The sequence below is a fragment of the Thermobia domestica genome, chromosome 13, assembly GCF_964235325.1.
Source record: "Thermobia domestica chromosome 13, izTheDome1.hap1.1, whole genome shotgun sequence".
Classification (NCBI taxonomy): Eukaryota; Metazoa; Arthropoda; class Insecta; order Zygentoma; family Lepismatidae; genus Thermobia; species Thermobia domestica.
Window position 1 is genome coordinate 133992889 of NC_137466.1, and position 72089 is coordinate 134064977.

The 72089-nt window shown below is 34.9% G+C and overlaps 1 protein-coding gene across 2 annotated transcripts; it reads left to right on the plus strand.

Moving 5' to 3' along the window:
• Nucleotides 1-1029: 1029 nt before the first annotated feature.
• On the plus strand, nt 1030-47291 carry LOC145668529 (uncharacterized). Of its 2 annotated transcripts, none has more exons than XM_081736508.1 (5): nt 1030-1530; nt 32325-32564; nt 32962-33204; nt 39329-39455; nt 47001-47291. In XM_081736508.1, the coding sequence occupies exons 1-5, from the start codon at nt 1364-1366 to the stop codon at nt 47052-47054; spliced, it is 831 nt and encodes a 276-aa protein (XP_081592634.1). In that variant the 5' UTR covers nt 1030-1363; the 3' UTR covers nt 47055-47291. The 2 variants fall into 2 exon arrangements, with proteins under 2 accessions (XP_081592634.1, XP_081592635.1); XM_081736509.1 differs by lacking the exon at nt 1030-1530 and adding an exon at nt 2908-3024.
• Nucleotides 47292-72089: the final 24798 nt, after the last annotated feature.

A 72089-nucleotide genomic window follows, 5' to 3' on the forward strand; every position in this document is an offset into this window, starting at 1 on the left:
TTTGCTTTCCTTGCGGCTCTAAAGTCTTCGAACTTTTTCGCTTTCGGGGTGGGGAAACCTAGGTTCGATTCCTGATCAGGACACACACTCTTAAGATATCAGATAAATTGTAAATCGAAGTCTCATTAGCGTAGCTGTTGAGTATCGTGATTGGAGATATTGCAAATAGTTCTCTATAAAATGAAAAACATGAAATCATTCAGCTTTAGGCTGCGTCCCACGTTATGCTCTCTAGTCTAAAGGATACATGTGATTAATTAAAGCAGAAGTATCTACAAGCGAAAATGAAATTAAATCTTTAAGTTTTACGTCCCACGATTATGCTAAAGGAGACGGTGATGATGAGGAATGAAGAAAGTGAGAGGAAACGGGAGAACCCCGAAAAAACCCATGCACACGGTGTTTGTCCACCAGAAAGTTCACTTGGCGTGAGCTGGGATCAAACCAAGGACCCCATGCACCAGATGTGAACAACGCTCTACCACTGAGCCACCGCGGCCGTATATTTACAGGCGAGTTTAGGTGCTGGTTGGGTCAATGATATTTTATAGGCGGACTAATTTTCATTAAAAATAGCACTATTGAACTTTAATTGTGTTATAATGATGCTCTTAAGAACGGAAAAGTTCCGAAATTGAATAAAATGTAGTTTACAAAGCAAATTATATTGTTTCGTCTCAATCACCTTCTGTCTCCTCTCTTACGTGGGGGAGGGGGCGTAGAATGGTAAATTTGCGTTGCGAGGAATTTCGTCCAAACAGTTGAGGGCCATAGTCATCTCTGAATAAGAGTGATTTGTTTTTAAGTAATTGGTGGAATATTAATATGAAAGGAAAAGGGAGAACCCCGAGAAAACTCACGGACACGATGTTGTCCACCACAAACTAATATGGCTGAAATGGCTCGGAAGCCGGACCTCTCGCACCAGAAGTGAACGAGCGCTTTATCACTGAGTCATCGTGCCCTCAACCGTTCTCTACATTTTGCTTCCGGTATGTCTATTAGCACAGTCACACTGACAATAATTCTGTATACGAATGCTTGTAAAGCATCACAGATAACGTAGAATACAGTAACAGTAGATATTATTGTTTTTACATATTGTTTTCTCTTTTGTTCCATTCTGAACACTTTGTGCAAACGAGACCTCAATATTGTCTATCAGCAAATAAAATGTGTGTGAGAGTATAACACGTGATTTTTACGAATACACAGACTATCAAGGCAAAAGGCTATCTATGTATCCAAGGAATGTGACGCAATGTATCGTTGTTCAGTTGTTTCGTGGAGTAGTAAAACAGAGCAAGTAACGCTTGTTTATGATTGTGCTTAACGTTAGAAGCAGCGGCATGGACAGGACGTCATGTGTTATTTTATTTGGTGTTTTGTGACAGCAATTATATTGTGTAGCACTCCATTATCCACGTACAGCGATAATATAACGTGTAAACCATCTGACTGTGGATGTGTTTTCCAGAATGGCAGCAGCATTAACTTGCACTCGATTAGCAATAAAACAGTTCCACCACGGTATGTATTATTACAATATAAAAACAAATTGCATTATATTGATGCATTTTGCGTTTGTATATTTACTTTAGCCAAAGTATCAGAATATTAAGATTTGATTTCAGATCAGCATTCAGGGGGCTAAGTGGAAGAGCGTACACCTCCGGTGCTTGGGGTCCATGGTTCGACCCCAGCTCGCGCCGTGTGGGCTTTGTGGCGCCCAAACACCGTGCTCGTGAGTTTTCTCGGAGTTCTCCCGTTTCCTTCCACTTTCTTCATTCCACCATTTCACTCATCTCTCATCATCACCGTCTCCTTTAGCCTAACCGGCATAACCGTGGGACGTGAAACTCAAAAGATTTCATTTCATTTCTTTTCAGATCAGCATTCCTTTCTGCCGCGAGGCTAGGCCAGGAAATGAACCCGGGTCTCCGAGCCAAAGACGTTCAATCTGAATATTTGTTTGAGGCATTGTTTATATTTTAGCAGTCAAAAATCATTAATAATATTAAAATTATTGAATAATGATTTAAGACTACCGTGTGCATGCAGTTTTAAGAAAAATGAACTTTTGTAAAGACAGCTAAGAGGCTCACGCGAAATTTACATTTATGAACAGAGGCGAATCTAGCCGAAGGGCGGGGGCGGGAGATTTTTGAGTGACGAAAATAATTTAAGCTATTATTTATATATTTTTGAAAGTTTATAGTAAACTCATGATATCATAGTCTGGGTTCTGACTGGTCCCCCCAGTTGTTACCTTCGAGGTCCGCCACTGTTTATGAATTAATCTATACTGGAAGTTTAAGCGGTTTCAAAAGTACTAACGGTTTAATTTATTTCGGGGAGTCCAAATTCTTATGAGGATAAATTATATTAAAATTTGTAAAATCACCCTTAAAATTAGGTTAAATTTACAGAGAAATCGGGGGCCACACGGTGGCTTAGTGGTAGAACGCTTATCTCTGGTGTGTGGGGTCCCTGGTTTGATCACCAACCAAATAAGTTTGTGGCGGACAATATCGTGTCCGTGAGTTTTGTCGAGGTACTCTGTTTCCTCCCACATTCTCATTCTACCAATTCTTCCATTATTATTCACTTTCCTTAATCATTGTCTTCTTTAGCCTAAAGGGCATCATCGTGGGACGTTAACCGAAATAGGCCTATTTAAGGTTATAGTTAAGGAGCCGTACTTCCCATTTAGGGAAGGACGAGAAACGCCATACTTTCAGGAATTATTCATTGAATATCTACCTACTTAAAAAGTTGGTAATATACCCAATTTTAATTAGTTAATGAGTGATTTGAAATTAAAGAAGACGTGTGTGTATTCCGCTCTCGTTGTGTTGTCAACGTTCTGTGTTTACATAGGCGTTTTGCGCTTTTCAAATGTTGTATGTGACGTCATTGAATCATGGAAGTGCGTCTGCGCAGTTTGATATAGGCGGCAGCTGAGTGGAGGAGGAGGCAGAGTAATATGGCGAAGACGTGCACGTGGAATGTGTTGCGAACACGGTAAGAAAAAAATGTCGGGGGGAGTGATTAGCAGTGATTATAGTTATGTGAGTGTGTGACTCATGGAATATTATTGAGTAGATGTTGTTGAAATAAGAATTACCTCGAAGGGAAAGAAGATAGTTTGAACTCGCTCGGTTGTATCCTTGAACCATACGAGGTATATGAAAATGAATGCTTCGTGGCCCTTTTTCTCTTTTTCGTTGTAATTCTTAATTTGGCCCTTGTACTTATATGTGTATCCCTGTAGTGCCCTTATAATCCTTTAAGCATTTGAGGTATGTGAAAATGAATTCTTCTTTGCACTTTTTCTCTTTTTCGTTGCATTTCTTAATTTGGCCCTTGTACTTAAATGTTTATCCCTGTAGTGCCCTTGTAATCCTTTTACCATTTGAGGTGTGTGAAAATGAATGCTTCCTGGTCGTTATTCTCCTTTTCGTTGCATTTTTAAATGTTGCCCTTGTACTTAATATATATGTTTGTGTAGTGCCCTTGTACTTAATATATATATGTGTAGTGCCCTTGTACTTAATGTATGAGTATGTGTGGGGGCAATTGAACGCATATCGCATATTTCGTGCACGTGGATACTTCTTAGTGTTGCACTAGTTATAAAATTGATTTTATTTGATGTACAAGTGGTAATATAACACATAAGAAACCCAGATCACGTTGCATTCTCACTTCATATTGGAGTGTGAATACAACATGATTTGGGTTTCTTATGTGTTGCATTACCACTTGTACATCAAATAGAATCAATTTTGTAGCTAGTGCAATAGTAAGAAGTATCCTCGTGCATGGGAGATAAGAAGTAGCTGTTCTTAACAATTACCCTATTTAATTTTATTTTTACAGAGAAGTCGGGATTTCGAGGAGGGGGTCCGGACCCCCATAAAACACCCCTTGCATACGTCCCTGCCCTCTTATATCCCAAGTGGCCTCTTCCGCTGATGGCGGCTCCGGATGCTACCCACGTAAACTTGTTTCCAACATAGTACTGGGTGTCCCAGAATTCTATCCTTGATTACAAACATTCATAAGGCATAAAATATGACACATACACAAATACTTCTTATCTTAAATTGCATGTCACATATTCAACTCTTTATGTATGCTCATGTCCAAAATTATTGTCGCATGTCTATAAATATGTTGTTGTAGGAATATAATTTGATAACGAATTCGCTCCGTATTTCTTATAATGTTAGTATGTGTATAATCGGCAAAGACATGTATGTGGCAAATTTCATGTCAAGAGAGCAGTAAATAAGAACAATAAAACGAAAATAAAACTTTCTTTCTTGTACATTTAGCAACATTTTGTTTTACTCATTCTAATTTTCGTATTTGTAATTCTTTACCTATGAAATTTACCACAAATGTACATTTCCCGATTATACACATAGTATCAGTATTAAAAGTACCCTGCAAAATCATTATCAAATTATATTGTTACAAGAAGAAAATTATAGATATGCGACAATTATTTTGGACATGAGTGTACATAGTTACTCTTATTTCGTTTGTTATAGGACACAGTGACGCAACAACAACAGAATCGGACACCATCAGTCGTTCTTTCAGGAAAGGTGTTCCGGGGGGCTCTTCTGGTACTATTTTATTTATTATTATATTATAAACATTATTTTGGTCTCGTCAGGGGGGGCACTCTCAGAGCTCGGGGGCAGTGCCCCCCCAAAAAAACATGTATGGAAGAAACATTGGACACCATTTTGCTGAAACATGTACTCAAATCAGGAGAAAGCCCAATGTATCCTCTGGTAGTACCAGATACAGTCACTAAAAGCAGTCCAGAGACAATTCCAGACGACATACCATAGACAGCCACCAGATGTTAAAAGCATCAAGATGTGGTATCCTAAGATTAAGGAAACAGGCAGCGTCAGTAATCTCCCTAGAACAGGCAGGCCTGTACCTAGTGCGCAGATAATTCAGACAGTGAGAGACGCTTTCGTGGGAAATCCCAAGAAGTCAGCCCGCAGAGATTTACGTAAGTTGCAAATTCCTAAGACATCAGTTCACCGCATTCTTCATAAACATAATCTTTTCCGTGTGTACAAAGTCCGAATCGTGCAGTCCTTACAACCAACGGATTACAGTGCTCGTTATGACTTTACTGTTGCCATGCTATCTGAGTGAGGAAAGTGTTGACTATTTACTGTTGCCATGCTATCTGAGTGAGGAAAGTGTTGACTATCTGAAACTTGTCATTTTCTCAGATGAGGCCACATTTCATTTGAGCGATGTTGTCAACCGACACTATACTAGTATGTGGGAGTCCGAGAATCCCCACGCTGTGTTTGAGAGCGTCAGAGACAACCCTAAGCTGAACGTATGGTACGGTCTTACGCACAATAAAATCATAGAAAGTTTTTTTTCTTTAGTGAAAAGACGATCACAGCCAATACCTAGTTTGATATGTTACAATTATTTGTTATGCGACAGATTCAGGACCTTCCGAACTTAATTTTCCAACAAAATGGTGCGCCACCTCATTGGGAATTAGATGTCCGTGTGTATTTGGGGACATTTCCGGGAAGATGGATTGGGCATGAGGGTCCCATAAACTGGCCTCTGCGATCACCGGACATAATACCACTGGATTTCTTCCTTTGGGGTATGTCAAAGACTAAGTTTACCAAACACCAGTGAACGACATGACATCATTACGCGTAAAATTACTGAAGTCATAACATTAATCCCTCATGTAATGTTGGTCACGTAAGGACGCTGGTCAACACATGGGTGGAAATGGAATATCGCTTGGATATCCTTCGGGCCACGAAAGGATCACACGTAAAAATTTAATAGTTGTGTACATAGAAACTTAAATATGTTACATGCAATTTACGATAAAAAGTATTTGTCCATGTGTCACATTTTATGCCTTATGAAAGATTGTATTCAGGGAAAGAGTTGTGGGACATCCTGTATTACTAATTAATTGTTATTCTAATATACCGCACCCACAATTACTTCTCTCTTACTTTCCTCACCGTGTGTGTGGGTTTCCTCGGGGTTCTCCCGTTTCCTCCCACTTTCTTCATTCCACCATTTCATTCATTACTCATCACCGCCGTCTCCTTTAGCCTAACCGGCATAACCGTGGGACGTAAAACTCAAAGATTTCATTTCATTTTCCTTTACTTCCCCCCTTCACTTCTGTTAATCACAAATAATTCGTAGACCTTATTTACATGCTTTCTTTGCTCATCAGAGTCATCACTAAATATGTATATATCTACATTATATTACTCCGCAAAAGTAGTACCTCAAAAAAAAAAATGTTAAGTATTGCAAACTACCCACTTTTCAGAAATAACTAAAACTGAATCCTTATTTTCTCCTGTAATGGAGGATATAACTTCGAAACTGTCACAAAAAATTTGTGAACTATGTTTTTTTTTTTTTTTTTTTTTTTTTGCGTGTTTGAATAAATATTCTGCCAAATATCAATCGAAGAGAGGAATTGGGACAGAGTTCCCTATAAAACCTCGCTACGTTGATAAATCCAGCTATAACGAAAACATATCATGTTCCTGGGACATCAAAAATTACAAAACTCCTATGAAATTTTGTACTACTAGAATTTCTACCTGTACTAGGTTGCCTTACAAGAGGATACGTATATCGACCCCACTTTTGACTCAAAGCTACATTCTTGGAGAGTATTTCTCGGTTCTTCCGGAAATAATCAAAGGATGGCTTTTCGACATCAAAAATATTGTCCCCTTTCAAACACATCACACTGTTTTCATAAATTAAATATTAATTATATTTGGTTAAGATGCAATTTCGACTTCATTTGCTTCCACTCTACATCTAGGCTATCCATCCATTATTGTAGCATACATGTCCTAGTTTAGTTAAAAAGATAGTGAGTTTGAAACTCTGATGCATGCCAGTTTACCTAGTATTACATCAATATGGGAATTAATTATATTCACACTTTAACTTCGATTCTCTCCCTAATTATTCATCCTACAGTGATGTACATTACCGTTTTTGTTAGTATTATGCTGGCATTTCGTCTGATTTTGTCATGTTTGCGTAAACTTTTGTATTTTGGGGCCGCTATCTGCGGCAGTTAACCCTGCCTATGTGCCTGTGTTACCAATTGTAGGGACATGTCCCCAAACGTAGGAAGAATTAGATACTTTTGTTGGGCGTTGGGAACGTATTCATAAATTGATAGTGAACTAAGAGATTAAAATAAATAATAATTTGTTAATGAAAATGGAGAACAAATAACCGTCATACTAGTTATATTTAGTTGGTAAACGTCCTTGCTTCACTTTATCCTGACAAATTGTAATTTTATTCTACCTGAGATACCAACTCTGCTTTTGATCGATTCAGATTCTTACTTCGAAAATGAAAGAAGAGAACTACCGTAGAATTTGAGTATATTGTAACGAACTTCCTCTATGTTGAGTATTATTAATTTGTTTATTTATTTAGCCTTATTTTATATAGCGAAGTTTAACCATGCCTTGTGTCCCACTTAACTATGCAATGCTCAAAAATTTCAATTACAAGTATTAAAAAGTAATCGAAATGACATTGATCTAGTACGGTGGTTCTCAACCGATGTGTTGCGACACACTGGTGTGTCACGCAGTTCCTTAAGGTGTGTCGGGAAATTTTAGAATTTAAAAATGATTAAGAATTTAATAACAATTAGTTAAAATCGAGACAGACTGTACCAGTCAACACCTCCACCGATAACACTAGTGCTCAATGCTACATAGAGTCATAATAACTAATTGGTTTCGCTATTATAATATTTATTATTAATAATAATAATAATAATAATAATAATAATAATAATAATAACAATATCAAACATGTGTGTCGCAATGTCCTGGATTTACAGTAAAGTGTGTCGTCAGTCAAAAAAGGTTGAGAACCACTGACCTAGTCTATAGCTTCAGATACTAAAGCAAACAAGAGAAACAAAACAGAATCAGAGCTTTTTAGCTTCACTTTTAGTTATAAATTTTTGCCTGAAGACACAAGAAAGAGACTGGAACTTTTGACCTAAGAGATAAAAACATATCTTACGACAACCAAAATATTATAAAGGTTTGGTTGTTCTTCAAATCTTGTGGTACTTAAAAAAAAAAAAAAAAAAAAAAAAAGTGTGTGAAACAAGCGTGCCTTTCAGTGGTCTCAGAAAAAAATACCATAATGGACAGGAAATTTTATCATGCATAAAGGATTTCCGGTCAGCAAAAGTCCTATATATTACATAATTTTATGTAGCTAGATTACGTAATATAATGACATTTCTAATGCATGATCATATATTCATTGTGAAGTTAAAATTTCCCGTAGGGACTTTTCGGAAAAAAATAGGGACATTTTAACTTAGTTGTAGAAGCTTAGCCAAAATATTATTGGCAACATTGCTTTATACCGCAAAGTAGATCCAGTATGTTAAACCTTAGGTTAGGATAGGAGTTGCGTTTCGGTTAGGTTTGATATTCCTGGATCTACACTGCGGCGCTTAACACACACTCATGCCAAACAACAATGTTCTAGTTTTTACCAGTTTATATTCTCATATTCCCCAAGTAGTTACATGAGGTATATACCCTCTCATTCTCCAAGTATATGCTCTGTCATACCGCAAGTATTTGAGGTTTTAACCTCATCAATATACACATATCTATTTTCAAGTTTAACGAAACAATCTAATGTAAAAAAAAAATACCTTTTAACATAAAAAGTCTAACCTCAGCACATATTTCCATGTATTGCACATATGGACAGTGATGTAGCTATGTCGAAAGCGCCAATTTCTGGGGGGGAGGGGCGAGACGGATGAGCAGAGAAAAATTTGGGGCGGCAGTTATTTTTTTCTATACCGAAAGGATAGTTCTATATTACTTGACCTATATTGTAATACAACGTGTCGGGGGGAGGGGAAGACGTAGAATACCAGGGGACACCCGTCCCTTTGGCGCCGTCACTGGATATGGCTTGCTACCACTCGTCACCTGTGCATATATGTTTACGGATATTCAGTTAACAGAAGTAAAGGGTCCAGTTTAAAATTAATGTCAAATAAAAATAAAATTTATTGTATAAGAAATGCTCAGAAGTGTATTGTAGTCAATAGTTATGAGTTCCCAGAGTTGGGTTAACCATTAAGCAAAATAAGCACATACTTAGAATACCATAGGAAGGGAGAACTACAGTAATTTCCAAAGCTGAATTTACTATGGTTATTCCCTGCGGGAAGTGATCCCGGGTTCGATTCCCGGTGGGGACAATCGATCAAAAAAGTGTAAAATCTTTTCATTCCTGTTATCCTGAGTGAGGTTTTTCTTGGGGTTTCCCCATTCGTTCCAGGCAGATGCCGGGAAACCAGACCACTACTTTTTTTTTTGTCAATTGTTTTCTTTTTTCTCTTTCCTCGGGTAGGGTGATCTCCAAGGGACGTCAATCCCTCATACATAACGAGCTAACATGGCCATAGATGCTAAAAGCTCAGAAATCTAATTCCTAATCTCAGCGTCATTTCACACTTGACAGTTGAAGCTAATAGATGCGCAAAAATTGATTGATTGATATATGCAAAATTCTTACGATCAGACATAAGGTATTGCACCTTGAAGATGAGTAAACTTTTGCAAGTGGAGCTACATTTTACAATTTTATTTTGATAAATGCATAAATGTTGCGCAGGTCCGTAAAGAAATTTGTGTTGCTTATGGGCTAGACATGTTATCAAAGGCAACAGCCAAAACATGGTTCAATCGCTTTCGTTCTAAAAAATTACAATGTCCAAGATATTCCTCGCAGTGGGCGACCACTTACAGCAAAAGTGGATATTCTAGCAGACGTTGGGCAAGATCAGCGTATAAGCCGGCGTGACATCGCCAACGACCTAAACATCCATCATCAAACGGCGCCCATTTGGAGTAAGCTGTCTACAGAAAGAAGCTCGACGTATGATCTGATGGAAAAATATTTACCCGATTGAATTTCTATCTGCGAATACTGAAACGCAACGAACTCGAGCCATTTCTGAAGCGACTGATCGCGAGTGATGAAAATTGGATAGCCTACGACAACAATGTTCGAAAAAGATCCTGGTCGAAGTGAGGAGAAGCTCTACAGTCTGTGAAAAAGTCCAAACTGACGCCAGGTAGGTAAAGCCAGGTCGTCATTTTACCAGAATCTTGTAGATGTCATTAAAAAATCTTGCAACCCGATCTTTCTATTTACTGTTTACACATTACAACTTTCTGAAAGCAAGAAAGTTATCTCCACCGATGCAGCACTGCATTCTAGTGGACAAATAGTGAACCTCCTCATTAAAAATATTTATCTTGGCGCGCCTCCTCGCCCCTTCCAAAAGAATCTGTCGTTTCGGAAGCGGCAAAACTGTTCCTTTTTTCTTTGTCAGCGGAAGGTCGATAGCAGGCAGCAAGCAAGACGATTCAGAAGGTTGCACAAGATGAAAATAAAAAGTTATATGTCCCTTTCAAGACTGTGTACATGGAGAAATATAGTAGGGTTGCAAGATATTTTTTATGACAGCTCCAAGATTCTTGTAAAATGACAACCTGGCTTTATGCTATGCATTTGATGAGATTCCAAGGGCATCGTACATTACGAGCTGCTGCCGCAGGGCAAAACCATAGACACGGACCTGTAGCCTACTGTCGACAATTAGCAAAAGTGCACGTAGCAATTCCAAAGAAACGGCCGGAGCTGAACAACAGAAAGGGTATCGAATACCACGCTGATAAAGCGAGACCGTATATAACTTTAACGACCGGTCACAACTAAGAAAACTTTGCTAGGAGCTTTTTAATGCATCCATCGCATAGGTCGGATTGGGAAGACCATCATTTGTCTCGGCCTCTGCAGAACTCAGTGAATAAAGTTAAGTTAATTTCAAAAGAGTCCTGTGAAAACCTTGTCATTTCTTGACCAGAAACCACAGAATTTCTACTGCGATGGGATGATAGTGTTGTCGGAAAAATTGCAGATGGTCACCGAACAAAATGATTCATGTGTCATTTTATATTATTTTCAATTCATAGTAAATGTATTCTTAATTTTGACCTCCAAAGGCGCTCTCTCTCTCTCTCTCTCTCTCTCTCTCTATATATATATATATATATATATATAGATAGATAGATAGATAGATAGATAATGGTCGAAGTGAGACGGTATACGGTGGTATACCGTACCGCCTCTGGGTTTACAGTAATGAGGACATACCGTCTCTGGTTTTTCAGTGATCAAGACAGTATTTAAATAGCCGGCATGTTGAGTCAAAATCATAATAAAACATACCACCTCTGTTTTTTCCCTCATTTCCAGCACTGTATATATATAATTGAGCTGAGCGAAGCGAAGCTCTTATACTCGGGTTAGCCGTTTGGTTGTCCGCGAACTCCTAGACCGTTTGGCCGATCTCAACCAAACTTAGCACGCTGATAGAGTATGTCGTGCTGAGTGACAACATAGGTCGAAATCAAAAATCCGATGTACCATCGAGGAATAATCACCGAAAAACGCTTGCTCCTAGACCGTTTGGCCGATCTCAACCAAACTTAGCACGCTGATAGAGTATGTGTAGATGTTGAAAAAGTCAGAATAAACTGATTACGTAGTTTAAGCTCGCTCAGCTCATTTCATTGCAATCGGGTATATCCATTACATTCCTAGTACAAAATATGACCAAAAGACCCGTAAGGGTTATTTATGTACACAAACACAAATACAGTATTTATATACATTTATTATATGTAAATTAAACCGTTTTGGGCTCTGCAATTACTGGGGCATATTTTCGGAATATGGCTTATTGTTGGGGAACACGTAGGAAAACACAGTAATAGAGGAATATTTCTTAGACCCTATCTTAAAGTCCAAAGACTAGGGATGCGCACGAGACAAGATTTATGGCTGTCTCGTCTCGAAAATGTGCTGTAAAAGTGATGTCTCGACTCGAAAAATGTATATTTTTCTATTAGAAGAGCCGTGTCGCGACTCGAATTTTGTCAGGAAAATCCTGTCTCGACTCGTCTCGTGCGCATCCCTACCAAAGACAGTGCCATGTAGGAGTACTCCATTTTCGGAAATTTGGTATCCATAGTTTATACGATTTGTAAATCAGTTAAATACATCGAAATAATATAAAGTCTTTATATTATCTCAGTGGTTAAATGTAATCAATATTTATTTAAGGATGTACTGCTCAATAATCTAAAATAGGTCGTTCGTTATTTGGAATGTATGAAGTTATGAAATTTACAATACATATTAGAATATTATAACCTTACATGTTATCACACAGTATTTTTTTTAATTGATTGTATTAGAATGTTTGACAACTCGAAGAAAACGTATTGTAAAAAGTATTTTTTTTTTTCAATTCGTGGAGCATTACATAAGGTAACTACTTGAATGATTGTACTATTACCGAAGGTACGATGAATCATCGATGTTTTATGTGCAGGATACGAGATGGTACTGTATCAGGTGTTTGAGTATAGAGAGGCAACGATTAGCTGTAAAAGTGTGATGGGAACAAATAAGGTACGAGCTGATACTGTATCATTAGCGAACTCAATCGAGATAATCGCTCTAGCAGCTTTTTGTTCAAGAGTTGTCATGTGGAGTAACTAAAGATGTAACACAGCTGGATATTTTGGTGAGGGAGGGGGGCGGAGGTCTTTTACACTTCCAAACTTTGCTATACATAACTATTGGAAGTCTTGTAGAACAGCTTCGTCCGTCCGTCTGTCAACAGATATCAGACCAAAAACGGTACGAGAGAGAGAGAGAGGCATTTTTTCTTTGTATTTGATTCAGTATTCCAAGAATAGTTTCTATCTCCTTCGTTACCCTCTACTCAATTCGGAAATGTTTTAAATTAATCATTTCCGGTTTCAACGTTTATTGCCATAGATCGAAAACATATCAAAAACAGTTTTTTTTTTTTAAACGATTTAATGACAAAGGCAACATACCATGGTTATCCCGAACATTCTACCAACACTCCATGTGGTTGAAATTTACTATTACTTCCGATTTCAATACTAATTTTCATGGGGCAATTTTTTGCAATTGATTCAGCTTCCTAGGAGTAGGATCTATCTCCTCCTTTAGCCCTCTACACGAATCTGGAAGTGGTTTAAATTAATAATTTCCGGTTTCGACATTTATCGTCATAGAAGAAAAATGCTAATAGATAGCGACAAGCTGTTCTCTGCCATCGATTCAGGGTGTCAAGAGAACATACCATCACAACACACAACCGAAGCCGGAAGTGGTTGAAATGTACTACTACTTGCGGTTTCGATACTGATTTCCTTAGAGCAAAAACGGTTAGATATATCAAGATGCAGTTTCTTGTAGGATTGTAAAAAATATCGAAATACCAAAAGACCGAAATATTGATAGGCCCTACACAAAATACCGATATATCAAAAACTAATATATCGATATAACGAAATATCGATATACTGCACCATGCCGAAATATAGAAATATCGATCAATTTCTCAATGATATTTTTCATTATTTTTTTCCTTTATTTTCTCCGTTGTTAAACCGGAATTTTATAATCTACCTTTCTTTTTCACTTTACAAACAAAGCAAAGTATGTTATCTTTTTAGTATGAATAAATACATTTTATCAGAGTACGACTCGTTGGTTTTTCTTTTCTTTTTTAAAATAACGTATATTCTCAACGTACCCTAGGTGTTGCATAAAGACTGAAAACCCCAAAACTCAAACTCAAAATTCCGAGTTTCCTCTGCTGCATTATGGGTTTATATATATTCACAAATAAATTGGAAAACCGATTTCATACGATTTTTTCCACATGAAATGGATAAAGATTTTTCAACATACCGTGAAATTTCATACTGATTTAATTGTTTTTTACATACATTTTTGTCTTTACTTAAACATATGTAACACTGGCAATTTCTAGTTATGATTATTTTGTCGTCATTGTTGCTTGCTTTTAAAAGTTCCTGGTCTTGTCTTTTCTTTTGGTATATGCGGTTTTTCAGTATTTTAGGATATCGGTATATTTCACTATTTTCTGGTAACTTACGGTATTCCTTGGTTATTTATATAGTAGGTGTTTAGCGTCTCTTTTAGGACCGAGGTCGTATGAAATGTAGACCTACAGTCTAACATGGGATTCAAACCACATGAGCTCCTACCGGGAACCAACCCATGCCTTTCTCGGCAAAGGCGTGTAGGCTAACCATCTATATAGCGACGAGTGAGGTCTTACGTATTTCTGCTTTGCTGTATTCTTTGATATTTAAAACATATCGAATGTCGATATGTAAATCTTAATACCGAACAATCCTATCGTAGATATAATAACGAGATATTGGTTTCCTTTTGAAAGCTGAAGAAAACTAAAATCACGAGAAAACTATAGTATTTATTTATTTATTTAGCCTGTTTTGACTTACAATATGGAGAGTATCTCCTATAAGTTCTACAGTTGTCATGCATATAAATCAAATTGTAATTACAGCTTATTACACCATTTGAAGTACAATATTATAGTAAAAATCACATGTTAAATTTGTTACATAATTACATCATATTCATACATCGTTATCATTTACAAATTCCTGAACTGAATAATATGCTTTAGAAAGTAACAGTCAAACTCTTGGGGGGGGGGGTGCAATTGCCCCCTCCTGCCCCCCCTAAATGACGCCCCTGACTTGGAGTAATTTTGTTGTACTACGTAAATGTCGTTTAATTGCCGCGTGTTGTATGCATGAATATCTCTTGTTTGTATAAACATCTGTTTGTTTTGTTTCACGAAGTGTATACACTCATATATGTATAGGCTTGGAAGGGTTAAAATTTTTTGTGATCTAAATATTTGTTTACATGATGTTCTTTTATTTAGTCTGAATATTATTCGTAGTATTTTCTTTTGTATCCGAAATGTTTCCTGACTGCATGCGGCTGACCCCCAAAAGATAATTCCAAAACTGAGGAGTGATTGGACTTTTGCATAGTATATCGATAATAAGCTATTTCGTCAAACTGTATCTCGTAACCTAAAGAACGCAAAACATAAAGTAGTCAATTTTTTATTTAATGTTTTAACATGGGTTTGCCAAGACAAATCATCATCGATGTAAACACCAAGTAATTTTGTTGCATTAGAATACTCAATTTGTTTTCCATTAATGTTTAGCGAAGGGAAGGATGGAATTTTAAAAAATATATATGACTGTTCATATTGATAGACTTTTACGATAGAAACAGTCTGTATTTTAACGCAAAGAATAATAACTAGTAATCCTTTTCTTGTTTCTTTTTTTTTAAATTATAAACAAATACAAGTGTATTTATTATCTTTAATATATTTATGAATGCTTTTTTTTTTTTAAAAAAAAAAAAAAAAAAAAAAGAACCTGCTTGAAATAGATCATGTTTCAAAGTACATTGCAATGTTATTGGATTGAACTTTGAAACAAAAGCTGTTATCTCGTTACAGGTCTCTTACAGATCTGGTTAGAAACACGCTGAACGTTAATGTTATATTGTGTAACTAGATCGGTATGTTAATTACTGATAGTGTGTACATATGAGCAATAATAAAAAGAGAAAAAAAGGTTCTAGAATCTTTGGGCCACTCTAACGCCCTCAGCTTATCAATTAACGAAAATGACCCTCAAAAACGACACCTTATGAACAAATAAGGTTTCACTTCTTAAAACAAATAAATGTAAACATAGATCACATACTGCCGAACTTGGAAGTTCAGTTCTTCACCTATTTTGGAAGAGTGAACATTAAAGAAAGAGGGAAGGTAAGTAGGATACATTGTCATTATACATTGTCAGTATAAGGATACATTGTTATTTTCTCCCACAGTCTGTTTTTAATGTTTTTTTAGATTCTAGATGTAAATTATTAGACATTATATATATATATATATATATATATATATATATATATATATATATTACATTTTATATGCTAATTTTAGCGTTATCTATTAGCATAAATGTTTTTTATGTTGTTGTACGCCTTAAATTTACCTTTTGCATGTGTTTGTTACATAATTAACTTTAGAAAGAACTAAAATTTAAACTTTTTATCACCTGATAAAAGGGTCTAAGCACTTATTAAAAAGGCGTGATCATTTAATCATTTAAACTATTAAATTCATTTTTTTATTTAAATTCTAAACTAGAATTTAAAAAAAATAACTTAGATTTAGAAATAATTGAAATGTATATTTACCTTTGAAGTCGCTACTTTTTGATAATCTTCCGCGGTGCCATGATACATATTTGTTAAATCGCGAACTGTAAGATTTGATTGATAAAGATGCCTCCTTGCTTCACAACGTTTTTATATACTAATTTTGGTTGATGGAATATATGGGTATCATATTTTAATTACCCGGTATGTGGTATTTAGTTTTAACTTCATTATATTATAATAATTCGTAAAAAAAAAAAAAAAAAAAACTTATTTTTGCATTGTTTTACCCTATTCGAATTTTCTTGTGTAGGACTTTGATATAAGAACTGAAGCTTCCCTGTATCGTTATGAATATGGTTGTTCTCGGACAATCAGCCAGGTGAATTCTACGTCTTCCAAAAGTAGCATTCCAATACAAATGGTAATTAAAATTTACTAAAAATTAATTGAAATCGTACATGTTTTAAAACAGCTAGTTCCTTTTACAGTCCCCCCCCCAAAAAAAAACAGACAAATATTTATATATAGGCAATAATAATAATAATAATAATAATAATAATAATAATAATAATAATAATAATAATAATAATAATACCTAAATTACATTTATATAAATGTTTAAATACCAAAGCTCCAACAGTGCTTAATTTCAACGACCTCCTGTAACATGTTTGAACCACAGGAATCTAAAGGGACACACACTAGCTACTAGACGATCGGGGAGGGTTTGAACACTGTTACAGTACTACCATGAGCAAAATAAATGACGCGTCTCTTTATTTTGAAGTTTTTTGAAAATATCTCCGTTTTCTTTATATGTTCGAAATCTCGGAAGGTTTCCCCAGCAGGACAGGTTAATAACAAGCCCGTTTTTAATATTTGTGTTAGATATTAGCTTAAAATAAAGAAATTAGAAGCAAAAAACATTAAATCGACAGAAATCTCGAGAATTACCAACTCTGCTAAAGTGGGAAATTTTCAAGAACGCGAGGGAATTCTGCAGTTTAACACGAAGCAGCGACATCTATGTCAGTGAGAGAAGCGTGGATTAGATCTACAAACGAAAATTTTAACGAAATATTTCTAGTATGTCTTATTATATGCATTATCAGCGAACTCCAAATATATGAATCTATGCTAAGTATTAACGTATAGATAGTGCAAAAAGTGGAAATTACCTATGGAAAAAGACGAATTGTTAGCCCAATCGTAATGAAAAATCGTCTTTACTGTAGAACAGATTCAGCTTACGTAAGAAAGCAAATAGCTCAGTTAGATAAAGCAACGAGTTTGTATACCGAAGGTAGACGGTTCGAATCCCGTGAAGGACTGTTGTCATTTTTATCACTAAGGTAATTTTATTTATTTTTTATTTGGGAAAGAATCAAATTGTAACATATGTGTAAAACTCATGACGATACCAAAAAAAAAAAAAAAAAAAAAAAAAAAAAAAAAAAAAAAAAAAAGAGAGAGAAAATATCGTCGCATTTGCATTAGTGTCTCTAATTTTTGTTTGCAAACAGATTCGTAATTATTTCCCCTGTGCTCACTGATGCATAACGAATGTTTTCCAGTAAATGTTAATTCTAATTTGGAGAATTTTATAGTTTCACAATTCCTCACTACATAGTCTTCTATCTACGTGTTTGGATATTTTGATAACAGATTTCCCTATTAAATGTTTATTTTTCTCTATAAATATTTGTCTTAAATTGAAATTGTTTTGAATTTACTACATAAGCAAAGTTGCCCGAAGGAGGAGAGCTCAAGTAACAGATATTCTACGTAAAAGCAACCTATTGTAGAATGATGATGCTTCTTACCTTCAGCACATAATCTTAACGTTAGAGAGTCAGAGAGAGAAAAATCCTGTTTTTCCTCCCCTATGACCACTCATCTTAAAGCTCTACCTATAATGATTCGTGTCACATACTTTCGGCTCTCCAAAGACATTCATATTTATTATTATTATTATTATTATTATTATTATTATTATTATTATTATTATTATTATTCCTGTGACTTTTTGGCGCCCTTCCCCTAGTAGTAGCCTATATTTTACATTTTATCATAGTGTTTTTAATAGTTTAAACCAGGAGCGTCATTTCAGATTTTGCTTTGGGGGGGGGGGGCAAGACCTCTTGATATAAGTAAAATTTCGCGTTTTTCACTGATTTACTACTATTCTAATGATAAACTCTATATACATCTCAAACTCAGGGGGGGGGCAAATGCCCCTCCCTAAATGACGCCCCTGTTTTAAACCCATTTTCAAAAAGAAATCCTTACCTAGGAAAACTTCACAAAGAATATGGCCCGCTATAAACAATACCAACTCCACCCCCCCTGGTCTAGTGGCTAGCACGCCTGCCTTCTGTGGTACCGGGTCCAATTCCCGGTGGATTACTGTTGAACGATAAAAGTGGTTCGGATTCCACTATAATTAGTATCCACATCTCCCTTGCCCATTAAGGCATAACCGTGGAACGCTAAACTCAAGCAAACAAACAAACAATACTTAATTCCCGGCACTCTTTATTCTACATGCCATCTCTCAATTTTTCGATACAGCCCCCTTAGTACTATGAAACTCTCTTCTTCCATAGTGAAATGGAAAAAGATCATATAATTGCCACTACTTTACAAGAATATAAACCAAAAACGTCAGTAGAAAGCACATTATAAAATTTACTTTTTGAGGCTCGTTTTGGTGCCCCTCTTTCTCTGGCGCCCCGGGCAGTCGCCCGGCCCTTAGTCCGCCCTTGAAAGTACGGACGCATAACTAAGGACTGCGGAGGAGAGGTTAACCTTCATGTTATGCCACTGGTTTGACGTGTTTGAAATGTTCAGTAAGTGATCGGTTAGTGAAATAATTTCGACAGTTACTGATGTTTAAAGTTTAGCTAAGACAAAGCTACCTAATCAAATACATTTGATATCGGGATGTCACAATTTGATTTTTCCTCACATAAAAAAGATAAAAACAATAGTAATAAAAACCCTTACTCGTACTGGGCTCCTAACTAACTAACAACCTAATTCTTACAGACTAGTTGCTCTGACCAACTGAGTTTCGATTTCTTACGCGAAAGAAGTCTGTTATATTAAGAGGCATGCTTTTCATTATCAAAACTGTTCGAAGTAATACGAACATGGCTTAAGAACAGAGACGGAACTGAATTACCACTCGATTGACCTTGAGGGCAAATCACCAAAGCGTAAAGACGTAAGTTCAGCATGCATTTCTCTGGAGTTGTGTTCAGTATTCCTATCTGCCAGTCATGCTTGTTCGTAGGAGTAATATGTTACAAACCTGACCTTTCGATACAGCACAATAGCAAAAGAATAAAAGGGAAGGGATTCTTGCCCTTGTGAACGTTGGATACCACCATGTGCAATAAAACTGTCGCGTCTCCTTGAAGTGATATTTTATCGAAAATAACTCGTTTTCCTTTATATAGTCTATCCGAAGTTTTTGAGGGTTTCAAAATGAGGAAATGTTACTGACAAACAAGGACGCATTCAGGGGTGGGTCCAGGGGGTCCGGACCCCCTCTGAAACCCCAACTTTTCTGTAAATTTAGCCTAATTTTGGGGATTATCTTTTAAAATTTTATTATAATTTATCCTAATATTGAAGTCGGACCCCTCCCGAAATAAATTACTGCATACGTGTCTCTGACAATTTTCAATATATTCGTTAAATAATAAAGTAAAATAACTAAATTAGGAGCAAAAAGCTTATTCCTATCTGCCAGTCATGCTTGTTCGTAGGAGTAATATGTTACAAACCTGACCTTTCGATACAGCACAATAGCAAAAGAATAAAAGGGAAGGAATTCTTGCCCTTGTGAACGTTGGATACCACCATGTGCAATAAAACTGTCGTGTCTCCTTGAAGTGATATTTTATCGAAAATAACTCGTTTTCCTTTATATAGTCTATCCGAAGTTTTTGAGGGTTTCAAAATGAGGAAATGTTACTGACAAACAAGGACGCATTCAGGGGTGGGTCCAGGGGGTCCGGACCCCCTCTGAAACCCCAACTTTTCTGTAAATTTAGCCTAATTTTGGGGATTATCTTTTAAAATTTTATTATAATTTATCCTAATATTGAAGTCGGACCCCTCCCGAAATAAATTACTGCATACGTGTCTCTGACAATTTTCAATATATTCGTTAAATAATAAAGTAAAATAACTAAATTAGGAGCAAAAAGCTTTAATAATAATAATAATAATAATAATAATAATAATAATAATAATAATTGAAGCGAGCTTAACGAGTTTCAACCGTACGACTCAACCAACGTTTGGGTGCCTGTTCGTTCGTCTGCTCCTCTCATAAAAGACATTTCATTTTAATGAAACTAGTAAGTGCCTTCTTTTAGCTCTGCGGAGTAACTATTGCTTGGAATATGAATCTGCAAAATATAAGAGGTAAAATTAACCAAATGGTGCAAGTTTCCACTTATATATATAAAACAATTTTGCAATATCAACTACGTGAATCTTGTCCCATAAAGAAGCCGAAACCCCTACACCGAAGAGCCCTCCGAGATTTGATCATTGTCCACACGGACTGAAATTGTCATTTGAAGCCAAGACTTTAATATGAAGCCAATAATTTCTTTAAAATAGACGGAAAATTCGGAAGTTATAAGCATTTTCATATTTTTGCCTTTTCCCATAAGGGAGCCGTAGCCCCCTATACTGAAGAGCCCCCCCCCCCGGAGATTTGATCATTGTCCACTCGGACTGAATTTGTCATTTGGAACCAACACTTTAATACGAAGCAAAATATTTCTTTAAAATAGACGAAAAATTCGAAAGTTATAAGCATGTTAATAATTTTACCTTTTCTCATAAGGGGGCCGTATTAGCCTACACTGAAGAGCCCCACGAGATTTGATGATTGACCACTTGGACTGAAATTCTCATTTGAAACCATAACTTTTAATATGAAGCCAAAAATTAAACTTTTACATCAATTTAAACTGACTGGGTTCCGGTTCCCCCCACTATTGTTTAGTTTAGTTAACTGGTAATTTGTGACAGCTTCACATCATCAAAAGAATGTTTCACTTCAACTCCCCTCCCCCAGGAGTTCGTGCTGGATCCACCACTGGAATCAATAGACACTCTTCCTATTCTTTTTGTCACCCTTGATTGTGTAGGGGCTCCTTCGTACAAATAAAGAAGCGGCAATATTACAATCAAGGGGCGCTATATATTAGGTATTCTTTTAGTTACCTACCCCTAACCGCACAGGGCCATCTTTCGTAGAATAAAAAATATTACGTGATATTCCAATCATGAAAGGGGAGAGGATGCTGTAAATATATTTCTTATTCATTTTGTCTGTCCTGCTTATCAAAAATTACTTTCTGTTGGAAGGGTACTGAAATGAGAGGGGCAAAATAAAAAGTCGTACCCCCTCCTACATGGTTGCTCAAATAAGTACTAAAGAAAGCATTTTAAACTAAGATATTTAAGATTTAAACTAGGAAACTAAGATATCCTTACATTATGTAAGGATGGCATATTCAGGATTATTATTATTATTATTATTATTATTATTATTATTATTATTATTATTATTATTATTATTTGAATGTTTTTGGAGCACCGAAATTTTGTGAGACGAACAACGATATGTAGAGGTTTAAGATGGGTGGTCATAGAGGAGGAAAAACAGGATTTTTCTCTGTCTGACTCTCTAACGTAAAGATTATGTGCTGAAGGTAAGAAGCATCATCATTCTACAATAGGTTGCTTTTACGTAGAATATCAATTACTTGAGTTCTCCTCCTTGGGTCTACTTACCTTATGTAGTAAATTCAAAACAATTTCAATTCAATACAAATACATTGTAAAACTTTTCCGTAATTAAACATCTAGGGAAAATTAAACATTTAATAGGGACATATGTTATCAAAATATTCAAACACGTAGATAGAAGACTATCTAGTGAGAAATATTGTGAAACTTTATAAAATTCTCCAAATTAGAATTAACATTTACTGGGAAACATTCGTTATGCGCCAGCGAGCATATGGTGAGCAGTGAGCACAGGGGAAATAATTACGAAACTGTTTGCAAACAAAATTAGGGACGCTAGTGCAAGTGCGACAACGGCATTTTTTCTTTTTTTGGTATCGTCATGAGTTTTACACATACGTTACAATTTGATTCTTTCCCACATAAAAAAATAAATAAAATAACCGTAGTGTAGTGATAAAAATGACAACGGCATTTCCAGGGGATCGAACCCGCTACCTTCAGCATACAGACTCGTTGCTTTAACTAACTGAGCTATTTGCTTTTTACGTGAACTGAGCCTGTTCCGGTAAAGACGATATTTCATTACGATCGTCCTACCAATTCGTCCTTTTCCATAGATAATTTCCACTATTTGCTCTATCTTTATGTTAATACTTAGCATATATTCATATATTTGGAGTTTGCAGATAATGCATATAATAAGACATACTAGAAATATTCGTTAAAAGTTTAGTTTGTAGATTTAATCCACATTTCTCTCAATGACATAGATGTCGCTGCTTCGTGTTGAAATGCAGAATTCCTCGTGTTCTTGAAAATTTCCCACTTTAGCAGAGTTGGTAATTCTCGAGATTTCTGTCGATTTAATGTTTTTTGCTTCTAATTTCTTTATTTTAAGCTAATATCTAACACAAATATTAGAAACGGGTTTGTTATTAACCTGTCCTGCTGGGGAAACCTTCCGAAATTTCGAACATATAAAGAAAACGGAGATATTTTCAAAAAACTTCAAAATAAAGAGACGCGTCATTTATTTTGCTCATGGTAGTACATGACAAATGATGGCTGTGGAAAAATGATTCCCAAGACTGGAATCTTACCGGAATGGTTCCCAAAACTAGATGTTACTGGATATCAATCAGCTGCAGCATTGGCCAAGCTCGTGTTGAAATGAAATATTCAACATCACAAGATTGTGTCATTTATTGTAAAGATAATGGATGATTATGTAAGAATTCGTAAAATAATTATGTGGGTGGAAACTGGAGAATCTCGAGACAGAGATGGAGTGGGTCGTGGGTAAAGAGTTGTGAGTAGGTCGTGGGTCAAGAGAACGTATCTGACACTCTACTCAGTGCGTTGTAGACAGCATCTTCTGAACACTGGTAAATTTGTCTACGTTTTACTTTTAAGACCTCTATTTTTCTTCCTTTTTTATTTGTTTCTATTTATTACCTGAGATGAGTATATCTAACCTGAAAAAAGGAACTTCAGGCACTTTAGGATGTTGATATTTGTAATAGGACTTACTAATTGGCTTTCGAGACACAGCCTGTGCATTTTTAGAGGAGCTGGAAAAAATATATTTTTGAATTACCTGTAATATATGAATTACTATATATCATAAAAAAAATTGAATGTAACTATGTGTCCGTAATCATCATCACCAAATAGCAAAGCCAAATGAAATGACTTTTGGTATATAGTTATTCTCCAATCCCAACTGGGATGTTCTTATATCGGTTTCGTTATAATACATATCCTAAACGAGGAGTGGGGGTCCGAATTTTTGCGAAAAATTTAGTATCTTAGGATCTGTTCAACTTAGGGAACTGAAATTCAGTATATAAACTCTTTATTAAAAATAAATAACGTGTCCTAGCATTTTTTTTTAAATTCTCTTTTAATGGAGGACTATATATATATACATATACATATATATATATATATATATATATATATATATATATATATGGGAAATTAATAGTGTATTGATATGTAAAAATAATCGAAAACGATCGATATTAGTTGAGAAATAAACTGAGAAACAGACACTACAGTGCTTCGCATTTTATATCGATAGCTTTCTACTCGTATTATAATAATTGCTGAAACTTTGTTTATTGTATAGAGCGTTCAGAGCACAAGGCAATCAAACCATAAAACTATAAGAAAAATGGACATACAATTTGTACTGTAAGCTTAATTACATGTATATTTTAAGCTGATAGGGTATACTTAATTATGAATGGAAAATTTTACACTTTTTTCCCTTTACGTTGGCTCACTGTGCCTTTATTTGAGGCTTTCGAATTTCAGACTATTTTTCACTGAAATTTATCTGTAATTCAGCAAGGAAATAGTTACATATGATAATTAAATTAAAATTCATCGCATAACAAACACTTTACCATTTTATATCGTAAAGGTCAGGTCCATCGGTATTGTAAGCGAGCGGTTCTTGAACGATGACCGTAGAAATTCAAACTCTGATTAGTGATTTCGCAGTCTTGTTTTATTACAAGTGTAAACTCAGAAATCAGTGGAGAGGAGAGCGTGGATCATGGGTCAGAGTTGATGACAATGTGGTTTGGTGGATGGTGGATCAGAGTGGGTCACGGTGGGTGGTGGGTCGGAGTAGGTTACGATGGGTCGTAGGTCAACTTTGCATTGACCCACGCCATCTCTGCCTCGAGAAACCCCACTTACATGATTATGCCCATATTACTAACGCATGCTAGGATGCAGTAGAAGCTCTGCCGTAGATATTTTCTCCTTTCTATCTTTCTGGTAAAATAGAAAAATGAAATAATTCCCATATTTTATCTGTGTCGTTACTATCCAAGCTTAGAAATCTGATTTAAAAAAAACAGCTATAAAAAAACATTTATAGGTAACAAATTGACCACCTCATTTCATTTTGGAAATAAATCATTTTGGAAAGAATTGAGGGAGAGAGAGAAACTGTGATCATTTCTATGAATATGGCCTTACTAACAGGTGTAGAAGTATTTGTTCTTTTATCTACGGAAAGGTGTATCTGTGAGAATATGATAACTATTCCGCTTCAATGTCAAGTATGATATGAAGAAGAAATCATATGACTCTTTGATAACCATAGTATATATGTTATGATAAGACGGACAAAGAGGGCACTACTCATTAGTAATCGTGTCGTGATTAAAATCTTCTGACACTTAATGGTATAACGACTCGACAAATTAATTTTATTCGCTTCTTCAGTTTCCGTTGTAAATTTAATTGCTCACCTTTCTATTCTAAAAAAAAAAAAAAAAAAAAAAAAAATGAACATTTTGACATGTAACTTTACGCATTATTTATTTCTAGTGCTCTCGGATAAAATTGATATTTTGTTTATAATTTCTGTATATTTTGTGAGTAATCGAAAATGTCAAAGAATACATTCGAAGAGTTACAGGATGTTACTTTGTTTATATCCGACCTATCTTCAAAGTGTGCTTACACAGTGAAAAGTTGTGCCTCGTACCATCGTACCACCAGCATTATGGACTATCGCCCACATCACAATTTCCACTTCCACCAACTACGTTGAACTTTAGGAATAGGGTTTCCATTCTATTCCTCCCTGCAGCCATTTTATGAGCAGTGAGGGCGATGTTGTAGAAGTTTGAACAGTCCAAATGCACAGAAATCAACTTCGCTGGTGTCAGAGCCTTTAACAGGAATGCTATGATAGGGAATATCCCGAATTTCCATTTCCTGATCACGTTATGATAAAAAGGCGGAGGAATAAGTGGACGTTTTGTCCATTTGGGTCCACACTGGTTCTTCGCAAGAACTAGAGATCTTTCCGACATATTTGGGTCATGATGGATTGCTAGAAATAGGCTGAATTCACCAGCATGCTTTAGTCCATTTTTGTAATTGTAACTTCCCTTCTTAACCATATTCTGCTTGTGCAAGAATAGGTAGAGCAAATTACAGTCCGGAATAGTTTCCCCACTACCGGTTTTTATTATAAAATCCTCTATAAACGTGAAATGCTATAACAATGTAATTTTGTAATATGGTAGAGAAAGTTGACCCAAGGCCCGAGCAGCCTAGAACAGGATCTCTACAGAGCTCCAAACCAAGCTAGGTGAAGTGGATTAGGAACCCTCAACACTCCGAAGCAAGCGGAGACGGGCAGTCACAAAGCTCCGAAGCAAGCTAAGCGACTGAGGTTAGGAATCCAGATAGAGCTCCGAAGCAAGCTAAGCGGGAATAAGGGAAGCCTAGAGTTCCGAAGCAAACGAAAGCTTTTGGGTTAGGTATTTCCTAGAGCTCCAGAGCAAACTAGAGGAGGAGTTGACCAATCGAGACTGATAGGTGTCGTTGAAATCTTCTTGGTTATATAGGCACTCCAGGTGAGGCGGTGGCGCTGCTGATTCCCTCGTCGTCATGTGACTGGCGGTGTGCCTATTGTCACCGTCGTCTGCAGCTGTAGTGCTCCATAGTAAGGTGCACGTGTTTGTTGTTTATAAATAGGAGCACATATTGAGTGTAAACACTATCACATGGGGCATTACAATATCTATGACAATCACGCTTCTCTGTGAGAAGGTTTCTATCCATTGGCGGTAAGACTCGGTACGTCCATTCCTTTCCAAAAGTGTCACTGTACTTAATTCTCCGAATGTGACCAATACGCATGAGATAAAGGTAGGCATTATCCAATCAACTTACTTTTAGTCCCTATCATCCAATTGTGTCTTTCATACATTTAATCTCTTCGGTCCTGAGCATATTTTTCGTGAGAATTTCATGAATTTCTGAATTTATTTGAAAATGAAATCTTTAAGTTTTACGTCCCACGGTTATGCCGGTTAGGCTAAAGGAGACAGTGATGATGAGTAATGAATGAAATGATGGAATGAAGAAAGTGGGAGGAAACGGGAAAACCCCGAGGAAACCCACGCACACGGTGTTTGTCCACCACAAAGTTCACTTGGTGGGGGCTAGGATCGAACTCGGGACCCCCTGAATTTATTTGAATCTATAAGCTTGGCGCGCATGCATATGATGGAAAGGAACAGATTACAGTGTTGTAGTGTCGGCGGTCTATGTCTCCTGTAGGCGACATTGGGACTCAATGAGTCAAAAATGAGTACCGACAGATATTTTTTCTTGAATTATTTATAAGTGTTACCTACGGTAACAGTTTAATATTTTAAAAGTATTAAAAGAATTGTAGAGGTTATTAATTAACCCTTTGTTGAGCGGAAGAGTAATTATGCTTATCAACAACCTTACAATATTTTTTGAAACATGTTAAAACAGTTTTTCGGATTTTGTGATAAATATTGAAGCAGTTCCTCTTTCTTTGGAAAAACACCTTACAAGTTTTACAACAAACTCGTGCAGAATCGGATGTGCATCCGGGAAACCGACACCGGGTTTTTGATAAACGCTCTGAAAAAAAATGACATATGATCTGCGTTTTGTCTTCGAACTTTATCTGATGGGTGAGGAGTTGACACCCGATGGTGTTTTCGTAGGGGTGGAAAATCTTCGCATTTCTGTTCGTTAAGAGAACTAGTGGGTACTTCATGTAGAAGTCTGCTATTTATTGCCAAATTCAAGACAATCAAGAATGTCTTTTGAAGGTGTTCGGAGTGCTGCTTGAGTACGTCGATATTCGATCTAGGACGCAGCTATGGAGAAATCGAACATATGCATTATTACCCTTATCGTCCACTCTCTCGTTCTTGCATCAACCCTGTACATACTTCCAATTCTGTCCAGCATATCCATTCTCCCCATTTTTGCGTTGTACGATTTCACAACGCATGGTCGTTTACCATAATATTGTTCTGTGTTTTTTTGACCAGCAACGGCGTTCATCCTCTGGTTCAACTCCTCCTTCCTATGTTGAAAGTAAAGTCACCGGTCTATTATCGAACCATATTACAATAGATATCTGTCCAGACCGAACAGACTGGTAAGAAATTTCTCTTTGATTTTTTCATTTCTGTGTCATTTTTCAATTTACAATCTTTGGCAATTCGGCCTTTTCCGATTATACCTGTGGCCTGACACTCCGCATCGGGGTGCAAAATATCAAACAGTCTAATAATACCCTCCTAATACCCTGCTCTGCTACGAAGGTCTGGCCCTCGTCACTATCGTCATCAGATAGATCCAAGTCTGTTGTGTCTCCAGGTAGAATCTTTTCTACAAATTGTGCCAGTGCTTCACAATCTGAAAGGCAAATAAAATAATATGTATAAAAATAAATAGCATTTCTAAAACAAATATATATATATAGCAATATTGCTTTCTAACATTGTCAGCTTAAACATACTTTAAGCATGATTTACAAATGGGAATCGGTGATTCCTCGGCTGAAAAGTTGAGCACCGAATTACTTAACCAGAAGAAATACCAGATTTATTTTCATGAAACCGTTAATGTGTTTGGATAGTTTCTGATTAGAACTGAGCATACATGGACAGCTTGCTGTAAAATGTAACAAGTCACTTTTAAGTGTAAAGATGTCATTTTCAAACACTCGTTAGTGGGGAAAATCCGTACTCCAAAATCTTGTTCAGGAGGTAAAAGATACACATATGAAAAACGCATTTACCTTTGAATATATTGCTCCTCTGACTAGTTTTGCTTTCTCGTGTAAATTAAATAAAATTGACATGTAACTTTCTATCCCTGGACCGTATAAAAAGTTTAGAAAAATCAAATATTATGTCTATTTACCGTAATATTCCTACATGAAACATCTGTTCCCAGTGTAAAAAGTACAAGGATACAATACATATTAACTCTGAACAAAACAATCTAAAATAAATGATCGCTTCTAGGATGTTTCGTGGTCGGAACACCTTGTGTGTGTGTGTGTGTGTGTGTGTTAGTTTGTGTAACATTTAGTAGCACTCTTCTCCCCCAAAAATCTATGAGTTTGGCTTCTTTCAAACAAAAGAACTCCCTAAAAACTTTTCTAAATCAGAAAATCGCATACATGAAAATATATGTACTTTTAGCATCATTGAGTCCTGAGGTCTCTCAGAGGAGACATACAGGATTTTCTTCCTCTAATTCCCGCTACCAATATGATTTAGGTATGAGTCGATGGACTGTCAAAAGTAGTATTTCGTTCTATAAAAAACAATCAAAACATTTACATACGTCAACAATGAACAACAACAGAAACGAAATTACCTGCAGCGGATACAATTTTTCGTCTTCTAGGAGCCTCCGCCATATTTGAATAACACAAAGGAAACGTAACAGGTTTGTGAATTCTAAACACAATTTGATACAGTACTCCCAACATTGTAAAGCTAAAGACATTCACCAGTGTTGTAAACTCATTGAGTAAGTAGTTAAAGCTATTTTTGCTATTACTATGGTTATGTCTCCTACAGGAGACACGGGGACCAAAGAGGTTAATGGCAGTTTCTTATAGTTAGCAATATGGATCTAAAGATATCGTGAACCCGGGTTGTTTGTGGCTGATTGTGAACTGCGCCAAATTTGTTCACTGTGTCATGACACGTTGGAGGTTTCCTATATTGTGTGGAAATGCTCCGGCAGTGGAAATATACATCCGGGACAATCCTTTCATATGCAGTCACTCATTTTAACCGTAAAATTACCGCTTTTATGCTGCACTATTCTTAACCAGTACAGAATATCGACTAGGTTTATAAAGAAAACCTGAGGCAGATATTGGCGGTCAATAATAATAATAATAATGTCATTGCTTCTCTTGGTTTTCTGTGTTTTCAGTCTCTTCTTTAAAACAGTCTTCGTTGCCATAACATCAAATGACACTTATTACCTCATGGTATTGATCCACGATTTTTGAAAACTGTTCGAGAATTTTTTTTCTTGGGTGTGATTCTGTTATCCATACGGTATGCGAAGAAAAAAAATTAAAAAGAAAACTTACTACTAGAAATGATTATATACCTAACCAACACTGTGTTCTTTTAACCTAAGCCAACTAAACCTACATATGGTGTAAAAGGGCTAAATGACAAAACTAATTGACATGATTTCTAAAAGGTTTAATATAATCAATTAAGTTCCAAATGTCTGCAAAAAGTTGAGAGAGAGAGAGAGAGAGGGAATGAAAGAGACACTATTACAGTATAGTAGCTATTCAGTGCAAGTCTGAACAAAGTCAGTACGCAGCTTCGCTTTCACATGTTTGCATATTTTCAATCACTTGTTTTTAACTGCAACCTATCGGCAAGTATATAAAACACGATTCAATACTTCTATAATCGTGTATAAATGTTTTCAATTTCATTCAAGATTCTCGTTCGAGTGTCTTGAACAGTATTTCTTAGAACATGTAAAGTTGAACTATTGAATTTGTCTTGTTCAAGCTTTCTTTGACCGTGTACAAACAGCATTACATTGCCAGGGTCATCGTCTGCTACCTTTGATAGAAATGACTCTAACCTTTAAGAGTAAACTACTTTTAAACAGTTACAACTTGTACTACTACTACTACTACTGTAAATAATAATAATAACCGTGAATCCAATAGTGAGTCACGTACAATGCTGTGTGGAAGTTGTTGTGGTGAACAGCTATTATATCTGTTAAAGTGATACCTTATTAACAGGGAAATATATGTGCATTTTCCGATGCACAATTCAGTGCGTCAGTGATTGTAAAAATGTGTGCGGCAAGGGGGCAACAATATCAGCAGGCGTACAGTAGCAAGGGTAAGCCAGTGCTATAAAAGCACCGGCCCTAAATATCAAGATCGTGAAAGTGAAAAGAAAAAGGGCATGTCCAGCCAGGACACCACGCGTTGTGAAAAACATCAGTGCATCAATTGTGAAGGAGAACCCACCCACGCAAAACAACTCTGCCACCTCATTCAGGATATCACAGAGCATAGTGTGTCGTATCATAAAGAACAATTTGAGACTGAAAAACGCCATAAGGTGATGGGGCATAAGTTATCACCAATGCACATTCAAGGAAGATTCATGAACGCAAGAAAGTTGTATGAACAGTACCTCTCAGGTGACAAATGGAAGTGAGTTGTCACTCAAGATGAAGCATGGATCTACCTTGATGACACCAATAAGCCCAGGGTCATATTTTATTCGCTACATGATGCGAAGGGCTCGGCAAGTTCATCCATGAATGTCGCGAGAAGTTTTCGAAAGGCTTCATGGTGGTGCCAGGTTTCTGCGCCTGTGGGAAAATTGCCAATGCATCATGTGGATTCGAGGGCCAAGGTGAATACAGCCTACTTTCAAACGAACATCATGGAACCCTTATACACAACGCACACCCCACAGCTGTATGGCAGGGATACCCGGAAAGTGTGTATCCACATGGACAAAGGATCCAGTCACACTGCTCGCAATTCTGTCGCGTATGATCGGCGTATGGCCATGGAGACTGGTGTGTCTGTTATACCCTTCTCGTTCATACCTCTGAAGTCACCAGATGCGTCGCCGACGAATTTCTGCGCCTTTCGCCTTCTGAAACAAGGCCTCACGCGAAAGGCGTCCCACCTCTATAGCGGGGCTCTGGAAATCTTGTCAAGCAGTGTGGTCTACGATTGCCCCTTACACATCTTCGACGCGCACTGTTTCAGTGGAAATTGCGTTGCAGGGTGATAGTCCAGGCTCGTGGCCACCACATCGGGCACAACCGTTGGTGAAGGAAGGGATTGTCGTGAGCAAGTGAGCGCACAAACTTTGGCTATCGTGGGCGAATTGGCCTTTTGTACACCAATATAACACTAGAACAACCAAGCATATTCATGTACAAAATTTATGTTTAACAAAAACTCAAAATTCGTTACACCACATAGGAATATAATAAATTATCGGATTATGTCAAACTTGTGCAAGGTTTAACTGCACAGTTTAAAAGACACCTCAAGTTGTTACATAAACATCTTTTCTATAGTCTAGAAATACCTTCAGTCTGATCATTCTCTATAATATCAATGTTAAGCTTTGCTTGAATGTACGTAGTAATACGTATATAAAACAATACACTATTAATATTTTTTTTTTAAAAAAAATACACATTTAGCTTAGAATTATTGTTACGCATATATTTTGAATGTATAATATTTGTACTATTAATTGAAATAATGTATCTCTTGACGAAACTACGAAAGCAGAGTTCTTAAGGCGAAAAATGAAATAGATAGATACTTATTGATAGTATGCGGTAGAAAGAACAAAGTCTATTATGTTTGTTCGTATTTAAATTCTTGTTCTAAAAGTTTTTGTTATCTTTTCTAGATTCCGAGGTGTTCGTGGAGAAGATGAATACTCACTCTTCTTCTTTGATCCTTGCTCAAATTTTTCCATCGGCCGTTTAGATGAAACCTGTCTCAATGTTACAGCATGTGTATCACTGCCTAATCCGGGAGGAAAGTTTGATGACATTAATGTTGGTATTGGTCAGTTAAATAATATTACATATTGGTTGCGTAATAATCAACTGGCAATTAACTATACGATGCTAGTACCTAACAATTTGTAAGTCCAATTTTTATTTATAAATGTTTGTTTGTTTGTTTATTTTTTGCTAGTGTTTTCTGTAACTTGATATCATGCTTAAATATTGATGTCTCATTTATGAATCCTGCGATAGCTTATAAGACTACTTTGTAAATTAATCTTCTGTTCAACTCCTACTTTTATGAAACTTTCCATTTTCTACACATTATCTCTGTAAGTTGACTTTTGTGCTTACAAGGGACATCACCCAATTGTCCGGCTCCGATTTCAATGAAATATTTTTTGCTGATAGAGGACATGTATTCATTATTTGTGATGATAGAAATTTTTGCCATCACAATATTTATCAAATTTCCTGATTGTAAAGTTTTTACAATGTATCGTAAATCACAATTTTTTTTTATTTATTTTCTAGTTCATCTATAGTTAATTTGGTTTGTGACAAATATGCAGTCAACACTTCCCTCAAAGCTTTAGGCTTAACAAGTCCCGGCATTTACGAATTCAATTTAACGAGTGTTTGCTCGTGTGTGGATTCTTGTGATGATAAAGGACCATTGCAACCTGTAACTACAACTACAGCAATAGTACCAACTACTCCACCCACAGAGGAGCCATTTACGGATGAATTATCGATAGGAAGTATTCTTGTTATCTTGTGAGTATTTATTTTTATAAATTTAATAGTAACTAATAAGTTAAATGACACTTCAATACAATATATTAAATAAATAATATGAGGTATGTAATAATTACTAAAGCTTATAATGCTGCATCCTGATATTCGTTTCATACACAAGAATATGGGTTAAATTTCCTTTTTGCATTTTCTAATTAAAATTCTACAAAATGCAAAAATGGTTTTTGCAATTCAAAATCTTAATTCGAACAGTTTCCTTATTTATTTATTTTTAACATAATAAAGAACAAGTCAAGCTCTCACTGAGGTTATCACATATATATTTAGACAAATAAAATAAAATATATAATTTTATTATTATCGTTGACGTAAACATATAGCCTAGTCGGTGACATTCCTGTTAATCTGTATCATTAACATAAAATACTTTATACATTTATGATTGATTTAACCATATACAAGAATTTTAGGAATGGTTCTAAAAAAAATGGATCAAAAGGTTGCGATCTTGGTCAATAATTAGTTTTTGGATCAGGGACCACATTTTTTAACTGTCCCTAAATATTTTTTTAACGGAATAACCACATTATACTGAATTAAGTAATAATTTGGGTTTGATTATACTATGTGTAATTCTCCAAATATAAGGCGTACACGAAAATTTTGATTGAAATATGTTGGATCTTTTGCAGGGTGGTGCGGTGGGGGGGAACGGGGCGACGGCCTCGGGCGCGGAAGTATGGGGGCGAAAAATTCGGGAGAAAAAAGGAAAACAGATAGGAAAAATTGCTTGGAATATATGTATGGGGGCGCCGTCGTATACTCTCGCCCCGGGCGCTGATTTTCCACGGCAAGGCCCTGATATTTTGATCCAAAAACAGAATTTTACTCACTAAACACGCATACACACAACATTGATTCACGAGCTTTTTTGTTTCAAAATAAGTATTACAAAACAGTAGCAAATAAATAGCGTGTGCGTGTCTAATAAAAACTGTTGTCTCTTCTAGTAAAAATCTACTCCATTATAGTAGTTCTATGTATTACAAATATATCTTAAGTTTCTTTCATCTTTTGTATTCAGTTTGTGCAGGAACGTATTCTGATGCATGTTTTAACAGTTCATATACGGAACTTATTTCTTTTTTTTTTTATTTTAAGAGTACTTCATGCAATATTTTATAACACAAATTTTAGATGGAATGAGAATTGTGTGAAAACGGGACTACCCAGAGAAAAGCCACTGACGGACACGATGTTGTCCTACACAAGCGTACTTGGGCTTGGATCGAACCAGTTTCCCCACTCACCAGAGATAGACGCTTTACCACTGAGCCACCGTGAATCTCTGTTTATAACAACATATGATAACAGCCACAACTTACATTACCAACCACGAAAAGTAACACTAAGTTCAGATAATCTTGCTAACTAAAACTGTTAAGGCAGTGGTGCCCCCCCCCTTATGTCCATGACGCACCCCCCCAATTGTCTATCCGTAGGTGTTCTTCCATGAAAAAATCTTTTCGATTAATTTTTACACCCCCTCAAACATATTTATATAGATTTTTGACCCCCCAAATATTTCAATGACGCAGTTTGCGTCATAGCCTCCCTCTGTGGGCACCCCTGGTTAAGGTGCTAAAGGTGTAGCAACTTTTGGAAGAAAATCATGTTGGGTAAATTTTATTATGTCAGTGAACCTGGCCCCACCCACACCGACACTAATTTTAAAACATATTCCAAAAATTAGTTCCCAATTAGTGCTGACGACTTGTAACATTAAAAAAAAATGTGCCGTTACACAGACCTCAAAAAACAAAAAAGATTCTGGATGGGGCTAGGTTCACGCTAGCCCCACCTACTCAATCGATTAAGATGAAACCTATACACAAAGTGTTAAATTAGTGCTGTCGATACCGCATAAAAAGAAAATTAGTGCTATTATAAGAAGGCCAAAATATATTCGAAAATGTTCAATGACGGCATCAAAGAAAACAATCGATTCTCATTTTTATGATACTATACATAGCACTGATTTTCTTTCTATACGGTATCGTCAGCACTAATTTTTGGCACAATTTTCAAAATTTGTGCTGTTACACAAACGTAAAATACAAGGATGTGGCTGGGGCTATCGTGAATCTAGCCCCACCCACTCAACCGATTGAGATGAAACCTATATACAAAGTTAGTGTTAAATTAGTGCTGACGATATCACATAAAAAGAAAATTAGTGCCATTATAAGAAGGCCAAATATATTCGAAAATCTAATATGGTGACATCATCAAAGAAAACAATCGATAGTCATTTTTATGATAATATACATAGCACTAATTTTCTTTCTATGCGGTATCATCAACACTAATTTAGCACTAATTTTTGGCATAGTTTACAAAATTAGTGCTGTTCCACAAACGACACTAATATTTCCGTTATTGCTTGAAGTTGAGGCGCCAAGTTAACGCTGTCCCCAAAGATTTTTTTTTTTACTTGTAGCACCTACATTAATAAAGCAAGAACGGTAGGTGTTGGTGCACTAAGAAGCACTAGCGATGTACTAGCAATTGGACTAGAAGGGATCATCAGTGCTTTTGATTTTGGCGTAAATTTAACGCAATGAAAACTTCCCCATGAATTTCTTATGGAAGGTTCGTGACATGTAATTAGAAATATCTACGTCAATAGTTAAGCATTTACAAAACAATGTTTTTTTCTAGAAGCACTAACGATGCATGAACGAATGACACTTTTCGTTAGTGCTTAAAATGGGAGCCAAGTTCATGCTGGCCCCCAAATGTTTTTCTACTTGTAGGGCGTACACTAATGGAGCACTAACGTTAGGTGTCGGTAACTAGGAAGCTCTAACAAATGACACTAACAAATGACACACACTTTTTTGTTAGTACTTGAAGTGGCAGGGGCAGCGTGAAGTTGGCACCACAAAAGGTTTTTATTTGTAGCTTCTATACTAATGAAGCACTAACGTTTGGCGTTAATGCACTGAAAGCATTAACGATGCACTGGCGATTGATACTAAATTTATCGTTAGTGCGTTAAGTGGAGACGTCGTTAGTGCTTCATTAGTGAAGGTGTTACAAGGAAAAACCTTTTGTGGGGCAATTTCTCGCTGCTACAGCCACTTCAAGCACTAACGAAAATATTAGTGTCATTCGTTAGTGCATCGTTAGTGCTTCTTAGTGCACCACTATAGTATGAACTTAGCCCAACTGTAAGCACTAACGCAAAAATTAGTGCCATTCGTTAGTTCATCGTTAGTGCTTTTAGAAAAAAATAGTTTCCTTAGTGTTTACAAGAAATTTATGAGGAATTTCTCAATACATCAAATTTCCGCCAAATTTAAAAGCACTCATGATCTCTTCTAGTGCAATCGTTAGATTGTTAGTGCAGTATTAGCGCTTGTTAGTGCACCAATGCCTAACGTTAGTGCTTCATTAGTGTAGGTGCTAAAAGTAAAATGTGTTTGAAAGTCTGCTTGAACTTGCCCCCACTTCAAGCACTAAGGAAAAAATTAGTGTCATTCGTTAGTGCATCATTAGTTCTTCTAGAAAACACTAACAGCTTGTATGCAGTTTGATATTTCTGAAGTTGGCCCCACCAAAAACCTTGAATAAATCCCAAACTATGGTAGCACTAACGTTAGTGCTTAGTGTGTTAAAGTGCACTAACGATTTGTCGTTAACCCCATGTTTCTACGTCAATTTGTATAGATTTAGATATTTCTGAAGTTGTCCCCCACTAAAAATCTCCAATAACTCGTAAACTATGATAGCACTTACGTTCACCAATGATGCACAACGATGTGCGACGTTCGGTGTAACGTAGGAGAGGTGGGGGCCAGCTTCAAGCACGTGTACACACAGCAATAATTGTCTTTCTGTGCGACGTGTTTGAAGTTGCACCTCACCTCTACAGATTACATCAAATGTCGTACATTGTTAGTGCACTTACGATTCACTATCTCGGTGCTAAGCACTAACTTTAGTGCGTTTAAGTGCACTAACGATGTACGACGTTTGGTGTAATTTGGGAGAGGTGGGGGCCAACTTCAGGCAAGTGTATACATAGCACTAATATTCTTTCTATGTGACGTGTCTAAAGTTTCCCCCCCCCCCACCTTCCAAATTACAACAAACGTCGCACATCGTTATTGCATCGAAAGTGCAGGTTACTGCACCAAGCACTAACGTTAGTGCCACCAGAGTTTACGAGATATTGAACACTTTTGTGAGGGGCTATGCTGACATTTTCACCAAACTTATTACATCATTAGTGCACTAAAACGCACTAAGCACTAATGTTAGTCCTATCAGAGTTTATGAGTTATTGAAGAGTTTTGGTGAAGGCCCAATTTCAAAAATATCAAATTCCACACAAATTGATGTAAAAATATGAGGTTAAGGGCAATTCTTAGTGCATCGTTAATACACTTAAACGCACTAAGCACTAACGTTAGTGCTACCATATTTTGGGATTTAATCAAAATTTTTGATGGGAGCCAACTTCAGAAATATCAAATTCCATACAAGCTGTTAGTGTTTAATGGAAGCACTATCGATACACTAACGGATATCACTAATTTTTTCGTTAGTGCTTGAAGTGGGGGTAAATTCAAGCAGACCTCCAAAGATATTTTACTTTAACACCTACACGAATGAAGCACTAGCGTTAGTGGTTGGTGCACTAAGAAGTACTAAGGATGCACTAACTATTGCATTAGAAGTGATCATTAGTGCTTTTGAATTTGGCGGAAATTGATGGAATCAAAAATTCTCCCAAAATTTCTTATGTGAGTTTCGTGACTTTTAATTGGCCATAACTACACTAATAGTGAAACATTATTGAAACTGTTAGTGTTTTCTTGAAGCACTAACGAATGCCACTAATTTTTTCGTTAGTACTTGAAGTGAGGGTACCAAGTTCACCATAGCGTTCAAACATATTTTATTTGTAGCACCTATACTAATGAAGCATTAACGTTAGGTGTTGGTGCATTAAGAAACACTTACGATTCACTAACAATTGCAAAAGGAGAGGAAATTCGTGCTTTCGAATGTAATGGGAATTTGACGTAATGAAAAATTCCCCATGTATTTCATATGAGAGTTTCGTGACATATAACTCTGCACCACCACTGCAAGCAATAAAGGAAACATTAGTTCCGTTTCCGCGGTTGTGTAATAGCACTAATTTGGTAAACTATGCCCAAAATCTGTGCTAAATTAGTGGTAACAATACAGCATAGAAAGAAAATTAGTGCTATGTGTAGTATAAAAATGAGAATCGATTGTTTTCTTCGATGATGACACCATATTAGATTTTCGAATATATTTGACCTTCTTATAATGGCACTAATTTTCTTATTATGCAGTATGATCAGCGCTAATTTAACACTAATTTTGTGTATAGGTTTCATCTCAGTGGGTTGAGTGGGTGAGGCTTGCGTGAACCTAGCCCCTCCCCGAATCTTTTTTGTTTTTTGACCTTTGTCTAACAGCACTAATGTTTTTAACATTATAGGTCGCCAGTACTAATTAGGCACTAACTTTTGGCGTAAATTTTAAAATTAGTGGCGATGTGGGTGTTGCCAGGTTCACGGACATAATTTTATTATTTAATTTTTCAAACATAACTGAACCATATAAGAAATGTAATAGCTGCACAAATTAAAAAGATATTACTGTTGATTATATATGTATATATTTCTAACATTTTCAATGTTCATTGTTGCTTCAATTCTTGAATATATGATCGTAGTGCTACTACTTGTAGTGACGGACATAGTTATAATAAACCATAACAATTATGTTTTGTCCTTTTTTCCCTATAGGAAACGGGAATAAATAGAAAACATTACTGATACACTATGAATGTTAGCAATGAATTGAAATATCCTGATTATATCTATATCTATCTATCTATCTATCTATCTATCTATCTATCTATCTATCTATCTATCTATCTATCTATCTATCTATCTATCTATCTATCTATCTATATATATATATATATATATATATATATATATATATATATATATATATATATCGATAGATAGATATAGAGATAGAGAGAGAGAGAGAGATTGATATTGATATTTTTCGGTGTTTGTATTTCCAGGTTTTTCTCCGGCGTAATCTTCTATTTCTTGGAGGGTTACCTGTACAACAAGTTTTGTCGTGGGGCTACAGGCATTGAAACCATTCCAAATCTTGAATTTTGGCTGTCATTACCATCACTAGTACAGGTGAATTTCTTTTTATACCATTTACTTTTTGAATTAATTTTATTCTTTCTAGCAAAGAGATGTATTACAATATTTTTTCCATGAGGTTTCTAAATTTTATTATAATAATAATAATAATAATAATAATAATAATAATAATAATAATAACATTGCATTGCATGAGAATATTGAACTTTCTTCTCAACTTTACTCGAAAACTAAAAAATAAAATTTAAATGGGCAAAATTCATAAGTACTAAACGCCGTATGTCCTAAAAATAGGTATATAGGAACTAGACCTACATTTTAGGTTTTGTGCCATTTAGGACTAGTGGCGCGAAATGATTTTTAGGTCTTGTGCCTTTTTCACTTGCTTTAGTTCTGAAATTCACCACCACCACACGAAATTGCGACAATGCAGTAACTAGTTGGCAATAATGTTACGAATGTAGCTAATTCCAACGGTAACAACTATATTTGTAATATTATTATTATTATTATTATTATTATTATTATTATTATTATTATTATTATTATTATTATTATTATTATTATTATTATTATTATTATTATATGTTCTGCAGTTATACATGAATTACATAATATAACCTATTTCATTCTAAGAATTAATTATATAATTGATTAGGAAATTCGTTTCTTTCAACTGGAGATACGAGAATCCAATGACAAATTCCGAAGAAAGAATTAAATAAAAATGTTTAAAAAGCATATTTTACCAGACTTTTCTGAAGCCAAGCAAGCATTCAGAATTTCAATATATATGTACTCTATGGAGTGTATTTTATTAAGAGTAGGAGGAAAGCCCACTCTAACTTTCCAAAGGTAGGACAAAAGCTCACCAAAATTTGCTTAATTAGGACAAAACCCCACTAGATATTTCACAAGTGAACATTAAATACCGACTACATATATTAAGAACGCAGACAGTTACTATATTTCACAGTGTTTTAATAGAGTTGATATGTATAAGCCAGAGAAAAAACAAATAACGCTATATTACTAATGTAATATGCAACGCAATACGTTTGAAGAAACCAATACATTGCAATTTAGGGGTGTAGACTGCAAACATTTCTAGGGAAATAGGCTTTTTAACATATTAAAAGGAAACCAAAGGTATATTTCCAAATTATGAAAGCTTCAATAAGACAATAAATATATACATGTTACACACGCACATAAATACATTTATTATTATTATTATTATTATTATTATTATTATTATTATTATTATTATTATTATTATTATTATTTTCTGTTTGTTACCTTTCTGAAACCTGAGTCTTGACAGTGCGTGAATTTAAAACTACAACTTGTGGGAAATGTACGAATAAGGTAGTCATAAGAAACCAGAAACTGTTCATGGAAGTCCATTTGTTAGACTGTTTATATCTTCTGTACTCTTATATAAAAGAATTAATATGAGTGACTTTCTAGGCATACTACTACAAGTAGAGTCGTTAAATTTTAATTTTATAAAATTATTTTCTTACGAAAGCAGGATATAAGAAAGAATTTTTGGAAATACATATCGTAAGAAGGGTGCGGTAAGACTTTTCTTTTAGAGAGTAGTGTATCTCGTAAATCTCTGAAGCTAGTAAAATGAAACTTGGCATATAAACTTTCTACTGTAAAACAAACAAACAAACAAAAAACTGAAAATTCAATACATAAAAGGGAAAGAACAAAGGGTGCACTTCCTTTAATGTTCGAATTCCTCATTACTTATTCAGAAAATATGTAAATAAATTAAGGAAGGATTTGCTTAAGCTGAATGCGTGAAACTCGGTATTTTAACTTTTAACTAAAATTAATAAAATATATGTTTCAGCGTCTTGAAAATTACATTTCTAAGAGGGAAGGAGGGTCAATTTCTGTAGTATTAAAATCTCCCACTGCTTATGAGATTTGGGCAGAAAATTCTATTTCTTTAGGCCTGGGTTCGTCCAGTTAAGCAAATCGGAATACAAAGTGGATGTTTAATTAGTTTCTCTTAATTATTTTAACATGTTGGAGTAGTTTAATTTTTTTAAAAGTGTTTCTTTCACATTCTATTATAAATATTATTAATTTGCTGTAATTATTAAACATAGACCAACCCCCACTTGGGGGGCCAAGAGTTTGTTTTGGATGTTAAGCCATCATTTGCCGTCTGTGACATAACCTTTGATTTTAACTTTACGTACAATCAAAGCTCAAGTCTCAAAAATGTAGCATATCTGAAATATATTATTATTATTATTATTATTATTATTATTATTATTATTATTATTATTATTATTATTATTATTATTATTATTATTATTATTATTATTATTAATAATAATAATAATAATAATAATAATAATAATAGCCTAATAATAATAATAGTTCCAACGGTAACAGCTATGTTAGTAATACTAAAACTATTGTTAATAATGATAACGAGTAAGAGTAGTTCATTACGAGTATGATAACTATTTGCTACGGAAAGAGTTGAATATGATAAATATATGTGTAAAAATAATTTATTTTTAATCATCACAAAGAAAGCAAAATTTATGACGTATATAACTAAAACACAACATTATGTTACTACACGAGGTCAATGGTGTGGGAATAGAAATAAAGACATTATGAAAGATCTGGGAATCACTTTTGATAGGTTGTTAATATTTTGTCACCATACAAATGCTATCATGCAAACATCAAGAAAGAACAATGGGTTTTATTTATTTATTTATTTATTATTTCAGAACGATAGAATATGTATTTATACAACTTACTTATAAGAACTAAGCTAGAATCTGGTTCTGTAATATGAAACAGTAATCTAAAATTTTAACTAACAGATTGACAGTATTCTTGGCACGGACACGATGGTAGCGCCACAAGAATTTATTTTTAGGTCTTGTGCCGTTTAGGACTAGTGCTTGGTCCCCATTTAAACGACCATTCGATCCCACCTTGCGCCGTGTGGACTTTGTGGTGGACAAACACCGTGCTCGTGGGTTTTCTCGAGGTTCTCCCGTTTCATTCCACTATTTCATTCATTTCTCATCCTCGCCGTCTCCTTTAGCCTAACCGACATAACCGTGGAACGTAAAACTTAAAGATTTCATTTCATTTCATTTTTGAGTTTGAAATTCTTAGAATGTGAGAAGATAATAGAACGTAATCGGTGTATCTTATAACATACATAAATATATATATGTTGATATGGACAACAGTCCGTATCGTATGATATCATTTTTCTTTATTGCCAGACCTAAACATTTAATTTTATGGACAAACATGTATAAACATGTTTTTCTATAGTTCTGATATAATACGGAAAGAAGCCATTAATAGTGGATGTATTCTCAATTATATAGAAGGAATTTTGTGAAAAATAAAAGGTAAACGAAGACAATCTTCGGAAAATCATGTTTAAATATATTTTATCTTGAGTCTTATCATTGAACATTTAATGAGTAGACTACGTTTTAATTAGTTCCAGAACTTATAATCTATCACAAAAACCTATTGTTTTACGCAAAAATGAGTAAAATGGATTAAATTTAATTTAATTTGGCTAATATCTATATTATAAAATTAAAAGTAACTATGTTTCTGACTTTTAATCTCTTAAACCGCCTGACCGATTTCTCTGAATCAAATTTTCAATATAAATGAGGTTCGCACCTCGGGTGGTTTTTATCATATCGCTTTCACGGTAGAACTTCGGGGAGGGGAGGGATATATAAGGGAGAGGGGGACATGAGCTTGAGAAACATGATTTTTTTTTTACTACTTAAACAGTAATTCTGTAGCTACATTTACAATTTACAGTACAACATTGTTTCTACTAATGCCCTACCTGGAGTAAATTACATTTTAGGAAAGGTCTGCAATTTGTACCAATCTTCCCCATGTGGAGGCTGATTGGTACGAGCAAAATGAAATCTCACACAAACTTTTTGATAGTATAAAGTGATTTTTTGTTTTATTTTTCCATGAAATATTTTGATATAATATTCAATTAAACTTCCACAACCTCAACTATTTTAACAATAGATTTAAGGACCTACAGCAGCAAAAATGCAAAATAAAAACATGTTTCATAAAAAGAATGTGAAGATTTGAAAGAATCTTTAGTAATTCAACCCCATCAGGGAGTGGCGGTCGGCAAGAGAGATTGCCGCCGTCGACGGTGGCAGGCCGCCGGTAGGCAGCCGGCACCCGTCCGCGGCGGCACAACGATCTACTTGATCAAAGTTGCCGACTGTTGCCAACTGTCAGAGTCGGCAAAACAGTCGGAAAGGCCTCTTTCCTACCCTCTGCCGACCCCTTATGCCGGCCTCTTTTCGACTGCGGCCCCGGCGCATTTACTGAGCCTTTACGGCTGTTTGTTAACTGCTCGGCAAGGCCTCCTTTTGATGGCGGCGCCGACACATTTGCTGGGCCTTTACGGGTGTTTGCCGGCAAGGCAATTTTCCGACGGCGGTGCCGGAGCATTTAATGCTTATTTCTGACTGTTCGCCGACTATTCGGCAAGGCAACTATTCGACGGCGGCGCCGGAGCATTTTATGTACCTTTTCTGCTGTTTGCCGATTGCTCGAAAGGACCTCTTTTCGATGTCGGCTTCCCGATTCTCCCACAGGCGGCATCCGACCTCTTGCCGCCGTCGGAAAGTGGCCGTTTGCCGACTGGAAATCATCCTTCAGGAAGGTAAAATTTTCATCACCACCTACATTAGTCTTGCCTAACCTAACCCAACCTAACCTAACCTAACCACTGGCTAACTGAACTGCCACAATCAGGTAGTAATTATGTTGGTATATCCACACCAACAGCTGACCTTCACATTCGCATTCAACTCACGCTGTGAGGGTCAATTGAACACACACCTCCACAAAAAGCGACAGAACTTCCTAGGTTACCTTTATAATATTAAAGTTTCAAGAACTTCGCCTAATAATTTTCAAATAGGTTACTGAAATTCGAATAAAATGACGCTTACTATACGCTGGCTTTTAGCGTCCATGTACAAATATATATTTGAGGTTGATTTTGTTAGACATGTGCCTATTAAAATCACTCGCATGTTATGACCTGGGTGGAAGAATCTTCACATTTTTGCTATCATGGCTCCTACATGGTTAAACAATTTTCCATTCAAAAGTTTTTGTATATCGGCTGCCTATAGTTCCGGAAAGTCGAAAATATAATAATATGAAAGTTTTCCATATTATTTTGGTTAATTTATTTTTATGCTTTGATTATAGAATCAAGCGATCACACAAGAGGGAGCTTATATTATTAGTAACATTTTTCTACTTGATGTTAATCACAATGAAAACTGTAATACATGGGAAATGCACAAATAGTAGTCTACCTCTTTATAATTACAAGGGGTAGATTGATACAGAGCAGTGGGGGCACATTGGTCCGTACCAATCCACCCTACATGCATGTGTACTAATGTGCCCCAACCGAACTTCAGGATCATTAATTCCTATAACTGAAAAATAACTCCACGCAGGGCAATTCAACATAAATGAAATGATAAAGAATTACACTTTCATACACCATACGTAAGTTTTCAAAAATCCAGTGCTTATAATAAATAAGCGTACAAAAACATAAGTGAAAACTTACTTTTGCTCTAAGAAATCAAGTTTTCTTCTGCATAGAGAAAAGAACGTTGTGACCATCCATCAACTGTGCTTCACCGTGTTCGTTTGTCACCAATGTTGTCAACACCAAACTGTTGTCAATTTACCTTTTCACAGTGGAAAAATATCAACCTTGTACTTATGTGCCCCGTGTACCAATGTCCCCCCTCTCCCCTATATATATATATATATATATATATATATATATATATATATATATATATATATATATATATATATATATATATATATTACAGATGATCGAAAATAACCGATATTAGTGTCGAATCCATAATTTTCGGGGTCGTTGAGATGAACTCGGATCTTTACGATTCCATTTAAATTGATGCCACTAAAAATGAAACCAGCATATTTCACGGGTACCGAACACATGAGATAAGGAGTTGTGCATTTAAATTTTAATTTTAACCCAGCGAAGCGGCTAATCGATGCTAGTTATAACATAAAATTGCAAGAATATCTTGTCAAATTTTGCTTTAATTTTAAAATTCCCCATAACTTTCTGTTTTAAAGGGGACAAAACATAATTTAGGGCGGACACTCCGCGCTTTTGTACCTCCTCCCTGGCTACAGACCTGAATAGTAATGCTTGCTCTGTGTCTTTCAGTAACTATGAAAACAAAAGGAATTTGTGAAGACAGAATTTGAATGTATATAGAGGTTTAGTAAATTAATAAAATAGAAAAGTTCCATTAAATATCATAGTATATTGAAATGTTGCGTTTCTTTGAGGTTTAGGTAGTTTGTTAACAGCATTAGTTACTCTTTAAAAACAATTGAAAATTTTTAGTAGCGGTGAACTTAATATCTAGTATGGGAACCTCACGAGATGCCAATGATATATTGAAGAACCAATTACGTCGTTAGATATCCCTCATTATACTATGAAACTCAAAAGGCTAAGCTTGAAACCCAAAAAGCAATTCGTGAAAATCGACGTTAAACGTTCTGGCAAATAAGGCCAAAGAGAATCATTCTGAACGTAAACTATAAATTAACAATCAGTGCTTAACGAACCAATGAGAGTTGAGTTAATTTTGAGTAGACCACTTTCAGCAAAATCGCTTCCAAACTTTACTATCTGCTACATCCACATAAAAGGTGGGTTATACAGTGTGGTCCCATAGTCGGATGACAGCCCTAACACAGGAAAAGTTCGTTGGGTTGGGCGTCCATATCCCCCATGGATGATGATCTGGGGACCTATGGAGATTCTGGTCTGAGGAGGTTTAAAATAATTTTACATCTATTTTGCGTACGAACAACGAAGTTTTCACTGGTGTAATGCAATTTAACAAGCAGCAACTTTTTATTTCTGTGTTATTCAAGTGTAATAAGTTAATAATCGAAATTATTCAACTGTTTTACGTAAATAATGTTCCAACGAAATGTTTGATACAAGTTGGTAAGTTATTTTTCCTCTCACAGAAAGCATTATATTTGCTTTTCTGGTAGAATACAAATTACGATTAAAATAAAAATAATATTTTAAAAATATTTTTATAAATAGAATCGATATGCTCCATTTTCTTTTATTAAAAAGTTTTCAAATTTTCAAAAGCATTCAGAAGTTGTTTATTTTTCGAAATCCCACTTCTAACAATAATCTCAATATAGGATTCCTTTTACATTAAAACAAACTATAAAAATATAATGTTTGTGGGAACTATAGGGGTTCATTCACATTTCGAACTAATTGTAAACTATACTGTTCTGTGGAAATAAATAAAGGGGAAAGCCGCTAGAATCTTGATTAGGAAAGAAAAGTTAATTAGATAATGCTGCTCAATATCAACTACTAAAGAGAATTAGACTACAAATTGTCATTAGCGCATGGTAATAGTCAATTTAAATTACATTTACAAATAATTTTTTTTTTTTTTTCAGGATGGCTACCAATTTACTAGACAGCGGTTAGGTTATCTGTATCAGAGGTTTTAAGAATTTTCGTACTTCAAAAGGCAACTCAATTATGGAAATCACAAGGCAATTTCTTAAAGACCAATTTTTATGAGATGTTCCTGTTTTGTTAATTGTGTTTTATAGTTATAATGGGGCACAAGAAAACAAGTACATGACGGGTATAATTGTGCAATAATTTATTTATTTTTTGTAATATATTTTTGTACAGTTTGTAGTAGAATTTAGAAGTGTAGTAAAAAAAAAACATGGAGGCTATTTGTTACTTGGCTTTTATTTCCTTGAAGAAATGTGCACCTTAAGATAATGATACATATTGACTTCTTTGGATCTGAGAATGGATCATAAACCGATATGTCTCAACGGAAACCTACTTAAGTTAATTGTGCTAGTAAGTAAATTTCTCTCTAAATTTTTGTACGCAATTTCATTTTTTTTTAAATGAAACATGTTTTAAACAAAATCTGTTCAACGCCGGAACTGGAAAAATTTTACAAAATGCAGTTTTTTCGATTTTTTTTTATCAATTTGAAATATTAATACAGAAAACAATTTCAGAAGGGCAAATGCATGAAGTAGTAGACTTAAATATCTACTTGTTTAATATTTAACTCGATATGAACATCGTAGTTTTGAATATTATTAATCTGAATTTTTGTTCAAAAAATTAACACGGGAAACTCTTTCGATAGGAATCTAGGAATGTTGAAGATTATAATATTCATACACATGTGGAGTAATTTGTTTAACATTGCTTTTGTATATGTGAGAGGCAGAGAAGGGTTTGTTGTATATTTACGTGTGAACTTTTATGGTCTTCAATCCTTACATGTATTAAATCCCTGGAAAATTACTTCATTGATTGTCACTGGGATGACAGGAGTTTCCAATCCCGTCTTTTTCTTGTTCTATTTCTTCACTAAGTTCACCAAAACCGTTCTTCAAGAGAACTTGAAATCTTGATATTTTTTTTTTTCACGATACTAAAATAATTTTATTTTGTATTCCACTACTACTAGAACGCTCTTCCGAAACAGATATCATCCCATAAAGATACAATTTTTGAAATAATAGACTAATAATATGAAAGAAACACAATTCCTAAATATTCACTGAAGTTTGTAATAAAAGCGGTGGGACTTATGATCCACTGACTGTACATTAGGAATAGACATATCCTTGGATTGTCAGTTTTAGTTTTTTTTTAAACTTTTTTAGAATTTTTTTTCATTCATATGTTGCAACATAACCAGCCAGGGTGCTCAAAATGTTAGCCGCTCTCTCTAAAGTCTTACAAATTAAGCATTGAACAGTTCACGTATTCCTTCTGGGAGAATTAATACAAAAACTTTATATTATCCCAAGGATAAATATAGAAGTCCAATGATCACCACCATCCAAACTTGAGTTTCATATTGTGGTGGACAAACACCGTGTGCGTGGGTTCCCCCTTTTTCTCCCACTTTCTTCATCCCACCACTTCATTCATTTCTAATCATCACCGTCTCCTTTATCCCAACCGGCATAAGCGTGGGACGTAAAACTCAGATTCCATTTTTGAGTTTCATATACGCTACAGTCTGCTAAATATCAATAACAATATCAAAATTGTAAATAATAATAATAATAATAATAATAACTGTACTAATTATTATTGTTAGTCTAATGTCCAATGGTTATGCCCGTAAGGCTAAAGGAAACGGATAATTAATGAAAGTGAATGATTGTGTAATTAGCTTTTCGTGTTTCCTCACCAGTAATCGAACCCGGGACTATCTCTACTAAAGCCATATTCTACTCCATTTCTTGCTGACCTTAATAGGCTGATGCAACAACTAATCCGAGTAAACGAACTGCCTTGAAGTGAGAGAAAAGTGTCCCGGGATGACGTCGCGATAATATCGCAGCGTACTTTAAAAGACCGATAAAGGTTACAGGTAAGTACGACGATGTGGCTGGCAAATGAAATCTCTCACATTAGCAATCTAAATATTTACATATGTTATAACTACATTAAAACAGAATACGTTGAAATAAGTCATATAAAGAATGTTCGTGATCGATACATTCTAGCTACAACTGAAAGATCATGCATGAAGTGAGACATAGAAGCAAAATAAGATTCAAGCCTGAAAGCAGAAATAACAATACTGTTGTCATCTATGTAGTAAACAACAATGCACTGGAAACCCCCATTCATAATCTAAATATGATCATGCCTGATTATTATTTCATATTATTAAATCAATATTTCTCATATTCTTAATATAATCACTCAATACGCTTCAGTAGATACTGTATGCTTTCATATATTGTGTCATATGGATTCCAAAATATTAAGTTTTACTTGCAATGTAACAACGACGTAACTCTATTTAGAACAGGCATGTAATGTAAAAGAATTTATTATGTGTCAATCAGGTTGTGCGGATTAGCATACAGGTAGCTTTCTAGACAAGACAGATCTTCCATTTATATGAGTTCCTACTTCCTCAAAGCATTCTATAAGTAATAAAGAGGAAAAATAAAATTTAATTTAGTTAAAACTCCTGCAAGTAGCTTCAGTTTGTGAGTTAATTTTAGAATCCACATTTTAGTTTGAACCTGGAAATCGGGAAAGAACGGTTTTATATATGCGTCATACTTTTAAGTAACTACTTCACAATTAATCACTAGAATGGAATGAGCAGCAATTCGGCAATATTATTATTATTATTATTATTATTATTTTAAAATACTATAATTTTGATAAAAGTACGAAATTAGATGTTTTAAAGGCTATTTTATTAAAATTAAAAATTATTCTAATTTCTTAGTTGTACTGTACAAATGCAACTTTTGTCTCCGATTCTGATTCACAAGATAAGTTAATGATGAAGTGGTTTCGTAAAAAGCATTTGTTATCTCCTTGGAAATGACTCCTAATTATGTGGTACGTTTAAAAGCAAAGAAAACTCTCGTATTTACGAAACCATCGCACAGTCTGTTAATACTTGGTATTCTATAATAATAATAATAATAATAATAATAATAATAATTTATTTATTTATTTATTTATTTATTTATTATGAGAAATTGCGACCACAGCCGAAGCCATAATGGTCATATATACAATTATATACAATAGAATATTACAGGAAAAAATACAACAAAACAAAAAAAATTAAAATACATGAAATCATGACAATCAAGAAAAGCAAAGGAAAAGACATTAACACAAGTTTAATTCAAACTAAATTACAAAATAAAATTACAAACATATCCTCATTTCAATAAAGATTCAATCAAGTAAGATGTATTACTAAAAATTTACATAAGTAGATTATGAAATAAACAAATTTTTTTAAAAATTAAAACACATGAACACCATATGGGTAAAAAAAAGAAAATTCAATAGACAATATACAAAAAAGGGTTAAATTAGGTATTTTAATTAAATATAACAATCCAAAAACTGTTTTCTAAGCGCCAAAAAATTCGAATCAAAAAAATCAATTTTGAGTGACTTTTTGTTTATGTTGTCAACACAAATAAATAATGGCGAACCAACTAAATTACTATTACACAATATAGGACGGTAAAGCCTAGATTTATACAAGGGAACTTTAATAAACAAATATTCAATTAAGTTCAGTTTCGCATGTATTATATCATGAATAAATTTAATTTGCCTTAAATTACGACGAACTTCGAGAGCAAGTAAATCCAATCTAGCGAGAATCACCCTATTGGGCAGATCATATAGTTTAAATTTATATTTTAACCAGGCCAGGAAGGAAATCTGGACTGACTCCAAAACTTGAGTAATACTAATGAGGTTACGGTTCCAAATCAAGCTAGCAAATTCCAAGTGGGAACGTACATATGCACAATATAAAATTTTGCAAGTTGTAATATCCTTAAAATCTCTAGCAGCCCATTTGATGAGTCCCAGATTCCTTCTAGCCTTGGAAACCATGGTTGAAACATGATGGTCAAAAAGTAATTTAGAATCAATCATAACACCTAAATCTTTGTTAATTGAAACAGGTTGTATTCTATACTGATTTATTGAATAAGAAAAATACGATATATTCGTTTTCCTGGAGAACGCTATACTTTTTGTTTTATTCATGTTTAATGGAAGTAAATTTTGTACAGACCATTGGTAAACTGAGGTAATATCAGCTTGTAATTTAAGGTGATCCTGATTACAAGTTATTTCAGAAAATAACTTGAGATCATCAGCGTACAGTAAAAGAGGACATTTCAAATAATTACCAATATCATTCACATATATTAAAAATAATAATGGACCCAAATTGGATCCTTGAGGAACACCCGAAGAAATCTTGAAAACAGATGACTTAGAACCCATATATCTAACTACGAATTTACGATCAAACAAGTAAGAAGCGAACCAGTGAATCAAGGATTTGGAAATTTCAAAGAAATGAAGTTTATTAAGAAGCTTATGATGGGATATTTTATTGAAGGCTTTAGCAAAATCAAAATAAATAGTATCAACTTGACCACGTTTATATACAACAGGAGAAACCAAGGTCAGAAATTTATTCAAATTTAGTTCAGTTGATTTACCCTTTAAAAAGCCATACTGTTCAGGTATAATAGAATGTTCAACAGAACTATAAAGATAATTGTAAATAAGCTGATCAAAAATTTTTGGTATTACATCAAGAATAGAAATAGGTCTATAATCAGTTACAGACCTACCATCAGTTTTTGGAATTGGAGTAACTTATTGGAGTTATTATTATTATTATTATTATTATTATTATTATTATTATTATTATTATTATTATTATTATTAACAAAAAAACGTCCAAGGATGAAACAATAACAATCTATAGATTTCATTAAGCGGAACAAAATGATATGAATGAATAAATCCTCATGCGTAGTTTTAGAGAAAATGGATATAAAGTTTCTGTGAAGTAAACCTAAAAGTGTATGCTATACGATAATCACAACATCTATTAAGGTGAAACTGATATTGATGTATATAGTAGCATAACCAGGAATTTACTTCTGGGGGGGGGTCCAAACTCAATAGGAGGGTATTTTATATTAAAATTTCTAAAATTGCCCCTAAAATTAGGCTAAATTTACACAAAAATCGAAATTTCGTGGAAGGGTCCGGACCCCAAGGACCCACCTCCTGCGTACGTCCCTGGATATGTATGCACTAATCAAGCTTTTCGTAATGGCACTAACAAGATAACAATCTAATATAAATTAAATAAATATACAATATGCTTAACGAGATATAAATTTAAAATTATGGTTTACTTGTTATACAATGTATTAATTTCTATTGTTTACTTATCTGCTAAATGTTACTTAAGTAGTACTTTAATTGTTAAGCTTAACTACTACTAAACTTCTTCGTACATAATGAACACTTAAGAACTGTATGTTAAACAAATTATTAACCAGTTGTCGAAGTACACTTTTAATACAGTTTACGATTCTCACATAAAGTAATATAAAAAATACAAATTTAGACATCGTACAAGTATTTAAATAACTCAGAAAAAAATGTCTGAAACTGGATATACTCTTAACAATAATCCACATTATATACGATCTCCAGCGGAACAAATCTGTCTTTAACATTGGGGAGGACGGGTAAAACAGTCCCCCCGTCTCTCTCTCTCTCTCTCTCTCTCTCTCTCTCTATATATATATATATATATATATATATATATATATATATATATATATATATTTTTGCAATGTTCAAAATATTTATGAAGTTGAAAAACAATGCTGTGGAGGAGCAGAGTTGTCTTCAACATTGAGAGGCGGGCAGATTTGAGGCTTATTCTGGGGTACATCAACTTCATCTCACGTTCCTTTGTGGCAATCGGAGAAAAATAATCAAATTTCTCCCCCAAAACACATTTCAAGTCGGATTATTGGGGGCCACAGTCCTCCTCAGTTCCAAGATTGGTGCGGACATGTCGCCCTCATCCCCCGGGATTTGCGCCAGTGACGATTCCTTTTACTTCTTTTAACAAGAATTATACAGGTATCCAGCCGACACTCATCATTGCAATATATTCCAACATTAATGTTTCATTTTTATTTTACTATGTTGTCCAAAAATAAGAAGATATACGTAGACGTACTGTATATGAACTGGTAGATTACATCAAAATGGACAAGTTGACATGCTTGATAGTAAATTATCACGCGTAGTTTTTTTTTTTTTTTTTTAGAAAATATCGAGAGAAACGAAATTATTTTTCTTGTTTAACGTCTTACGAGTGTGCTTATTAGGATAAGTGAAACTATAATTAAGGCAAGTGAATGATGATGTAAGAATTAGTGAAATGAGAATGTAGGAGGAAACAGGAGTACCTTCAGAAAACCCACGGACACTAACTAACTACACCACAACCTAACTTGGCCGGGTATCGAACCACGGACCGCACACACCAGAGGTAAGAGTTCTATCACTGAGCCATCGTGGCCCCTCGAGAGAAACGAATGTTTATATGGTGTTAAAATGTATGTTGTTCGTTTCCAGTTCGATGCATTTTATAGTTTTTATTCTGCTGAAAAAATTATTGCTATTATTAGTGTATGCACTGCATAAGAAAAGCAGTTGAGAATGCTCCGGAACCAAGAGCATTGCCAAATCAAATTTACAAAGAATTAATGTTTCTTATTCTACAGGCTTCATACCAATTGTTTACTTTATTATTATACACATTCAACAATTCTTGTAATGTATCCATTTATAATTTCCTTGAGCAATAGCTTTTTTTCTATTTGTTTTTTTAAGAGTTTTGTTAAAACGTTCTACGATATGTTGTTTTACCAAGGCATATTCTCAAAATTGAAAAATTCGCAAAATATCATCTCTCTATGATTTACGGTTTCCGAAATATGGCACCTTAAATCTCCCGAACTCGGAACTCTATTGGCCAATAGAATATCTCGGGAACAGTAAGAGCGAAAAGTTCCATATTTTTTTTAAATAGTTTTTGATGCTCTATCGAATGGAAGGTTCAAAATAGAAAAGTTCGCAAATAGCAGAAACACAGAGAAGTCAGTAACGAACTTTTAGCACAAGTTCGTTGAATACAAACCGTAAACAGATTGTATCTATTGTTGTTTGATTTCTCCTAATAGTTACACGCATACTACTTGTAAATACACTTTTATATGGTTACTAAAACCTGGATTCACTAGTGGAATTAAAAACATGCAAGGCAGAAAAGGAACAAGTAGCAGTATTCAGTGACAACGGGGTGGGTGCTCCTCGGAAGTTAACCCTATTCCGCGACTATTCCTTTCCACAGACATGATATATTTTAAGTCAAGTAATATAAAACTATACATGTCGATAAGAATGTCTTTGCCGCTCCGCTTGCCCTCCTAAAAAGTACAGTTAGCGTTGTCATTGGCTGTGTCACGTGTACACCCCAAGAAGGAGTTTGGTTTGTACGGTGTGATATTTTCTCAATATTGTGTGATATTTTCTCAATACTTTCTCAACCAAAACTGTAATAGATTTTTTAGCACTTCCGGTTTTACTAAAGATTAGAGTAGAGATGGTATATATTCTCGGCACGCTTAATTGATTATAGAAAACACCTTCTCGCTATTACTGTTTTTACTTTATAGCGGTATTTTTCAACCTGGCGGTCGGTATCTAAGGGGTTCGCAAAGATATGTGAAAAAGATAAGTGTAATTAGGATATAATAGCGAAAATGTATATTTTCAAAGATTATTTTGAATGTTTTATCTTGATAGACATATTTTTTGTTTCCTTAGATTACTTATTGTTAAGTACAACATAAAATATTAAATAATCATTTTAGAAACAATTAGAATAAAAGAGGAATGTAACAGGTAACAACTTACATATTGAGATACAATTCCAAATGGTCAGTGCAGGCACGTAGACAGGATTTCGTAATGGGGGGTGGCGTGACATGAAATATTGTGGTTATCATTTGATCATTCTAAACTATTTTACTAACAACATATATTGGTTCGTAGAGCCAAGATTTTGTAATCGGGCGGGGGGGGGGGCGTGACATAAAATACTATGATAATTACACCAGAGGATCCATCAATCTAAACTATTTTACTGGCTACGTGCCTGATATTGGTTTGTTAGGACAATAAAATGAGGATATAGTAGTATGTATTACAATAAACTATGGAGAACTCTCGAGTAAAAGAATACAAAAAAATACTGAAAAACATTTTACAATATCTACGTTCCTTCCTCTGTTCATTCAAACATAACAATTTTCCTGTCCACTATTATAAAAAGTACACTCATGTCCAAAATTATTGTCGCATGTCTATAAATAAGTTGCTGTAGGAATATAATTTGATAACGATTTCGCTCGATATTTCTCATAATTTTAGTATGTGCATAATCGGCAAAGACCTGTTTGTGGCAAATTTCATGTCAAAAGAGCAGTAAATAAGAACAATAAAACGAAAATAAAACTTTCTTGTCCATTTAGCAACATTTTGTTTTACTCATTCTAATTTTCGTATTTGTAATTCTTTCCCTATGAAATTTACCACAAATATACATTTCCCGATTATACACATAGTATCAGTATTAAAAGTACCCTGTAAAATCATTATCAAATTATATTCTTACAAGAAGACAGTTATAGATATGCTACAATCATTTTGGAGATGACTGTACATGTCCAATAATGTCCTGTTAAATGTTTTACAATACCTGCAGTAGTATGGGCCCCAGTGATCGAAGTTTGGACCTTGACCCCGACCTTTGTGACGTCATGGTCAATGACCTTGGCCCTGATCAATGACCGAGGGGTACTTAGGACCACCCCCTCTAAATTTTGGCAGGAGTACATTGGCCCACCCCCAAATTTTGGCAGGGGTACCTAGGACCACCCCCCTTAACTTTTGGAAACTGCCAAATCTAAAAATTGGGTGTGGTAGACTAGGATCAGGGTATGTACCTCTATTAGTATTGGGGGTCTATGTCGTTCCCTTTCATGGGTAAAAAATTGCCAAAAAGTCAAATTTCGGAGGATTTTGACCTAATTCATCGCCTTTGATGAGGTATTATTATCCTATATAGTTATATGGGCGTATACAGGGGTCCATTCCCTTTCACAAGACATGGGTATATTAATGCACCCCTTGAAAATTTTGGGAGGGGTACCTTGGCCCACCCCTTAAATTTTGAAAATTGAATAATTTAAATATTTGGTAAAATAGTATAGAACCCTAGTATGTATCACTATAAATTTGGGTGGTCCACCTCGTTCCGTTTCATGGGTACAAAATTGCCAAATTTTAGTACAACCACGTGTTTGGTTTTTTGGCTCATTTTATCCCCTTGGATGAGGTGTTATTACCTCATATAATTATATGGGCGTATACAGGTGTCCATTCCCTTTCATAAGACATGGGTATATTGGTGCACCCCTTTAAAAATTTGGGAGGGATACCTTGGCCCACCCTTAAATTTTGGAAAATGTCAAATTTAAACATTTGGTATTATAGTATAGGACCCTACTATGTATCATGATAAATTTGGATGGTCCACCTCGTTCCCTTTTAGGGTATAAAATTGCCAAAATATAAACGTAAGAAATACGTTATACCACGTGTTTGGTTTTTGGTTCATTTTATCCCCTTTGATGGTGTCCTATTACCTTATATGGTTATATGGTCATATATAGGGGTCCATTACCTATCATAATACATGGGTACATTGGTGCACCCCTTTAAATTTTTGGGAGGGGTACCTAGGCCCACCCTTAAATTTTGGAAATTCTCCAATTTAACCATTTGGTATCATAGTACAGGACCTCAATATGTATCATGATAAAATTTGATGGTCCAACTCGTTACCTTTCATGGGTACAAATTGCCAAATTTTAGTACAACCACATGTTTGGATTTTGGTCCATTTTATCTCCTTAGGTGAGGTCATATTACCTTATATGGTTATATGGTCATGTATAGGTGTTCATTCCCTATCATAAGACACGGGTATATTGATGCACCCCTTTAAATTTTTGGGAGGGATCCTTGGCCCACCCCTTAAATTTTGGAAATTTTCCGATTTAAGCATTCGGTATTATAGTATATGACCTCAATATGTATCGTGATAAATTTGGGTGGTCCACATCGTTCCCTTTCATGGGTAAAAGATTGTCGAGAATTAGTATGACCACGTGTTTGGTTTTGACCTAAGTTATCCCCTATGCATTTTGATTGGATGACCACTATCTTTCGTGCAATGTGATTGGCTGATCACTATCTTTCGTGCAATCTGATTGGTTGATGAATTTCAAATCTTTGCTGCATTCAGTTTTAAGGTTTGTTTAACATTTAAAAACCTTGGTTTCGCTCAACATTTTGCACTCATTGATAAATATGATCAAAACCGTTTATTTGTTAATCAAACAGTTAAAAACCGGATAAAGTTTGACGGTTAATCGTGAAACGTAAAAGTTTTAGTTTGAAAATTTTTTGTTTGAAATTTTTTATGATTTTTTTCAAAATTTGTTTGAAGTTTTTTCGTTTCCAAATTGTTTCAAAATTTTGTTTGAATTTTTTTTATTTTTTTCAAAATTTTTAAAAATTTTTTCAAAATTTTGTATGAAAAATTTTTTCGTTTCATACTTTTGTTTGAATTTTTTGGTAAAATTTGTTTGAAATTTTTCGTTTCAAAATTTTTTTCAAAATTTTGTTTCAAAATTTTTGTTTGAAATTTTTGTTTGTAAACTGTTTGTTTCAAATTTTTGTTTGGAAAATTTTCGTTTCAATTTTTTAAGTTTGTGCACTCATTAGTAAAGAACCGGAACTGTTTACAACAAAAACATCTGGCAACACTGTTTATCACGATGTAATAGTACACGTCAGATCATGATAATGCAACGTTATCAGTTTTGCATCATATATAAGTGTCGTTCGAGTTAGTATTCATAAAAACATCATCGTGGCTACTTGCCTGCAGTTTCTAAACACACGTGATGTGATGAAATCATTTACCAAGATTACTGATTTACAACAGAATGTACCTTATAAAATGTTAGCTAGCCAAAAAATCCCTACAAAGTTTGGATTAAGAATCTTAGTGAAGCTTGAAAATGATAAGAATATAATTTTACCAGCAAGATATTTACCCATGGAAGCATCAAAACAAGAAGAACTTCTGCGTTTCTTAAATACTGAATCTGTATCTTTATGTTACAAAGGATTCTTGAGTCGAAGTCATCAATTTGAATTTAGTACACAGTCGGATCAGTGGATTTGGTTTCGTCAGCAATTGTGATGAAATCATGAATTCAAACGTCAGCACATTCCTTTGACTTCAGACGTAGTTGTATACTGAATGCGATCTATGAATTTGGTTGGTCTGCATGACGTCAGCAACTGTAATGAAATCATTAATTTCTTTCCAATGACGTCAGCAATAACTCTATGAAATCAGCAAATACAGTGTCATCCCATGAAATCATTGAGCAAGTGCGTTTCAGCAGGAAACATGTGTACTTCTAACGATAAAGAATTCCTCTTCGCAAGCTATTATCCAATAAATATATTTCAAACAAAACATGTGATGATTGGTACCAGTGCTAGAACATTTGAACCAGTGATTCGATTGGGCAAAGCAGAACAATTTAGTGTACAACTGACCTGTGAAGAATGGCAAATATTATGTTCACGAATCGACCAAATGAATGATTATTTTAATGATGAGCTAAATGTGACCATAGTCAAATCATTAGGCTCAAATCATGAAGTGGTGCTGCGTACAGTCCTCGAAGAGAAGATGGTGCTGTTACGTAAAAAGAGTACATTGCATGTCCCTCACAACATGGTGTATCTAACGCAAACGGAATGGAACAAATTCATCAACGTATTCCAGTGTGTTAAACATGCAGTGGAAGTGTGCAACAAAACAAGTATATTCCTGAAAAAGTACTATTTTGAGAAATGTGTCATGCATATTGTACAACATGTATCTAGATTTTGTTATGGTTGTCAACATCGTTCGTGGGTGCATACCTGTATTGATAAACAGTTTATTTGTGATCAAATGGACATTTGAGTTTCCACCAATTGATATTGCAATAGACCTTAAAAGACTTCAGCTGGAATTAAAATTATACGCTAAAGACAAACTAGTGCAAGAAGTTCAAAATACATTGTATCGACAATATCCAGATTCTATATCTGGTATGGATGTATGTGATTAACCAGTGCAGTGTAATAAAATAATCCATTTCAATTATTTGTGTTTTTTCATTTCAAATACAACCCCATGTTTTGACGTGTACTATTCCGGTTCTTTACTAATGAGTGCACAAACTTAAAAATTTGAAACCAAAATTTTCCAAACAAAAAGTTTACAAACAAAAATTTCAAACAAAAAGTTTTGAAACAAAAATTTTACCAAAAAATTTCAAAAATTTTGAAACGAAAAAATTTTCAAACAAAATTTTGAAACAAAAAATTTAAACAAAATTTTCAAACAAAAAAAATTCAAAACATTTTGAAACAAAATTTGGAAACGAAAAAATTTCAAAAATTTTGAAAAAAAATCAAGAATATTTCAAACTAAAACTTTTACGTTTCACGGTTAACCGTCAAACTTTATCCGGTTTTTAACTATTCGATTAACAAATAAACGGTTTTGATCATATTTATCAATGAGTGCAAAATGTTGAGCGAAACCAAGATTTTTAAATGTTAAACAAAACTTAAAACTGAATGCTGCAAAGATTTGAAATTCATCAACCAATCAGATTGCACGAAAGATAGTGATCAGCAAATCAAATTGCACGAAAAATAGTGATCATCCAATCAACAATAACTTTGCCAGTGTCAGATTACATCACATTTGACTAAATTTCAGTGTTGTAGCATGTATTGCCTTTAGACTATGAGTCATAAGGTGCAATAAGGTTAGCCATCAGATTTCTAAAGCTCAAGGTCAAATCAACCAACACCAATGATCTTAGACTATGAGCTGTGATTAAAGTTCAAAGTATTGTTTCAAATTTCGCACCTTATGTTAAAATTCTGTTTATCACAATTCCCTAATTTAAAGAATACTTCTCTTGATACACCTGTCTTAAAATTAACCATATCATTATATGTTCAGTAAGGTCAATAATGTCCGTCAATTGTTTACCTTAGTAGAACCAACTGTTTTCTAGAAGTGTGTACTCAAACTTAAGAAGTACCACAACAAATGAAATGAATTCCTGTTCACTACCGAATCAAGGTCAATCACGTGGTACATCGTATTGCTTCGTTTATATTTGGCGGGAATAATCAAAACCAATGACGTAATTTTATTTTGACAATTCTCAAATTATCCTACAAAGTTTCAATGTACCAATGTCCTGGACTCCTAATCCCATCATAGGTCAATAACTGACCTGTGATCATACTAATATTTGACAATGATTTACCCAAAGAATGAGATACCATCCAATTTTAAGAACAATTACCAATTATTGATTTAACAATAAGAAATGTACCCCTCCGAAAATTTAAAATTGGTACACAAATACACCTATGTCTCATGAAAAAAGTAATAAATCATGTACTCATTCAATAATAAAGCCGTATCAAGAAAGATAAAATAGGTCAATAACCTTTAAAACTTGAATATTTGTCGTTAAGAGGGACACCTACTTGTTATTTGATAATTCCCAAATTTAAGAAACGATTCTATGTACCCCCAACAAGATTAAAAGGGAATATAAAAATATAAAGTTAATAAACCTCTGTACTCATTCATCCTTATCAAAGGGCTGATTTACATTTTTGACAACTTTTTACCCATGAAAGGAAACGAAATTTATAAGAATCGATATTATTATACCAAATTGGGCAATTTCCTAACTTTAAGGTTGAGCCAATGTACCTCTGCCAAATTTTAAAATGGAAGCATCGATGTTCTCATGCCTTATAAAAGAAAATAGACCCCTGAACACATTCATATATTCATATAAGGCAATAAAACCACATCAAAGAGGGTCATTAACTTCCTAAATTTGAATTTTTAACATTTTTATCCATAAAAGGGAACAAAATGGACCACCAAAATTTATACTAATACATATTAGGGTCCTATAGTACTATATTAAATGTTTACATTTGGCAATCTCCAAAATTTAAGATGGCGGGCCAGTGTACTCCTTCAAATGTTTCAACAGATGCACCAATGTATCAATATCTTAAAAAATAGAATATACCCCTATACATGGCCCATATAGTCGTATAAGGTAATAAGACCTCATCAGAGGGCGTCAATAACCTCCAAAATTTTATTTTTGGTAGTTTTTTACGTGATGGATCACCCATATTTATAGTGATACATATTGATGTCCTATACTACAATACAGTACCAAATGCTTAAATTAAACAATTTCCAAAAATTAAGGGGTGGGCCCCTCCCAAATTTTAAAAAGGATGTACTAATATACCTATGTCTTATGTAAGATAATTGACCCTTATATAATCATAGGATCTCATCAAAAAGGATAACTTAGGTCAAAACCAAACACGTGGTCATACTAATTTTCGACAATCTTTTACCCATAAAAGGGAACAATGTGGACCACCCAAATTTATCACGATACATAGTGAGGTCATATACTATAATACCGAATGCTTAAATCGGAAAATTTCCAAAATTTAAGGGGTGGGCCAAGGATCCCTCCCAAAAATTTAAAGGGGTGCATCAATATACCCGTGTCTTATGATAGGGAATGAACACCTATACATGACCATATAACCATATAAGGTAATATGACCTCACCTAAGGAGATAAAATGGACCAAAATCCAAACATGTGGTTGTACTAAAATTTGGCAATTTGTACCCATGAAAGGTAACGAGTTGGACCATCAAATTTTATCATGATACATATTGAGGTCCTGTACTATGATACCAAATGGTTAAATTGGAGAATTTCCAAAATTGAAGGGGTGGGCCTAGGTACCCCTCCCAAAAATTTAAAGGGATGCACCAATGTACCCATGTATTATGATAGGTAGTGGACCCCTATACATAACCATATAAGGTAATAGGACACATCAAAGGGGATGAAATGAACCAAAAACCAAACACGTGGTATAACGTATTTCTTACGTTTATATTTTGGCAATTTTGTACCCCTAAAAGGGAACGAGGTGGACCATCCAAATTTATCATGATACATATTAGGGTCCTATACTATAATACCAAATGTTTAAATTTGACATTTTCCAAAATTTAAGGGTGAGCCAAGGTACCCCTCCCAAATTTTTAAAGGGGTGCACCAATATACCCATGTCTTATGAAAGGGAATGGACACCTGTATACGCCCATATAATTATATGAGGTAATAACACCTCATCCAAGGGGATAAAATGAGCCAAAAAACCAAACACGTGGTTGTACTAAAATTTGGCAATTTTGTACCCATGAAACGGAACGAGGTGGACCACCCAAATTTATAGTGATACATACTAGGGTTCTATACTATTTTACCAAATATTTAAATTATTCAATTTTCAAAATTTAAGGGGTGGGCCAAGGTACCCCTCCCAAAATTTTCAAGGGGTGCATTAATATACCCATGTCTTGTGAAAGGGAATGGACCCCTGTATACGCCCATATAACTATATAGGATAATAATACCTCATCAAAGGCGATGAATTAGGTCAAAATCCTCCGAAATTTGACTTTTTGACAATTTTTTACCCATGAAAGGGAATGACATAGACCCCCAATACTAATAGAGGTACATACCCTGATCCTAGTCTACCACACCCAATTTTTAGATTTGGCAATTTCCAAAATTTAAGGGTGGTGGTCCTAAGTACCCCTGCCAAAATTTGGGCGTGGGCCAAGGTACTCCTGCCAAAATTTAGAGGGGGTGGTCCTAAGTACCCCTCGGTCATTGATCCCGGGCCAAGGTCATTGACCTTTGACCTATGACGTCACAAAGGTCGGGGTCAAAGTCCAAACTTCGATCAGGTGGGGCCCATACTACTCCTGCGTTCCCTTCTCTGTTGAATCAAATGATAACAGAATTTACTTTCCACATAACTTTTTTTTTTTTTTTTTTTTGATGTGCAGGATGAACCGAGATCAATGAATAATACAGCTACATTAACAAATACAGCCAAAATCATAATTTAATCATAATTAAAAAAAATCAGAGAACCAACTTTGTCAGCATGACACTTATGTGCATTACAGAAAAGTGATGTGTTTAGTGAAGTGATGTGTGTGCAGTGTTTAGTGAAGTAATGTGTACATAGTGATTATTAACCACACAGAGGAAACCATGACACAGGAGAGGAACACACACACAGGTGAAAATCACTTAGGTGAGAAACCAAGATTAGGAAGAGAACAGCATTAAGCAGACACCGAAATTATCTGACTGGAGATCAGAGCATAACAGGAAAATTTTTTCGTGCTATTTTAATGAACTCTAAAATCAATAAGACGAAAATAGAAATTGTAGATTTTGGAAATATTAAAGAATTATCAACATAATATACATGACGATTTAGGTAGGAGCTAGATAGCAATCGAATTCTGTTAAATATTATGATAATAAAATTTGGTAGGATTTAGATAGTAATTAAATTCTTGTTAGTTAGCAATATTGTTGAGATAGCTCAAGTCCATTTTGTTTTTCTTTTCGTTTTCTTTTTGTTTTTCAAAATGTCTTGTTTTGTTTGTTGTTCATTGTTGTTTGATGTTGAGTGTTGTGGTTCCCACCCTTTTCCTTGTTCCCTTTTTCCCTTCAATTATTGCAAATAAAGGATGATGAAAAAAGGCTAAAGAAAAATAAACTGCGATGATGATAGCCCGTTTCGGTTCAAGTCTTCAGATGCCGAAACTGAAGAGGCGGATCTGAGCATTAAAAAAAAAAATTTCCACATAACTTTTTGTTTTTATTATTCCGTCAACTACTGTGTGTTGCAAATGACAAGTTAAAGGAGCAGTAAAAAACTGTTCCTGAAGTAACATGTTTGATATTGCAGAGAAGCGATGACGAAAAATTATGATAAAGAGATGTACACACTACTACAGAATGGCACTATGTTTTAGAAAGCTTGAAATTTCCCTGACAAGTAGCAGAAATTCTGGTAACTCCGTAACTTTTCTAGAAATTTCAAATTTTCTGACTTTTCCCGGATATCCCGCTCATTCGCCAGGATAAGTGTAATTGGAACGTATGTTGCGAGGCTCATATTATTGCTGATTGTGAGCATTTCTTAAGTTCTAGCTGAGAGTCCATCTGATAAAACCGGTTTATCGATCGTCATTTGTACTCCATAGGATTAGCACGGAGTTAGACGGAATTCGGAATGCTCCGTTACAATAATATCCATTTTTGACACCCCACCAATTTCCTCCACAAAGCTCCTCCTAAGTAAAAGTAACCAAACGCTTGCTGTAGCTTTTTATTTTTAACTCTGATTCTTCTTTATCTCGTTTATTTTTGTTTCATCCTTATTTTTTTTTAATTTTTGGTTTCGAAGGGGGGGAGGATCCAGACCCCCCTCTTGGCTACGTGCCTGGATCATTGTAAAACATGAGCCTGTTGAGATTTCATTAGATTTGACAATTGATGAGCGGCAATAATCAAGAAGGTTATTACAAACGGGAAATTACTTATTGGTGTTGCTGGAAGAAGATATGACAAAAGTAAGGAAGGTCGTGAAATGTGGTATGAAAGCGTGCTGTATAATCAGGCCCGTATTTATATATTGTGCGCCCCTGTGGTCTAAATAATTTGCCGCCCCTGCACAAAAGTTGAAGCCTCCCGAAAATGACCAATATTAGAGTTAAATTCATAGTTTTTTGGAGTCGTTGAGATGAATAGTGACAGTTTAAATTCAATTCAACTTCAAGGTCATACTCCACTACCCAGGGAGGAGACGAGATTTTAAAAGTAATCGAAAACGACGGATATTAGTGTTGAATTCATGGTTTTCGAGGTCGCTGAGTTCAACGGCATCAGTTTTGGAATAGGGGTGAGAGAGGATGACTTTTTAAAAATAATTAGATAAGCTAACTGATTAGTAACTACTGTAATTAGAGCGAATGAAACACATTAACATATTTTGTCGCTTTGGTGCAGGGCTCTGCGGGTTGCTAGTTTTAAATATTACTTTATTGTGAATCTTTATAAAAAATTTTGAGGGTTGCGTTGTCTCAGTGGTAGGGCGTTTATCTATGAGGCATGGGGTCTTTGGTTCGATCCCAGCTCGCTCCAAGTGAGCTTTCTGGTGGACAAACACCGTGTACGTTGTTTTCTCGGGGTTCTCCCGTTTCCTTCCGCTTTATTTATTCATCCTCATCATCACAGTCTCCTTTAGCCTCGCCGGCATAATCGTGGGACGTAAAACTTAAAGATTTCATTTCATTTCATTTCATTTTTAAAAGATCTAAGATTGTGCCGCCCCTATATTCTGCCGCCCTGTGCTCGAGCACAGAATATGACTTATCTAAATACAGGGGGGATGTATATAGTGATCATCCTTAAAACAGGAAATAGATAATTTCTGCCAATGTTGCTTTTGAATTGAGAGTTAAGAGAGAAGATTATAGTATTCTTAGAACGCTAAATCGTTTCCTCCTGCAAAAATAAATAAATAAATAAAACTCTCTTATCGATTTGACTTTGTGTACAAAATTGAAACCTGAATTTCTATCGGATTTCTATCACTTTTGATTTGAATAGAGAGTTATGGATGAAGATGAAATGTATCCTTAGGACACTTAATCGATTGCAGTAAACCGTTTCTCATTATCTATTGCCGTTTTTGTTTCATAGTAGTCAACATTAAAACTGCGAATGGTTGCTTTATACAACTTCCAGTTTTAATATAATCTCTATCAAACGAATTTGATTCCTAATTTTTGACCTTCCTGATCAAAATTGATAGAGATCAAATCAATCAAATAGTTCTTGAGATGTTTGTGCCCCGGACGAACGGACAGAGTACCATAATGGTCCTTTGATTGATGAACCAAACTCCTCAAAAATACACATGCAGAAATAAAAATAATAAGGAAGAATGTACATTTGGACATTACTGTAGTAGACACTTTTCCTTTATTTTTTTTCTCGTTTTGCAACTGATATATGAATTAATAATGTGTGTTGGTTCATACTATTCGGCCCAATTCAACTATTGAAGAACAAATATAAGGTAAATCACATCTTTAAATTAATAAATCCATCACAAAAACATAAACAAATACAGTATCTCTTTACAAAGAAAACAAAAAATTAACATATTTCCTGAAGATGATAATGAAAAGTGTCATTAAGAACATTTAACACTAATACTATACAGTTAAAATTGTGTTTACGTAACAAATAGACAGGAAAAGAATGGAAGTGAATGATTTACGTAGAACTCGCGGAACAAAGTGCTTTGTGTCAGAGCGTCAACAGCCATGAAAAAAGAAGGCAAGTATTTAGTTTAAATACAATTAATACTCAATTGTAAGTGACACTAATGACAGTTTCAAAATTAATATTAATTATTAATATAGATATGTATGTTTTAATCTAGAATACTTAATATACCACAAAGAAATGCCAGTTCTTCGCAAGGGAAGAATAAGATTTATGTCAAATAATTGAAAGGTATATATACGAGAGCGGTTTCCTAAGTAGCTTGCTTCGTATACTAATAGATGGCACCAGTATCATTTGTATATGTAGTCATAAAGTTTCCTTACGGTCTCAAGTCATTCCGACAGTAATTTGTTGTTTGACAATTGCTTAACAGTGAGAAATGGTATAAAGTTGGAATTCATTGTGTGATTCACTTCTTTATCCTGGAAGGGAAAACAGCAAGGGAAATTCACGAGAGAATTTTGCATTCATTGGATGACCTATGTCCTTCCTTAAAAACTGTTCGATTTTAAGTAAATAAATTTAAGCGTACAGAGCAAGCATTGAAGATGTTCCACGTCTTGAAAGCACGAAATCATTTGTGACACCTGAAACCATCGATAAAATCCATGATTTGGTTTTACCGAGAGGAGAGTGAAAGTGCGCCAATTAGCAGAAGCCACAAACGTCTTAACTGAGTAGGTCCATTTCAATTTGCATAATAAAATGCAGGTGAAAAAAAATGCGCAAGATAGGTGACGCGTTTACTCATTCCAGAGCAAAAAGCCATGTCGCTGAGCGATAAATGACTCGATGCAAATAAAGCAAAGTTTTTAATATAGGCTTAGGCCCTACTTGATGCAAATTTGATTTAACTAGAGGTACACTCATGTCCAAAATGATTGTTGCATATGTATACCTGTCTTCTTGTAAGAATATAATTTGATAATAATTATGCAGGGTACTTTTAATACTGATACTATGTGTATAATCGGGAAATACATATTTCTGGTAAATTTCATAGGAAAATAATTATAAATACGAAAATTAGAATGAGTATAACAAAATGTTGCTAAACGAACAAGAAAGTTTTATTTTCGTTTTATTGTTCTTATTTACTGCTCTATTGACATGAAACTTGTCACATATACCAATTATACACATACTAACACATATACCAACATACTAACCTTGCCAATTATACACATACTAACATAAGAAATACCCTGCGAATTCATTATCAAATTATATTCTCACAACAACATATTTATAGACATGCGACAATAATTTTGGACATGAGTGTACATAAACCCTTACATAAACATCCTGAAGTAACTTTTCACAACGTCAAGATACAGTGTTCTCCCTTTAGAAGTGGGCTTTTCGTAAACGATGAGCCATGTGTTCACTTACTTTTAATGAGGAATTTATATGGCAAGTCTCATCTCCGTAACTTCAGCAACTCGTAAGATAATACATTTTGGGCAAACAATTTGAACACCCCTCCCCTTAGGATATATATGTGTTTCGATGAAGTTATAAAACTCAGTTCGAACCAAATGATAACTTGTCCCGAAATTAATTTCAAACAGTTCATCTGTTTCCCATGATAATAAGACAAATAATGTCGAAAATATAATAGAAATTATTATCATTATTTCATGAAAACGGATTTTTCGAAAATACTGGAGCACTTCATCACTTATTTTGTAATAAGGAGTTTATATACAGGGGGTTTCAAAACAATACCGACAACGTTTGGGAGGTGATTCCTGACACCAAGATAAGACAAAAAGTATACCAAACTGGGTGCACAAGTGCTTCCTTTCGGAGTTATAGGCTGCCGAAAATATGAAAAAGAACTTTAAAGGTCCATAGTTACAAAACAATGGGAACTACCGTAGTCGGATCAAGACTTTACTTAGGAACTAACACGTGCGCTATCCAAAAATACGTGTTTCAAGATCCTAAGGTATTCACGCAACATTTTTTATAGAGAGAGTTTGGCTACGGGTATTATAATTTGAAGTACTCACCACCTACCTCTATAAAATGGTTACGAAAGTATCCTAGGATTGTGAAAATTTGATATTTGGACAGGGCACATATTAGTTCCTTAGTGAAGTCTTGTTCGGTAGGTCTCATAACTTTGGATCTATGGACCTCTAAAGTTTATTTTTTTCATGTTTTTGGCAGCGTGTAACTCCGAAAGAAAGCATTTTTGCACCCAGGTTGGTCTATACTTTTTTCTTATCTTGGTGTCAGGAATCACCTCCCAAACATTGTCGGTGTTGTTTTGAAACACCCTCTATAATGGGCCTTATGCAAAGCCATTCTGACACGTGGTTAGCGCCATACTAAAGAGGTCGACTAACACATTGTTTCCTGCAGTAGTTAGGCCTTTAATAAGAAGCTAATCATACGTCAAAACGACTCTGCATAAAGTGGAAAGAGTTTGTTGAAATTTAGTGTCCCTTTCCAGCGCTGAGACTTTATCAGCCGTAGACCTACAGATTAAGATGAAATCCGAACAACCAAAATGTGTTTAAGGCTCTCCTATCGGGAATTGAGCTCAGGACTCCGTGAACCAAAGGCGCGCAGGTTAACCACTAGACCAGTCGGAAGAGTTATTGTTTACTGAGGTAAATGGGAAAAAAGCAATCCTAAAAGAATTGAATTAATTTAACAATAGCATTAGTGTGGTATTCGGGACGGTTGGGTTCATTACATTTATTTTACGTTCAAATATTCAATTTAATATAGGCGTGGGAGACCGAGGTTCGATTCCCGGTGGGAACTCATGTAGTTCGGATTCCACGTTAAACTGAAGGTCCACGTCTCATATAGCCTCGCTGCTGAAAGGGACGCTAAACTAAAAACAATCAATCAATTTAATATATTGATATGAATGTAATATTAAACTCTGAAACAGCAAATAAATAAAACCTAATTAAACTAAATTTCTGGTGTAACAGGCCTTAAGGATCCAGGGCCCGCCAGCCAGCTTGTGGCACTCATGCCTTTTTGCTGCTTCTTTCTTTCAAGTAGCTCTCCAATTGTTCTCACGATTCTCAGTAGCCGCAAGAATCCCAACACCATCTGATGAGCAACGATCATCCATATTTCCTCGGAGCATAACGAGCTCTGTTGCTGATCTCACGAGAGAACATTAATCAATATATTTACACCAGGGTTAAAAGTTAGGGGGGACGTGGGAAGGCCATTCATTCCCCCACTTCCAGAAAATATCTATGGTGTCACTGCACTTCCTAAAAATTACAATGTTTAAAGATTGGCACGGGGGACAGCGTGACGTCTTGTGTCCTTCTACCTTTTCAGATCTACTTTTATCACTGATTTCATATTAACCAAACGAGATCGTTTTAATCCAGTCAATATAGTTCGAACCCTGTAGAAACAGTATTCGATAATCCACTCAGCGAGAATTCATTGCCGAGAATGAAAAAAGACCAGATCAAGCGGAAGTTATTTATAAATGAACAACAAATAATATATTCGGTGGAATTAACATGTAAATACGGAAGTACTTGTAGAAATTGAGGACATTATAGTATTAAAAAATAGTCGATAAGATCAACAGTGTCCTTTCAAACATATATTTTAGTTTTTCATTCAATGCTAATAATAATGTTTAAAATTGAGGAAATGCAGTATTCAGAACGATGTACGGTGACAATAGTGTATGTAGGGTACATCCACTATACAGCTGTGATACTGATCATTAGCGTCAGTACTGCAAAGTTTCAGCTTTATTTTCAGCTTCTACTTTTTACTTCTAAATTTTGTGGCAGTTTTAGGTTCAATATATGTTGAGATTTGGTTGGTTGGAATTTAGCGACACTTTTCAGCACCCAAGCTATTTATAAAGCGTGGAGCTATAGTTTACGATAGAGTTCGAACCCTCATAATGCTTTCAAACTTCTAGTTTTTTTTTTTTTTTCACAAAAGACAATTTTAAGGAATCAACCATGAAGAAGTTGAATAATACATATAGTTTCGCGTTTCGTGTAACTCTGGTACTGAATAGAGGTGTTAAATTACATATAAACTACTAGATGATGTATTTGTATCTACTTCGATTCTTAACAAGCCTAGTTATAAAACAAAGATGGATCAAAAGGTTGCGTGCGATCTTGGCATACGGCCCCTAAATCGAGTTTTTGTATTTTCTAAGAAATAAGCACATCATACTGAGTTAAGTGATAGGCTGGCTTGGATATAAGGCCTACAAGAAAATTTTTGATTGAAATATATTGGATCTTTGATCAGAGGCCACAAAATTTTTGAACAGCCCCTAAATCGAGTTTTCGTATTTTCTACGGAATAAGCACATCATACTGAGTTAAATGATAGTTTAGGTTTGGCTACACTACATGTAGTTCTCCAGATATAAGGTGTAGAAGAAAATTTTTGATTGAATTATATTGGCTCTTTTGATCCGAAAAGGATGTCAAAATGCTAACTTTAAGCAGGACCAGGCTCATAGTCAGGGGGGGACTAGAGAGGGCGGTGCTCACCTTACATATATATCTTGCTCCCTCTATGTTATAAAGAAATTTTTAATTAAAGCAAAATTTGGTACAGAATTCTTGCAATTTTACATTTACCAAATTAAATCCACGCAGTTTAGTTCATTTTACCCATTCTTATATAAAGTGACATTCTTCTTGCTAGACGCACCAAACATCTTCCATTGGCCTTTTCTCATTCTAGGAATTCCAAATTCAAATACCCTATTAGCACACGAGATGCACTTCCAAATAGTTACATAGAGGTGCATAACGTCAACTGCGATATATACTAGTAGTAGGGAGCAAGGGCGCCGATTTTTCTGTAAATTTGGGGGGGGGGCCTTGAGATGCAGAAGGTATATATATGAGGATTTTAAGACAAATTGCACTCAAATTATGTCAAATATTGTATATTCATAAATACAATAGGGGGGCCCACATGAGCTTTGGGGGAACCCGGCCCCCCCAGGATCGGCGCCCTTGGTAGGGAGTAGCCAGGGGGGTCTTGGCCAGTACCACCTTAGATTTAGATAGTGCTGGCTTTGCGTCCCTGCATCCACCATCACCCCTTGTTTAGATAAAAACTGGACTATATGTTCAAAAAGTAAACGGTCAAGAATGAAATGTGAAAAGAATCTATAGCTACAGCCGCATGTTGCAAATTCCTTAAATAATAATAATAATAATAATAAAATAGTTTTATAATGTTCCTTGATTTCTGGCATCGTTTCCTCAGTATAAATTTATACCACTTTTAAGAAACCGGTCTTTCTATAAGGATGAGCAAGAAACAAAACAAGAATTCATTGATTGGAGATTATATCCCAATCAAGTTACCAATAGATTATATATACAAACATACTCATGAATAAAAATACATAAGCCAAGTGAATGGAAACAAATCATCGTCTTTTATTTTGTTTCAGCTTAGAGAAGCAATTTAGTCCACATAATTGAAGGATTTGAAATGATGCCTATCAGTCTTCTTCTTTTTACTATATATGCTATTAACAAGAGCAAAATACGGTAATTAATTACTAATTGATATTCAGGAAGTCTCAGTTGTAAATTAAAAGACTGCCAACACATGTTTCAGAAACTATAGAAGTCAATTGGAATTAAGATAT

Bases quoted from the DNA above. Each gene is read 5' to 3' on its own strand.
- LOC145668529 (XM_081736508.1), top strand. From the start codon at position 1,364: ATGTGTTATTTTATTTGGTGTTTTGTGACAGCAATTATATTGTGTAGC. The intron at 32,565-32,961 runs GTAAGTCCAATT...TTTATTTTCTAG, and splicing joins ATGCTAGTACCTAACAATTT to TTCATCTATAGTTAATTTGG. The intron at 33,205-39,328 runs GTGAGTATTTAT...TTGTATTTCCAG, and splicing joins GGAAGTATTCTTGTTATCTT to GTTTTTCTCCGGCGTAATCT.